Genomic DNA, 71452 nt, shown 5'->3' with positions numbered 1-71452 from the left:
GAATAACACACTGACGTTTGTTAACAATCATCAACAAACTGAATTCTGTTTACTTGTTTACTCACTGTTTAGAATCTACGTCTGAAACTACGAACGAAATTATTAGGCGCCACACCATCCGGAAATGTGTGTGATTACGTCATCATTTCTTGCTGCGGGCAGCATTAGGCTAGCCTACAACTCGTTCTGTCATCCAAAAATAAAAAAATATTTTTAAACAAAGCGCTATTACGTCATCAGTATCTGCGTGGTTAGTCTATTAGTATGATTTGTTTAATTAATAATTTAGTATAGACGATCCAGCCCTATTTTTTATAAGGTAACCACTAAATCAATTGGCCCGACATTGTTTTTTTTAAAGTTGGCCCAACAGATAAATAGTCTCGTAATTATACAAAAGGTCCATTATAGGCCTAGGCCTACATTTTTTTTTTGACCATGTACGATGTAAATAAATACAAAAATCTGTTTGATTTTTGTTCGATTTTACTAAATATTGTGCTTTTTTTTGTATATTCAATATCTTAAATAAGTTTTCTAAAAAAGGCAAAAACAAATCTGTTTACATTTTATGTACATTTTAGGTAAACAAAAAAGGCAAGAACCAGGTCTTGAAGTTTAAATTAATTAACTTAAACATTTTATCGCACTGGACACCCCCCCCCCCCCCCCACCCCTTAACTCTCATTTCATACCAGAACTGCTAATTCTCGATAAGGTCGTCAAATTGTCTGCGAGTCGACATTGGTTTGCTCTTGTTGTGGGAAGGTCGGGTTTATAGACAAAATTAAACTCATTAAAGACCATTTCAGTTAGATTAATAATAATGTTGAATAAGAAATAAACTTCCATTTTTATTACATTATCCCCAAATTTAACCTATCCTATTGCAATATTAATACAAAACAATAAAGCACGATATTAAATGCTAAAATTTATTAGTCACGAACGTAGGAATAATCAAGATGAATGTTCTTTCAAAGGTAACAATTATATTAATACATTGATTCGAGGGAAATGTGTTGTGAGATACGGCTCTTGATAACTGTCGTTAACAGTTTAATGTGTTCCAATAAGGGGTCGTCCATAAATGACGTCACATTCGTAGGGGGGAGGGGTCCGTATTTTTGTGACGGTGTGATGAGGGGGAGGAGGTTCAGTGTGTGCGACGTCACACTTTTGTATTATAAAAAAGCAATGTTAGAAAACGAGTTTTAGCCGTTATTTCACGTTCAAGAAAACGGTTTTAGTAAATTGTAATAGGAACTGATCAAAATACTCTATGTTGACAGAGTTCTGACAAGATGTTGGAAAAATATCGACAATATCGATGTTTTAAGAAAAATTCAACAGCAATTTTGAGGGGGGGGGGGGGGGTTGTATGCTGAGGTGTTACGTCATTTTATGGGGAAGGAGGTCTGGCTTTTTGTGACGACGTGTGACGGAGGGGAGGGGGGAATAAAAATCGTCCAAAAAAGCGTGACAACATTTATGGATGACCCCTAACACTGTGTAAAAAAGTAATCATAATTATGCTGGCAAAACAGGTCGACTCCATCGGGTTTTTAGCTGCGAAGTCTCAAATGGGAAGTTCAAGTATAATTAAACACTTTAACCCACGGGTTCCCAACCTGGGGGTCGCGACCCCCTTGGGGGTCGCGAAGGGCTTTCTAGGGGGTCGCCAACTGGTATACTAAACCTAAGCAATGAGAAACAAAACTTAAATATGTAGAAGAATATCTGAAATTTGGCTTTACTAACATCACTAGAAATGGAATAGAGAAGAAACAATGCATACTGTGCAAAGTTGTTCTTAGGAAATCTTCAAAACTAAAACCTCATTTTGCGACGAGTCATTCGGAACACACCAAAAAACGATATGAAGTACTTAAGTCGGCGTGAAGCTAGTCGCAAACGTTAGAGACTTTATCGAATTGAAAGATAAAATCAAGTTGTTCTTGTAAGTGCAAACGATATAAGACCTTTTGATATTCTTTGACGACAAAGAATGGTTGGAGGGAGCAGAGTTTCTGCCATGCTTCACTCCAACCCCCCCTCCCAGAAGAATGTCTATCGCCCCCCCCCCCCCCCCCCCCCCCCGAACAAAATGGAATTTATGTAGGAAATATATATATATATATATATATACTTTTAACAGTGTCCCCCTCCCAAGAAAAAATTTGTCCGCCCCCTCACCAAAAATTTCAGGTGCCCCCCCCCCCCCCCCCCCGGGAGAAAAAAATCTAGAAGAAACACTGGGAGAGAGTATCATACATAACCTTAACCTGAAGTTTCTGGGAAAATGAACGAATAGAAAATATTATTTTAGTGCTTATTAATTTCCTTACTAATTTCGACTTTTTAATTCTATGGGGGTCGCGGGTCACTTTCTTTTTATAAAAGGGGGTCGCCACTCGAAAAAGGTTGGGAACCACTGGTCTAGATGTTGCAGGGGATGCCTCTAAGATAACAAGGGAGATAACCAAAAATATATTAGCTTATGGGAAAACGCTTTAGATGTCAAGTCCCTTGATAACTGTTGAAAATCAATCTTTAAAATTAATTCGTAGTGTAGATCCGCATAATTTTAATTTCTTTCTTTGGTTGTCGTTCGTGCATTTTTAGACTATGCAGTTTTTGCCACAATACACTTTTAAACATTTACCTGGTGTGGTTGTATTCACAAAGTAACAAACCGCAATTAAATTTAGGCCTATTTAATAGGATTGGTAAAAAAAATAAAAATAGTACAATATTTGCTCAGACACCATGTCAACCTGTTATGGTCTGTTTGGCTAATTGGGGACAGCCCCTGAGCCAGCAACATCTGTGTCTCTCTTGTCATATTGTAATAACTTCAGCAATCACCTCTACTGTACTCCTTGAAAAGCTGACAAAAGAGACAAACTCTACTTCATCTGACAAATCTTCAAAGAACCATACAGGTAGAAATTAATATTTATCGTTAATTTCAATTCTTAAAAAAAATCTAAAAAAAAATTTAAATATAAAGTCTATATTTTTTTTTATTCAATTACAAAAATGTACACAACACAATTTATGTAATATTCTGTATGCACAACATAGGCCAACTACAACCACTCAGACAGGCAAGATTTTATCCAAACTTCTCTAAACAACTGACAATCTTTTCTAGCATAAAAAAATTCATCCATGGAGACTGCGTTAGACTGTGTGTGATGGATCCTGCGAGCTAGGCTTGGAAATGGTTAATTATTCTTGGGAGGTGATGCAAAGACATACAGAGAATAGACGGTCCAGGCTGTTGCTACACCAACAAGGGCGGCTGCAGTTCCAAACAAGGGCTTGTCTTTTGGTAATTTTTGCCAGACCAGATGGCCGTCATCTTGCTGAGAAAATAATTTAAAAAAAGGGTCATAGAGGTTGTTTTTTTTTTAGAAACATTTTACTATCTTTTACACTGCTAATACTAACCCCTCTGAACAATATCAAATGTTAACTCCTATAAAACTGAATTATTAATAGTATATATAATCAATCATTACAATAAAAAAAAAGCATTGAAAACATATTGCTATAAACACAGAATACGCACTAGAAACAAAGCTTGTCTCTCCATAAATTTCTTGTATGCTGAAGTGTTGGGAATGGCATAGTTCCCAGGGCCTACTTTCTTCAGTGGCTCGGCAAGAGATGAAAAGCGTCTGGCAACAATTCTACCCAACATTTTCTAGAAAAAAATAAAAATCATTCAATTAGGTGGGGACATTCTCTACTATTATGTAATATTGAAAAAACATCACTAATATTGGTTATAAGCATCGTCTAATTTTTCTTACATGAAAATAAGATAATTTTATTAAAAACTAAAAATATAGACTACCATAACACAGAAATGGTCATATTAGGCTATATACTTAATTAAAATACATTATGTTTAACCCAAATGAGTTTTAAAGTAAAAAGCTGAAATAAGTAATTAAATATGTTACTATATGACCAATAAACAAAATATGGGAGGTTCTGCACACCATTGTCTTCTTTTAAAAAAGGGATGTTAGGTTACTAATAGTTAACTAAAATACACACATATCTAGCCAAATTTAATTGCTAACCCGCTCTCTAACCCCAAAACTAGTTGAGATTACAATACAACTATTAACCCAACACACATATTTTTGGAAGAGTCTATTATCAGACATCATCTTCCATTATCCCAGAACATTACTCAATATTAACATAGCTGAATAGCTAGGGCATTTTTAGACATGGTTTTTAAATTTTAGGCCGATTCTAGCCGGAATAAGATACGCATGTGATACGCATGCGCAATGGAGAGAAACTACGACTTGCCTTAGCGGCGATGTTTTCGATGGTACTGCGCATGCGTGTGTTTACAACCGCAGAACCCTAACCCTAATCCTATCCCTAACCCTACCCCTCATTCTAGCGATAACCCTAGCCATAGGTCACTGCGCATGCGCAGAGCTATCTTTTGCCGACTAAGTGGAGACGTTGGCGAGAAAAATCTTCTTCCGAGTAGACACTTCGTAAATTTTAACCCTCCCCCTGAACTTTTAAAATAAGCACCAAAGACCTACACCCTCACTTCAAGTGCAACAGTACTGTTGTCATGTGTAAAGCGTACAATATTTAAATGTCCCCTCATACTTTTTATATATATAGATACCCCTAACCCCCCCCCCCCCCTTTCCTACGCCACTGCACGGGTCCCAATAGCGGCCGTGGCTATTGGGACCCGGGTCCGAATAGATGCATCCTTTGTCACTTTGTGTTATAGTTATAACTGTTATTACTATTATTATTACTGAATTATATTAACAAAAAAAACTCCCTAGTTATTTCATATTTTTATTTCATTATTTGTCATTCATTGAATTTCAGAAAATTTAATTGATTAGCCTTAGCGTAGGGACTTGGATGACGTAGATTTTGAGGCACTAAAAACGAGAGTTTTCTGCCCATACCGAGTTTCGTCGATTTAGCCGTGCGGTCGCGGGTGATGATCGAAAAAATTTTTTTTAATTATAAATCGCCGGTGCTACTAATAATTTGATGACTGATTCTGAAAAACAAATGGATTTAATATGTTACGGTATTTTTGTTTTGAGATTTTGTTGAACGTGAAAACGGATTTTTGGAGCCAAACTTTGGCTACGTAAAACTCTTTGTACCATAAAAACTTACTAACAAGGAAGGCCAATAAAAAGCCCTCCGACCATAATCACCATTTTTCTTTATGTGTGTAAATTTTCATAATGTTAATCGATAGCAAAGTATTTTTTTATAAATAGTTTAGAAAGTATAGGCTTAAGCCATTTTACGACTACCGGGAAAGACAGAGGTTAAAACCGGAAGTGTACTTGTGTTGTTAATGACGCCATTGCTCTCAATTGAATTGATTTGTAAATCCAGCAACATCCACACGAATCTGACTTTAAAATCATTTTAAATTATAGAATTATATTTTATATTGATAAAACTATGATTTTTTGTTGACTTTGTGCGCATATTTTCTATTTAGATTCATTTTTTTTGTAATTTTGAGTTAGATCTAAAAATAGATTTCTGCGAAATTTTTCAAGTTGAATTATTGTTTCATTTTAATTGTATGGCCTAGATATAGATCTATGTTGTTCTTAAATGAGTTCTGTATTTTATATTAGCTATCATTATAGTAACTTGTGTACTTTCCACATTTTTCTTAAATTTTAAAGCTTGATATAGATCTAGAATCTAATATAAAATTCCATTTGCCTATCATTTGGTCTATAAAATATAAACTAAACCAATAGGGTAATTCTATATTAAACATTTAGCCTTTTGATTGCTTTTCAAGCGAATTTTTATTACCAATATTACTAATATTCAAACATGTTAGTAGTCCTATATTTTCTTTATAGCTCTAGGACTTTGTTCGTTTTAGATTTATTACTAAATTACTACAATCCTTGTACAATGTTCTGTCTTCATCTGTAGGCCTATTTGAAGTACATATGATACTACTGTATTGTTGCTGTAGTATACATCTCAGTTGCTTTTTTACTAGTCTTGGCCCTAGATAAAATGTACCAGTTCAGCAAGGGGATAGAGAATCAAAAGATGTGGATCTACTCATAAGCAACTTCAATGAAGGAGAAATAGGTCCACTTAAGAATGGATGTTGCTGGTTTTTATTACAGTTCTAAAAGCTATCAGCCAGAGGAGACACAGCTTCAGTAGATGTTTAATCAGATTTCATTTTTAAATCATTGATGGTGTTATTTTTTAAAGTAAAAATGTGATACAAGCTAACAGACTTAAACATGTTATCCACACAGCATGAGATGTCACTTAAATATATGACACATGTTTCTAAATTATAAAACTTACCTTTAACATTAAATGGTGATCATTACTCCACCAATAAAAAAATCATTTCAATTATTAAATTATTTGTTCAACAATAATTGTAAATTAAATTATATCAATTCTATGATAACATACACATAACATGGATGAAATATCATGCATATTGACAACATTTAGATACAATTTTAGTTATCTAAAATCAGTTTAGCATAGTACTTCTTTCTTGCAAAAAAGTAGTTGCGCAGAACAAAAATGACTTTTTAAATTTGACCAACATTGTAACAAAACCACATAAGCTAAGTGAAATATTTTTTCTTTGTGTGGATGTATACAATGTTGGCACCAATTAGGCCAATTTTCATTAAGATATTCCATATAATAAAAATTTGGCAACAGATTATGTGTTGCCTATAGCAGAATTTATTGTTTAATAATTAAGGGGGGTATATGAGTTTAAACCCCTTTTTCATTAAATAAAATACTTTTAAAATCAAATTTGAACAAAGGAAATATCAAAGTATATAATAACCTTCATGTTTACAATATTTCTTGCATATAAGCAAAGTAATCTAAAATCAGCTCAACATTGTACTTCTTTCTTGCAAAAAAAGTAGTTGCGCAGAATAAAAATGACTTTTTTATTTTGTCCAACATTGTAATAAAACCACATAAGCTAAGTAAAATATTTTGACTTTCTGTTAATGTATACAGTGTTGGCACTATTCAGGCCAATTTTCAGTAAGATATTCCATATAATAAAAATTTGGCAACAGATTGTGTGTAGCCTATCAAAGACGCTTATTCAAAAATTTTAGGGGGGTGACCCTCTTTGTTAACATTATTTTTTATGATCATTCTCATCCAATTCAATTATTTTTATCTTACTCTTTTACTGATATCATAAGCTTGATCTTAGTGAATTTTCATTAAAAAATACCTGCTATTTAAAAAGTTACAGAGATTTTAGTTCGCATCCAAAAAAGTAGGGAAGCAAAAAATTGAGAAAACCCCATAGTAAAAAAACCCGAAAATTAAATACATTAAAAATTAATAACTTCGTAACCGTTTGAGCTAAAATTAAAATAAAAGTATCTTTGTTCTTGTCTAAATGAGCTCTATAAACTGGTAGATCTACTAGATCTACTACATATTTTATTTTTTTAAAAATGAAATTTCATCCAAGTCCCTACCTTAGCGGCTGATTAGCCGCAAGTAAGTAGACTACTTATTTGCTTTTTAATGAACGAACGGAATTATTTGAACAAATTTAAAGAACGGTTCTTCTAGTATGGTCATCGCTTTCATGTTCACAGCATTTTAAAAAATTAATTGTATTGAGACCTAGCCTAAAATAAATTAATTTTAAAAAAATCTGTATTACTATTACCTTGCCTTGTTGTCCTTGATGTACAATTTGATTGCCAGTTGCTTTATGCATCTAATTTCTATTATTATATCACGTATAGGTAATTTCAGACATCATGATTTATTTTCTTGTGTCTACATTAAATTAATGACCAATTAAACGAAAAATGTTGCTTTTTTATACTTATAAATTATTTTTAAGCTGGTAAAATTAATACAATTGTTAAAATAGGTTAACTTAAGTAAATTTTTTCTGGATGGACTTTAGATGTCTGGTACAAACTGGCATTTTATGAACCTATAATAAAAAACAAGAACTCCGGAAACTTAAATCAGCATCGCTCTTTGACTAAATCGAAATATTTAGTCTTAGGCCTAATTCGCACTCAAGATTTTTTAGCGCAATTTCCATTCTGGAGAATTGCGTTTATTAACCCGTCATTTCTGGATGGATGGATGGATGGATGGATGAATGTGTGTCCGCAGCTTTAAGTCGTATCTCCTCCTCAACGAAGCAATATCGAGGACTAGTTCCAAAAGCAAATATGTTAAGCAAGTTACGAGGATGAGCATAGGCCATAAAAATTCCGGGTTTCTTTCATGGATTTCCCGGAAAAGCCAAAAAACCTCGGAAAAAAGCAGTTTTTGGCCCATATCTCGGCAACCAGACCACTTAGCGACTTGAAACATGTACCAATCGATTCCTGACATAATTTAGAACAATATTGCCTAAGAAAGTTTTCAAAAATATCCTTTCGTTCGGTCACAAAAAAATTTTTTGAATTAATTAAAATTTTGACCGAATTAGTAGGCATTTTTTCCAACCACACCACACGCGTCATCACGTTCAATAGCTGCGCCGTCACGTTCCATGGCTGCGCCATCATGATCAGTAGGCGCGCAATGGTGTTTAGTCATGTAACTCTATTGTAAATAAAACATGTAAAATACTGAAAAAAAATTAATAAAAAACGTTTTAATAACTAACCAATGGTTTTACTAACCCTGCTCTTGATTTACGCTACGACAGAGCTATTTTTAGATAACATAAGGAAATTGCGCTAAAATTGTCACTAGACTTTTTAATTACCTTGTTTTAAATTAAATTTAAAGGGTCATTCATAAAATGCGTCACGGGTAGGGGCACCTAAAAAGTGAGGTTGGAGGGGGGTGGCTTTCGATTTTTGGATTATTCCTTCCTTGGAACTTTGGCAGAATTTAAATAGTATTAAAAATAAAAACAACCCAATGCAGTCTCAAGAACAGAATACATATGTATATTATTATTTAAAACATTTTTTTAAAATAACAAGCTCTAAAATGAGCTAATAATACGAAAATAGACACTTTTCTGTGTTAGGCTATACCTACTTATTTAATGAACCACCTACGCTTTTACTATATCTAGGGAAATTCTTTTAATCTCTGTTTTTTAGCGTGCATTTAAAACGTAATCATAAAGGTTTCTCTTAAACTGTCCAACCCCTTATCTACAGCCTCAGAGAGTAGCAGATTCGATTATTGTCAAAGGAGCCATGCCGATATTTGATACAGCCTCTTCTAAAGAAAACCTATGCGTCTGGAAGCAAATTCCACCTTCATTTCTGACCTATTCAATAGCTTTATAATAGAAGGAGAAGTAAGGGGTCATCCATAAAATGAATGATATATCCCCCTTCCCTCCGTCACACATCATCACAAAAAGCCAGATCCCCCTAAAATGACGTCATACATTAGTTTACAACCCCCTCCACCTCCATCCCCTCAAAATTGCAGTTACATTTTTCTTAAAACGTTGATATGATTCCAAAATCTTGTCTGAACTCTGTCAACATAGAGTATTTTAATCAATTTCTAATGCAATTTATTAGAGCAGTTTTCTAAAACACGAAATAAAAAATAAAATTCGTTTTCTAACATTGCTTTTTTTATAATGCAAAAGTGTGACTTATTATCTGAACCCCCCCCCCCCCCCATCCTCGTCATACATCGTCACAAAATTACGGGCACACCCTTTCCCTTACGAATGTTTACGTCATTTATGGACGCCCCTTAACTCAGTAATGTCAACACCACTCTTGAATAACGAATCAACACAACGTAAAAAAAAAGCAAATTTATGTACCCAGGTACATATTCAAGTTGTATCGAATGTCACCCACCACCCTCCCATCAACACACATGCATGTTTATGCTTGGTCAGAACCTCAGCGTCGATTGGTTAACTAGCTATCATAGTCATGTATCGAGTTATTTGTGATATGCTATTTTGTGTTATGCCACTGGAGTTTCTATCTGGCATCCCCCCCCCCCCCCCCACACCTTTTTTAGTTTTTAGATGTTGGCGCCATTATTTAAAAAAATATATCGATAAATAAATTTAAAAGTCCATATTTAAAACTTATGAGGGATTCATAGAGTTTTCCGCTATGCATTTAAAATATTGGGGACGGAGTGGTCTAGCGGTAGAGAGCTGGACTGCTAACCCTAGTTCGAATCCGGATTCAAGTCAGCAGACCGTTCCTGAGTCCACCCACCTCTGATGGGCCCCCAACTGATAAGGAAAGTAAAGGCGGCTGGGCATGGTGCTGACCACACCATCTCTTCATATGCTGAGGTCACAGAAACAAGTGAACTCTACTTCACTTGCCATATATACCGTCAGGTTTGAAAGGGAACTTTACTTTTTACTTTATTTAAAATATTCTTATCCACGAAATTTTCACATTTATATGTAAGATTATAGGCATCATGATGCCAAAGAAAAAAAAATTAACAACTAATTCCTTAGAACATACACTGGTCTACACACATATACACACGCACACACACTCATATATAGCTATGTAAACTTATAAAGAACACTTAACTGTTAAAGCTACTTTTGGAATTATATTGCTTCATTAAATTTAAAATTTAAAATATAGACATTCCCGACTAGTTAGATCTATCTTTAAAAAAATATATGATCTAATGGTGCCTTTAGTAGACTAGCATTTAATTATTTTGATACAACGTAATGGGGTTCAATACTCAACGCCTACCTGCCATTGCGTGTTAAGAACTGTTCATTGTAATCATTAATTTAAGAGCGCTATACATAATTAATTATTTAATGGTGTTTAGAAACTACAACGCCGATCCAGGTTTTTAAACTCTCAAACATTTTAATTGGCTGTTTCCCTGGACACGTTGATTGGCGACAAAATGGGGGACATGGAACATCGTCTTCTCTCTTGAGCCATCAACATTCATCTTGTTGCATTAATAAAAATTAAAATTGGAGAAAAAAATCATCTAAAAGACCTGTATCATCACGTTTTGGATATATAATGTTAAGTTAAACAAAGTGATAAATGTAAACAAACGGCCTTAGATTAAAAAATTAAAAATTAATTTTTCAGCCAGAACTTCACTACTTTACTAAACTTTACTTATTACTTACTACTAGTGCTAACTTACTACTAGAATCACTACTGCTAAACAAACTGTTACCAGTTACTTAAAGCTGCTAAACTAAACTTAAGAAAAACCTATGAAGAACTTAGAAATTGTGGTCGGAGTTTCAACTTACATAATTACTTTACTATATAATTAAACAACTGCGAAAAAAGTGGAACATTTGTTTAATTGTTTTTGTTATAAATTATATAAACATATATTATATAATAAAAAGCCTAGATAGATCTACCTTGTTTTTCATATACAAATTTGTGGTTATTCAGATTATTGTCTGATATATATTATTTTATTATAAATTTAAAATGCTAGGCCTAACATTGTTTGGTAAATTTGATTGTGCATACTCAAAAATCAGCTCATTCAAATCAAGCATTTATAATGCAAATAAAAAGCAATTAAAATGCACCTGTGAAATGTAGACTGTCATAATCATCATTGAGTTGGTGAAAAGGATTTTTCAAACTTATTAAACATACATTCCAATTTTTAAGAGAAGTAAGTTATATTAAAAATCTACAAAAATGCCTATCGCTCAAGCCCGCTTGCAAGTTTTGCAAGTTTGCAAATTGCTTCAATTAGTGCGGGAAAGAAACAAAGAACAAATAGATAAATTGATAATAAAAGGAACACCTCATCTAATAAACTACAACGCTTCAGAAGATGGGGTGACCGCCCTCATAGTTGCCTCCAAGGCAAATGATGAGGAGATGGTTGAGTTTTTGTTGAGCCTTGGGGCACATCCTGATGTTATGGACTTGAAAGGGAAGACAGCGTCCATGTGGGCAGCTGAATTCGGCAATGTTGAATGTCTGGAGAAATTGTTGGCCGCTGGAGCGGATATGACCCTGAAAGATGTTGAAGGCAAAGGTAAATAAAATCAACCACTAGTTTTTTAAATATTTGATTTAACAATCAAAGGCTTAAGTAAAAGCAGTATAAGATTGTGTAACAGTAGCACTTAAAACATGAATTTGTATTTTTGACATAGTCACAGCATAAGCCTATTAGGGGGTTTAGTGGCCAGCAATGTTTAACAGTCAGAAAATATGGTCAGAAATAAATAAGCTTAAGGATTCTTATGGATCAAAGTTGATTTTCTTTCATGAACCAAATTGGTTATCTTAGCCAGGCACTACTTTAAGTGTTTCTTCCAGGCATCTCTAAGGGGGAGGGGGGGGGGGGCAAAGTCTACCACCCCACCTCCACCCCCAAATGAAATGGAATTTATATAGAAAATATATACTTTTAAAAGTGTCCTGTCCCGTCCCCTTGAAATTTTATTCCGCCCCCTGAACATTATTTCAAGTGCCCATCTGAGAAAAAGTCTGGAAGAAACACTGACTAGTTTCACCTCAGATGTCACAAGCATACATCGTGACACAGCTAAAACTATGCTGATTATATTTTTCTTTATCACAACTTTGACCCTCTAATATCTATTTTGCCATTGGAATCTATATCTAAAAACCTAGTAAAGAAGTTTACCTATTCATGTACACAATTGTTTTTGTGTTTCAGGTATTATATTTTACCTGTTGACACCAACTGAGCGCCATGCAAAATGCTTGGACTTGGCACTCAACGCTGGGGCAGATGTAAATGCCAAAGATCTAGATGGCAACCCTGTGTTTGTTGAAGCCTGCAATCTGGCAGTAGATAATGAGAGATTGTGCTTACAACTTCTCGCTCATGGTGCAGATCCCAATGTAGTAGCACTGGTAATCTTTTTTTTTAAATTTTGCATAATTAATACCATGTTAATTTAAATACTTGCTCTCTGTTTTTGGGGCACCAGACTTGGTTATTTTATATTAGTGATGGTTATTTATAGAGTTATATACCTTGAGATAAACTTAAAGATCTTTTGTTTATTTACCCGACAAAATGACACCATGAATGGATGATCAGCTGATCTTCTTAATTTCCAGTGCCTGAATTTTTTTTTTTTCAATTTATATATGTTTGGAAGCAACAACCATTTGCCTTTAGGACTACATTATCTAAAATTGAGTTTTTCGATAATCAATACAAATTGTAGATTATTTTTATCGTATAAAAAACTGAAAATATACGATGTATTTGTAACATACCAATCAGATTAAAAACAGTTTTCTTTTTCACTTGCCAAAACTTAATTATGGTTTTATTTTATGATAAGCCCCAAAATGTCAGAATTCTTTGAGTGTGTTTTCTTTGCATGGTGTAAATCAGATCCTAAAATTGTCAGGTTATGTTACCAAAATTGTAACAATCAACCCAGTTTTATATTATCTTTTAGAAACAGTGATATAAAAAAAATAAAACTGGCAGTAGTGAAAGAATCCAATCCATGTTTGTGTTTCAGAAACCCGGTCGCACACCACTCATGGCAGCAGCATCCAGTGGAGGAATCAAGGTTGTTGCTGCTCTTCTAGCAGCAGGGGCCAACCCAAACACAATAGACGCCAAGAAGAACTGTGCGGCCCACTTTGCCGCAATGAACGGCCACATCAAAGCACTGCAATTAATGGCAGGTTATGGAGCTGACTTTAATCTAATAGCAAATGATGGGGGGAACCCTATCCACTTGGCAGCCAAGACAGGGGAGGCAATGTGCATTAAGTTCTTATCACAAAGAGGTTTGTTTTGTTTGGCTTCTTTTGAAACTTGTATCTTGTTTAGCTTGAGAAGTGGTTTGATTTTATTTACTTTTTGTTTTGTTTGGCTTCTTTTGAAACTTGTATCTTGTTTAGCTTTAGAACTGGTTTGATTTTATTTACTTTTTGTTTTGTTTGGCTTCTTTTGAAACTTGTATCTTGTTTAGCTTTAGAACTGGTTTGATTTTATTTACTTTTTGTTTTGTTTGGCTTCTTTTGAAACTTGCATCTTGTTTAGCTTTAGAACTGGTTTGATTTTATTTACTTTTTGCACTCAAGCTACATTTTTCTATTACCTTTCAAACAATATTAAGTTGCATTCTATATTTTTTAGAAATAAAAACTTATTATCTTTCTGATGGTTTTTTAAAAACATCATACAAAAACTAAATTTGATGATACAAACGTTTATTTTGTCCCTTAGTTGACCCAATAACAACAAATAGCCTGAACATGATTTCAACTTCTGGTCATATTGTAGTGATAATTTTCTGTATTTAAATATAACTTTACTTTTTACTAACAGCAATATATATGCTTCATTATCAGTCCTCAATTAAAACAAGTTTAGTAATTATGCCATTCATTTCAATTTTAGCAAGTCTATTATTATTTAAGTCATTCTTATTTAAAGATGGATTTACTTTAATTTTAAAAACAAAGTGTTGAAAATTATTTCAAATGTTAAAAAGAAGTATTGCATTTTATCATGTTATATTATTTTATATTAGTTAATTATTATTTTTGAATATCCGTAGGCTGTAATCCGAAGATTAAGAACAACCACGGTCATTTACCCAAAGTTATTGCTAAGGAAGCTGGCAACAAAGCAGCAGGTTCGGAAGTCCGGAAAGCTGAAAGAAGCTTTGGTAAAGTGGGTAAGAACAATGACCTGTGGATACTTCAGCTCTACGACTGGGTCCACGCTAGGAAGAGCGCCATCCTTAGCGCCTGCAATGCTGTAGATGTGGATGAAGTGGGCAAGGTACCTGTGGGTGACTTCACTGATATTCTCACCTCTAAAGGTGTGCCAGTGGAGGACGAACAGCTGAAGACGATCCTGACGCTGCAAGACAAGAACAAAGAAGGAAGGATAGACTACAACGATTTCTTCTTGGCGAAGAAGTGGGTGAATAAAAACTTTGTGTATGAGGCGTTTGAAGGAAAGAAGAAGAAGAAGAAGAAGGGCAAGAAGAAAGGTGGAAAGAAGGGAAAGTTCAAGCTTGTCATGCCTATCTGTATACAAGACGAAGGGCCTAGGCAATTTGGTGGGGCCCCACCACTGGTGTACATACCTCAACACATTCATTTTACAGATACGGGCAGGTTTGACAGGGATAAACCACCTAAACACCCACTTCAAGACGACTCAGGTTAGTTATTTTAGCAGAAGAAAACTTGTAGCAATTTTTTTTATAGAAGGGAGATAATTTAGCCAGATAATTAAAGTTAAGGTAATTAAAAATTATTTTTTTAAGGTAATATTTGACTGGTATTTTTAAAATAAAAGAACAAATTTTAGTCATAATTTTCAAAGGAATAAAACTTGATCAATTTTAATTTTAGGGAAGCTAATTAGAAAAGTGGGTATTTAATACATACAAAACAACACTATCTAGATGCAATAATGTTATTTATTAATTTACACTTTTTTTTTCAACTTTTTTGTAGCCTACAATAGAATTATGTTCAAAATGAACTTAGAATTCTAACTATTAATATAAATAAAAACCCATAAAATTAACATTAACATAAATATTAAAATAATCACCAAAACAATTACTCACACAATTATTCTTTTTTAAAAGCTTATTTTTAATTTTTTTTTAAACTGTTTTTGTTTCTAGCATGGTACATTGAAGCTCCCTTGAAGACCTACATAAACATTAATGAGGCTGCTAAGAATGGTGATATTATATCAATCAAGGATGCAATTCTGCGCGGTGTTTCAGTGGATACCCGGGATAAATTCTACAAGACCCCACTCATGATAGCTTGCGCAGTGGCCAATATTAACACTGTCCGCTTTTTGCTGGAGAATGGGTATGAGTTTGGTTTGTGTTTTTTTTATTTTTGTGCTAAGATAATGGGTAAGAGTTTGGTTGGTTGTTTTTTTTTTTTAATGCTGGTATCAGCTTTGTTTCTGATTAAGGTCAGGATGTGGACAATGATTTTGATAATAGCATAAAAAAAACTTTTTTTTTTGTACTATTTAGTTACTATTTTTTAAGTATGCTGTGGCAAATATTAACACTGTCCGCTTTTTGGAGAATGGGTAAAAACTTGGTTGTTGATTCTTTTTTTTTTTTTGTTAATGCTATCAGGTTTAGAGTTGTTATCAAGATGAGGATAAGGATAATGATAATTGCAAAAAAAAAATTATATTCTGTAGAAGCTTCATGCCAAAATTAACAATGTCCACTTTTTGCCTGAGAACTGGGAAGTTTTAGGTTTTTGTGAAAGTGTTGATTAGGCAACATATATAAGTATTAAGAATTATTATTCTCATTTTTGCTGAAATAGCCAATAAGTTTAGAGTTGATACTAGGATTAGGGTGATGATGTGGATTAGGATTATGATAATAGCAAGAGAAAAATACAAGATTCAATACTTTCTAGTGGTTATGTTACAAATAGGCTTACTGTAGTTGGATACAAAGAAAACAAAACAAGTGAAAAGAAATGCTGCACTCTTGGTGCGTAAATGGTCGTATGCCATGTTTTTAAGCTGGGTTTCTTTCAGGCCAAAAAACTACTCTTTAACAAAGAAAATGATATTTTAAAAATAACATTTTATTTTTGAAAATTATTATTTTATATAATATAATTAATGATATAATTTTTATAAGGGATGTTTGAACATAATGAGTTCTTTATAATTGTTTGTTTTAAATACTTCTGAATTTACATAGAAATTATCATTAACTTTCTTAAAACCAGTAAAATATTGAGGATGGGTGCACTTTAACATTGATGATAATACAATACGGCAACACAAAATATGAAAAAGATGGAGTTATTTTTAAAATATCATGAAACAAAAAAAAATTCTATTATCCTACACTATCATACTCCTCAACAGTGTTATTATTTTTGTAAAATAAAGTGTCATATCATTAAGCCAAGAGAAACGCAAATACTCAAGCAAACCAATATTTTCTGGTAGAACTTTAACTCATTTTTAAAGATGCAATTTTTTAATATTCAATCAAGTAATTTTTTATTTCAAATATTTTTCTAGCGCCAACGTGAATACCCGTGATAATTTCAAATGGACGCCTCTACACCACGCATGTCATGCCGGTCAGCTGGATATTGTGCAACTGCTGCTTGACAATGGTGCAGAGATTGACGCATCATCTATTAATGGTGGCACCCCACTCACCAGAGCCATAGAAAGTTCTAAGGATACAGTAGTGGAATACCTGCTGGAGAAAGGCTGTAAAGTGCAGACTGAGAACAAGAGAGGTATGCTATGCATTTTTATTTATTTATTTATTTTTTTAAACTTGATTTGTCTAAAAAAAATTTGTTTGTTTTATGTAACATATTCTTAATCAGAGAGGTAAACAACTGATTTTTATTCAAAATTTGAAAAATTCAACCTATTAAAACAACATTGGGGTAGAAACTTAAAACTTGGCTGAGATTAATTGGGGAACAATAGTTAATCTCAAATTCTTAAGTTCCCTGATTTAAGGATGATGCACCTACATGAGCCTACCCAGCTCTGTTGGGTGCCTTCTTGTATCTAGTTGAGGAAAGTAAAGTAGGCATTGTGCTGACTACACAATCCTTTAGAAGTGTTGAATGACAAAATAAAATCAATCACTGTACATAATTAATAGACACATGAGGGTAGGCCAGTTATTATTTCTTTCCTCATGTTTGAAATGTTTGTTAATCAGTCCATGAAGCTAATCACTGTTGTGTTTTCATTAATTTTTTTAAAATTTCATTTTTAAAATTTCAATTCGACATAGGTTTGTCACCAATGGTCTTTGAGCTTGTTAAAGCCAAATGGGAAACCCCTAAATCACTGTTTAATTTTTTAAAATTTCAATTTGACAGGTTTGTCACCAATGGATCTGGCATACTCCTGGGCTGATCCTAGAGTCTTTGAGCTCATCATGGCCAAATGGGAAATGCTCAAACCAAAAGATGACAAGAAAGGAAAGAAACCAGCCAAGCCCAAGAAACAAAAAGGTGGCAAGGAGAAAGATGCTTCAGCAACGCCAGAACAAAAACAAGTATGTGTTTTTTTTTTTCTGCATTTTGCCGAAAAATATATGGCTGCAACATATTTGTATTAGGTATATTTTTTTTTAAATCTGGGAAAATATCTTAGTGCCAGAGATTCAGAGTGTGAATGGCAAAGAAAATAACCTCTGCTGAAAAGTCCGAATTTGAATTGCAAATGTATTAATTTTCTGAGTTGACATAGCCGTATTAAGTACCTAACAGTATTTGGCTAGTAATTGGTTACATCATCTGCATATATAACATGCAATAGAATCTAACCATCATCTTTCAAAGCATGCTTGAATTAATGACAATTACCTAAGATAGGTAATTAACCATCTAATAGTATAAAATTGTATTCAACATTTTGTAATTGTTGAACAGCAGGACAGACAAGAATAGTTTATGCTAAACAAATATTACGTGCTTGTCTATAAGTATTAATTAAATATGTAAAATCACCCAAGGGACATTACTAAAAGAGAAATATTTTAATTTGTCTACCTTTAAATTTAGCATTGTACTAAAACCTAATAATAGACACTGTCAAAAAAGTTGCTTTTTCTTCAAGGAAGTGGGTGGAGGTGGAATGGCATTATGAAACTAAAGCAAAATCTAGTTTAATTTTTTTTTTTTAAATCCATTTAATCACCCTGTTAAACTTTGGTTTAATAATATTTGTGTTTAATTATATTGTCAAAGTAAAAAAAATAAAATTACCAACATCCATACAAACTTGTTTAAACCAGTAGTGTAGCGAGGGGGGGGGGGGGGGGGGGGGGGGCGGGGGACATATGTCCCCGGGCACCGACCTTAGGGGGCGCCAAAATGGGTTGGAAAAATAAATTGAAAGGTTGAGGGGGGTGCAATTCGAAATCTTGAGGGGGGGTGCAAATCGAAAAGTTTGTCCCCGGGCGCCGGGAAGGGTCGCTACGCCTCTGGTTTACTCAGCCAGATCTAATGTTTTGTTCAATGATTACCAGATTAAAATTGAAGATGAGGAGTCACTGCCCTAGCACAGAAAAATCCATTTAATCACCCTGTTAAACTTTGGTTTGATAATATTTTTGTTTAATTATATTGCCAAATTAAAAACAATAAAAATTCTAACATCCATACAAATGTGTATAATCAGCCAAATCTAATGATTTGTTCAATGATTTTCAGATTAAAATTGAAGATGAGGAGTCACTGCCTCAGCACAGAAAAATCCATTTAATCACCCTGTTAAACTTTGGTTTAATAATATTTTTGTTTAATTATATTGCCAAATTAAAAACAATAAAAATTCTAACATCCATACAAACGTGTATAATCAGCCAAATCTAATAATTTGTTCAATGATTTTCAGATTAAAATCGAAGATGAGGAGTCACTGCCCCAGCACAGGCGTGGCTCCATACTCCGCGCAGCCTCCGCCCTGGCTGGCGGCATGGATGAGCACGAGGACATCCGCTACAAGCCGAAAAAAGTATGGACCCCCCAGAAAACAACCGCTGAACTTATCCGCGAGAGGGAGATCATGAGAGAAAGGTTTGGCTGGGAGGTCGACTTTGCCGATTACGAAACACCATTCCAGAAAAATATTACGACCAAAATTAAAGAAGCCGAGGAAGAGGATGAATAAAAAGCAGATATGTTATTCATCAGTTGTTTTAAAAGCTTGAAAATTCATTTTCTACCAAATATGTTGTCCCCCATTACAAATTTATATGATATTTTTTAAAATTTTATCTTGTCTGCACCATGAAAAAAATTATTGTGTGTATGATTGCTGAGCGCTCTCTATTTTTACATTTTAATTTCATGTAAACTTGTAATATTCTAAATAATTTTATGTTACTCTGCTGACAACTTTTTACAATGTGTTAAATATGTTTTTATATGTGGTATAACCTGCTGAAAAAAAATTATGCTTTACACCTTAATATTGCCCAGATATATTTTCTATCCCTTTTTTTTTTAAAGAAGAAGTAACTCTTACTTTCTTATTTAAATACATGACAGTTGTATATTTGAGAGATAATTTTATATTTGCTGTGCAATGCAGTGTTTTAATGCTTTGGTGGGTTGAATTTTTTTCAATAAGATTTCTATTACACATTACTTATACAAGGGTAGATAACTCTCAGAGCAAAACTTTTAGCTACACCTAAAATGTAAGTGTTGTTTGTATTTTTTTCATTTTCAAGCACCATTAGGCTAATCATTACAAATTGTACACATTTTAGTAGTTTATATCAAATATGTCATATCAACATCAAGTGGATTATGTTCAACAAATATATATTTAAAAAAAACAGCCAACATAATAAATGATGCCAAAAAAATTGTATAAAAATAAAAATGTATAGGTCTACATTTAAAAAAAAATTCCTTCAAAACTTAATATGATTTAAAATAAAGTATTCTTCTGCAAGATATATATAGACCAAAAAATGTTATTAAAAAAACCTAGCAATCAATTCCAGTGTCCAAAATATGTACATTATAATGCTAAATATTCCAATTATCAAAATATAAAGACTATACTTTTTAAATCATTTCTGCCACCACTATGCCAACAGTTTATATGTTATTTATTGAAACAATACAAATGTGATATCATCTTTTTATAACAAGAACTTTGTTGGTGTTTTCAATGTAAATTCCTTGTCATGTTCATACGTGGATGTAAAGCTCATGTAAACTTTAATGTTGACTTGTTCACGTCTGTGTAAAACTCATGTAAACACTAATGTTGAATTGTTCATGTGTCTCTATGTAAAACTTGTGTAAACTCTAATGTTGATTTGTTCATGTGTCTATTTAAAACTTTATAACTCTAATGTTGACTTGTTTGTGTGTCTATGTAAAACTTATGTAACTCTAATGTTGTCTTGTGCATGTGTCACTATGAATGCCAGAAGTATTATCCAAGACACACAGAAAGGCTCTTGTCAGTGGTCTATGCTCTAATGAGATGACAGGCTATTACTATCTGGCATCAATATAAAGAACTAAAATTAACTTAAACTCCTAAATCTATGTTCTAACCCCCTCCCATAGTTCAAGATATAGCAACTCTGTTCTTTATCATGGTGGGACATATATTAACCTTAGCCACTGGAGAGCTGCAGGTAAACTTGGCAGAAGACAGGTTAATGAATGAGTGATTATTGAAAATTAGCAGTGAGGTCTATAGAACTGCCAACTCATGAAACAAATACATAAAAACAAACACTATGTTATTTATATTTCCATTTTATTTACATGAAAAACTTATGAACAGACAGATGAAAAGGTAACATTTATAAACATTTTGAAACAATTTATTTAAAAAATTATGAATATAACAAAACAAAATAAGGAGCTCATTAAGAAAAGAAGAGTTCAATTTTTTCTTTAAATGGTACTGAGAAAGATGGTTTAATCCTGACAGAAGGGAGATAACTACAAATTTTCTGTCCATTCATTGAATAAAAAATTACTTTATGAAAAAAAGTTAAAACAAATACTTACAATTTATCACAATTCTTTAACAATACAATACATTTTTTTTGTTCATTTCTATTACAGCTTATAAGCATGTAACTAAATTGCATTTAAAACAAAATATAAGGTTATGTTTATAATAATTTTTAAATTATTGAGGAGAAAAGCAAATTTAATATCACAAGATTACAAGTTACTGATGAAAGTTACAGAAAATTACAAGTAAATAAAACATTTACTTGGCAAGTGAAACCAAATTTTTATGGTGATAGGAGTGATACATTTAAAAATAAATTGAATGGGAGTGGCTTATCTCTGACCAGTAGTGACTGTCCCAGAATAAAACTATTTTGTAATTCTAACTCCAACATAGAAGAGTTAGTATGTTTCACTCCACAACTCCAATGTAGGAGAGTTATTAATTTACATAACTGTCCCAGCATGCTCATCCTTGTATTATAAGTAACATACTAATTAAGAATGTTTTAACATATTTTTTGTCCAAATACTAAACTTCAAAGGAATAAATTAAAATAACTTAATAATATAACCAAAAAGAATGCAATGACTGGAAATACTATATTACATAAAGGCTATTATCTTTTTTATAATTATTTAATCGTTTAAATCCATAATACTTAAGTAAAATATATATTGCATCTTAAACTATTAATTTGATGGAAACAATTTTTTTCTTCAATGTATCTTCTTGATGAACATTTAAAATTGCTTTTCAAATACATTAAAATCAATTTCAAAACAATGTCATTGTTAGGCTCAAAGTCTCCCTAATAAACTGAACTGGATTTTAAAAAAAAATGTCTTGTATGCTTTGATGTTGGATGACCTCGGAATGCTCTTCCTACCATAAACAAAAATATCACTCCGTCTTTTTTAGAGGGGAAAAAAATGTCTTACGTCGATCAACGAAAGGTGAGTGACATCAATGTGGGTAGAGCTTCAACTGTGATGTGAATCAATCACCTCAAAGTGAACATCAATGATGTGAACAACGACGGCTTTTTTTTTCTCACACTGTCAATTTATGATGTGTATGATCTATATGACAATTGATGTGTCCTTACGCTGAAATGCCATAAGATAATAACACATGATGGATGGAAACTGCGGGAGAACCTCATTAGTAACGTTGCTGGTCCAGCGAAGGTAAGTTGTATTGGTTGTACAGAGTCTTAGATGTCTTTAATGGTGACTGTTGAAAGATAAAGGCAATAGCTGAATGATGGACTTTTTTCAAGGATTAAGTTTAAAAGTAAGTAAAGGGAAATAATTATTAAAAAAGATCATGACTCAACAATCAGACTATAAAATTTAAATTAATGCCAAGCTGCTTGTAATATTTTTTTACGACTATTATAGACCTACACACACAAAAACATCCTGGAAACAAATTAAAAAATGTGTAATTGTAGTATTTTAAAAAAGAATTATATTTGTTATATACTCTGTTTTCTATTCAAATTGAAACTACACTGTGAGCACATACAACATCACCTACCCTGTCACCACCTTCAACATCACCTACCCTGTCAACACCTACAACATCACCTACCCTGTCACCACCTACAACATCACCAACCCTGTGAACACCAACAACATCACCAACCCTGTGAACACCTACAACATCACCTACCCTTTGAACACCTACAACATCACCTACCCTGTCACCACCTACAACATCACCAACCCTGTCACCACCTACAACATCACCTACCCTGTGAGCACCTACAACATCACCTACCCTGTCACCACCTACAACATCACCAACCCTGTCACCACCTACAACATCACCTACCCTGTGAGCACCTACAACATCACCTACCCTGTCACCACCTACAACATCACCTACCCTGTGAGCACCTACAACATCACCTACCCTGTCACCACCTACAACATCACCTACCATGTCAACACCTACAATATCACCAACCCTGTGAACACCTACAACATCACCTACCCTGTCACCACATACAACATCACCAACCCTGTCAACACCTACAACATCACCAACCCTTTGAACACCTACAACATCACCAACCCTGTGAACACCTACAACATCACCAACCCTGTCACCACCTACAACATCACCTACCCTGTCACCACCTACAACATCACCAACCCTTTGAACACCTACAACATCACCAACCCTGTGAACACCTACAACATCACCTACCCTGTCACCACCTACAACATCACCTACCATGTCAACACCTACAACATCACCAACCCTGTGAACACCTACAACATCACCAACCCTGTCAACACCTACAACATCACCAACCCTTTGAACACCTACAACATCACCAACCCTTTGAACACCTACAACATCACCAACCCTTTGAACACCTACAACATCACCAACCCTTTGAACACCTACAACATCACCTACACTGTGAGCACCTACAACATCACCAACCCTGTCACCACCTACAACATCACCAACCCTGTCACCACCTACAACATCACCAACCCTGTCACCACCTACAACATCACCTACCCTGTCACCACCTACAACATCACCTACCCTGTGAGCACCTACAACATCACCTACCCTGTCACCACCTACAACATCACCTACCCTGTCACCACCTACAACATCACCTACCCTGTCACCACCTACAACATCACGTACCCTGTTACCACATACAACATCACCAACCCTTTGAACACCTACAACATCACCAACCCTGTTAACACCCACAACATCACCTACCCTGTGAACACCTACAACATCACCTACCCTGTCGCCACCTACAACATCACCTACCCTGTGAACACATACATCACCTACAATGTGAACACCTTCATCACCAACCCTTTGAACACCTACAACATCACCAACCCTGTCACCACCTACAACATCACCAACCCTTTGAACACCTACAACATCACCAACCCTGTCACCACCTACAACATCACCTACCCTGTTACCACATACAACATCACCAACCTTTTGAACACCTACACAACCAACCCTGTGAACACCTACAACATCACCTACCCTGTCGCCACCTACAACATCACCTACCCTGTGAACACATACATCACCTACAATGTGAACACCTTCATCACCAACCCTGTGAGCACCTACAACATCACCTACCCTGTCACCACCTACAACATCACCTACCCTGTCACCACCTACAACATCACGTACCCTGTTACCACATACAACATCACCAACCCTTTGAACACCTACAACATCACCTACCCTGTGAACACCTACAACATCACCTACCCTGTCGCCACCTACAACATCACCTACCCTGTGAACACATACATCACCTACAATGTGAACACCTTCATCACCAACCCTGTGAGCACCTACAACATCACCTACCCGTTTCACCACCTACAACATCACCAACCCTGTGAACACCTACAACATCACCAACCCACAACATCACCTACACTGTGAGCACCTACAACATCACCAACCCTTTGAACACCTACAACATCACCTACCCTATAAGCACCAACCCTGTCACCGCCCACAACATCACCAACCCTGTCACCACCTACAACATCACCTACCCGTTTCACCACCTACAACATCACCAACCCTGTGAACACCTACAACATCACCTACCCGTTTCACCACCTACAACATCACCAACCCTGTGAACACCTACAACACCACCAACCCTGTGAGCACTAACAGCACCAACCCTGTGAACACCTACAACACCACCAACCCTGTGAGCACTAACAGCACCAACCCTGTGAACACCTACACAACCAACCCTGTGAACACCTACAACATCACCAACCCTGTGAACACCTACACAACCAACCCTGTGAACAGCTACAACATCACCTACCCTGTGAACACCTACACAACCAACCCTGTGAACAGCTACAACATCACCAACCCTGTGAACACCTACACAACCAACCCTGTGAACACCTACACAACCAACCCTGTGAACACCTACAACATCACCTACCCTGTGAACACCTACACAACCAACCCTGTGAACACCTACAACATCACCTACCCTGTGAACACCTACACAACCAACCCTGTGAACACCTACAACATCACCAACCCTGTGAGCACTAACAGCACCAACCCTGTGAACACCTACAACATCACCAACCCTTTGAACACCTACAACATCACCTACCCTTTGAACACCTACAACATCACCAACCCTTTGAACACCTACAACATCACCTACCCTGTCACCACCTACAACATCACCAACCCTGTGAACACCTACAACATCACCAACCTTGTCACCACCTACAACATCACCAACCCTGTGAACACCTACAACATCACCAACCCTTTGAACACCTACAACATCACCAACCCTTTGAACACCTACAACATCACCAACACTTTGAACACCTACAACATCACCTACCCTGTGAGGCTTGTAGCTGTTGTTGATGGTTGGCAGCAATGACTGGGTTGTCACCCCCGCGGGGATCTTGTTGTACGAGGTGAGGAAGCTGGAGGTGTGGAATGTGGGGTTAAAGGTCGCTGGGTGCATTGGAACTCTGGGCAGTAATCCGGTGTGGTTGGAGTAGTTCTGTGACTCAATGGTCCGTTTGTTTTTGTGCTGTTGATGAGATACAGACCTCTATTGAAAAACAGAAAGCGTTGGTGAGTCACATTAAAAAACGTTAAATTACCCATAGGTTTCGTATCAATTTCAATTAATTTTTTTTATTGTTAGTGGCCACTGTAAAATGATAACATGACCTTCTAGTAAAAGAAGTAAATATGATCTTGGCTAAAATAGCATACAGTAATGATATTAAGAAGATCATAAGAAAAAGATCATGATAAAAATATTTAAAAAATTAAAAGGATCATACTGAAGAGATCACAAGGTAAAAGTGTTAATGAAAATATGATCAGGTAAACCATCTAAACCCACCCTGACCAGCTAAACCTTCCTGAATCAACTAAACCTACCCAACTAATGACCAGCTAAACCTACCCTTATTAACTAAACCTACCCACCTAATGACCAGCTAAACCTACCCACCTAATACCAGCTAAACCTACCCACCTAATGAACAGCTAAACCTACCCACCTAATGACCAGCTAAACCTACACATCTAATACAAGCTAATCCTAGCCCACCCAGCTAAACCTACCCACCTAATGACCAGCTAAACCTACCCACCTATTGAACAGCTAAACCTACCCACCTAATGACTAGCTAAACCTACACATCTAATACAAGCTAAACCTAGCCCACCCAGCTAAACCTACCCACCTAATGACCAGCTAAACCTACCCACCTAATGACCAACTAAACCTATTCTGCACATCTAAACCTGCCCTGCCCAGCTAAACCTACTCTGCCCAGCTAAACCTACCCGTCTCCTGTCCTTGAACGGATGTGTGGGATGTGACTGGGCCTTGGGCAGGGTGGGATACATTGTGATCTCCGTCATCCTGGTCTTGAGGGGGGAGGATGGGTCCTGCTGGAACTGGATGATTTTCTCGGAGATCTCGTTATCGTCTCGCACGGATGGCTGCGGCTCCGCCTCCTCTGGCGGCACCATCTGCTTGGCTTGAAGAATGGCCCTTTTTTCTGCATCTCTGATGTTTGGCCAAAGGTAAAAAAAATTTAGTTAGTTTAAAAAGTTATTAAAAAAGGAGATTTCAAAATTGAGTGGGAAAAACATAAATCAGAAAGAAGTTACTTCCCATGTAATGTAATACAAATACAAGAATTGAGATTTAAAAACACAAGTTGTGTCCCTTAGATTACATTATGCATGATTCAGTTGCCCTCTGAATTTATAAAAAGAATGATTGTGGGCTTGTGTCTACATAGTGGGCCCACCTTAAATCTCCAAAATCTACCTAGGTGTGTGAGGGCTTGTGTGTATTTAGTAAACCCATATTAAATCTCTACAGCCTACCTGGTAAACCCACCTTAACTCACATCAACCAAGTACACCCACTTTACATCTCTTGTCTACCTAGTAAATCTGCCTTAAATCTCATCTACCTAGTTAACCCACCCTAAACCCACATTATGTCTCTAAAGTCTGCCTAGTAAAAACCCACCTGTCTCTAAATTCTACCTAGTAAAAACCCACCTTAAATCTCTAAATTCTACCTAGTAAAACCCACCTTAAATCTCTAAATTCTACCTAGTAAAACCCACCTTAAATCTCTAAATTCTACCTAGTAAAACCCACCTTAAATCTCTAAATTCTACCTAGTAAAAACCCACCTTATATCCCTAAAGTCAACCTAGTAAAAACCCACCTTATATCCCTAAAGTCCACCTAGTAAAAACCCCCCTTGTACCTCTAAAGCCTACCTAGTAAACCCACCTTAAATCTCTTGGCTACCTAGTAAACCCACATTATATCTCTAAATTCTACCTAGTAAACCCACCTTATGTCTCTAAAGTACAGGTGTTTGAGTGCCTGTCGTGCTGTAATCCTCTCCTCAGGGTCGTATGTACACATCAGGTAGATCAGCTCGATGGCTTCAGGTGCCGCATGGGTCAACAACCTTTCAATCCCAGTGCCTTTCTTGGGTGGGAAGTTAAAGTTCATGCCCTTTGACCTAGTTGCAAGTGTGGAATTAAGTAGTAAAATAACTGAGTTGATCCCCAAATAAGGTTGTTGATGTTCAGGAGGGATGGGGTGGTTGAGTGGTAGCATTTATGCATGTTTACCCTTAAGTTGAGTTTGGTTCTCAGGTCACCCTGAGCCAACTCAGCTCTAACGAGTACCTGAGTTGTTGAGACTAAAGATATTGACCATGGTGCTGACCACACAATCCAGTCACACATAGATGGCACATAAATAGGTAAACTCTACCTTAACTTCCCAATGGACTATCTAATCTTATATAATTACTTTTTCAAAACCTCCGACCAAAATAAATTTCAGACAAATTACGGTACTTTTAAAAATGCTATTCAGACAAATAAAATACTTTTATTATTTCTAAACACATTAAAATTTCATAAAGTAAAATTAGATTATAAACTATTCTTATTTAATAAAAGGACATGCTACACGACTCTGTCAGACAAAGCTATAGGGTTGCATGAAACATGATGATGGAAGCATTTTCCATGCAGCACTGCACTATACCATAGCACTGCCTGACACCTTAGTATAGTGAGATGCAGGTAACACAGGTAACACAGGTAACACAGGTAACACAAGTAACACAGGTAACACTTACCTTTTGAGTTTATTGAGCACAGCTGGGTCAGGGGTTCCCATGACATCATGAATCTTGGCAATCTGGTCCACCTCGTTAGAGCCAGGAAACAAGGGGTGTAAACTACAACACAATGTATAGGATTGTAGATCAGTTTAAAATAGAATAACAATGTCATGAGTATAGAGGGAATATTAATTTTTGTAATATTATTTTGTGGTATTAACATTTTTAGATAAAACAATTGTAATATTTTTACAAATTATTTTTAAAACAAAATGTTTTGGTCCTATTCTTTATGGTACATATCTTAACTGTGCCACCATTTCTGGTACAATATTTTTGGTACAATACTATATATACATTTCTTTATTTTACAATAATTGCTAATAAAATAATTTTGGTACAATACTTTATGGTACATTACTTTATTGTACTATAATTGATTGTACATTTTTTTCTTAATTTAAAAAAAAAAATAACTATTTGGATGGCTTACACCAGGGGTCTCCAAACTACGGCCCGCGGGCCGGATGCGGCCCGCGAGGCACTCTCATCCGGCCCGCGGAGATCTTTTTGTCCACAGAAAAAACGCTTGTTGGTGATGTCTGAGGAACTTTGCCCACATAAATGAAAGACATGCCGGAAGAAACTGGCCCCCAAACTGAAATTTGATAGTTAATGCGGCCCTCGGACTGAAAAGTTTGGAGACCCCTGGCTTACACTATGAGAGACAAATATGTTTATTTACTAGAAGAGTTTAAGTAACATTTACATCAAGATAATTACTGCTGATGGAAATTATGTGTGCAGCTACTTGCAATAAAGACAAATGGCATTTCTTATATCTTAAATTTGTGTATAGTGTTGCGACCCTCACACTAGCCATACCAGGGTCACGTGCAAGGGAAGAAAACTTTGATACAATGACAAAATACACTGTTGGAGAATAAACAAAGAAGCCAGAGTAGTGGAGGCTGGAACTGACCTGAGAATCTCAAAGAAAACACATCCAACACTCCAAATATCCATTTTGTATCCATAGTATCCATCTGTTAAGAGACACTCAGGGGCTCGATACCTAAATAGATATTTATCAGATTTTTAAATTGAATTTTTTAAGCAGATCTCTACTTCAACATTTAAAGTAAATCTAGACCCATTTTTTAATTTTAAGTAGCTCTCTACTATTACATTTAAAGTATATCTAGATCAACTTTTATAATTTAAAGTAGATCAAGATCTATTTTTTATATTTAAAGTAGATCAAGATCTATTTTTTTTATATTTAAAGTTGATCTTTTAAGAAAGTTGAAAGCTAGACCAGAAAATTTTTATCAATTGGGTTTAGGAGAGAAGAGCTACTTGTTTAATGAAAGAAAGTATTAACTTTTGTTTTTTTTCGGATGAGAGAGAGGGCTGAATGTTAGGGGGGTAATTTCTTATTTTGAATATAAGATGGGGTAGTTTCTTATTTGAATAAGAGAGAGAAATACTGTTTCTTGCTTCTAATGAAAGAGATGACTTTGTTTCTTGTTTTGGAATGAGAGAAACTGACGGGTTCATTTTATGATAAGCACAGCTAGACATACCATCTGGTGGAGATGTATTCCGTGTAGGGTTTCTTTGAGTAAATACTTCTACACGACCCAAAGTCTGCAAGCTTCAGCAAATCATCCTATTGTTCAGCCAAGACAGTACAAAAGAAAAAGAAAAAAAAAACAGGTGTAAAAATAATAAAATATAAAGTATCCATTGTTTTTACACAATGCTGTTAGCCTTAAGGCAAGTTTGCACAACACAAGTGACTTATGTGTTTGTTGTATATATACTACTTCACAAAAATAGTTAGTGGGTGTGCTTTGGTTTACTACAATTAACTCTGTTCAAAGTCTTTCTACAGAATGCAACCAGTGTTTCTTCCAGACTTTTTTCTCCGGGGGGCACTTGAAATTTTCGGGGGGGTGGGGGGGGGGGGGGGGGGCGGTAGACTTTCTTCGGGGGGGGGGGGGGGCGGGGGGGGGGGACACTGTATATATATTCTATATAAATTATATAAATTTCATTTCGTTTGGGGGGGGGGGGGGGGGGGGGCGGTAAAAATTTTTCGAGGGGGGGCGAAGAAGAAACTCTGAATGCAACACTATTGTAGACAGATTTTACTGGTGTTTTTTTTGTTCAACTTCTTATAATAAACTGCCCATAAACCTTGATTAGTGCTGGCCATACATTTAGTTCAGTGAACATGTTTGGCCTAGCTGGCATACCTGAATTTGGAATTAAAAAAAACATACACCAGGTCTAAACATAGCATTGACATAAGGAACTTATTCATTCAAAAAAATGTGTCTGTGCATTTATACCAAAAGGTCTAAAAAATAGACAGAAGCTATTTTGGACATCTTGGTATGGAAATGGACTTACCTCAGACCATTTAAGTAAAAAAATTAAAAATTAATAACCAGTGTGAATCAAGAAATGGACTAGTCAAGCTTATCATTATCAAGTTACCCTTTTGGACCTGCCAGTCAATAATGCAGTGAAGTAGAGTTCACTTGTTACCAAGACCTCTGCATATGAACGGTTAGGTGTTCTGCACTAAGCTCAGCAGGGTTTACTTTCCCTAATGTGTCAGGTACCCATTATAGCTGAGTAGACTCAGGGACTTCATGACTAAAGCCCTGGATCCAAACCTGAGACTTTTGGGTTAGACTTAGCAGTTGTGTGCTCTAGTGCCTGGCCACACTGTTCTAATGCTAGTCAAGAACAGCAGCTAAGACAACTCTGTTGTGTTACAACAACAAGAACAACAATTAATGTTTTTGTATTACAACAACAACAAAAACAATTGTTGTATTACAACAATTTATGTTGTTTTATTACAAAAATAACAACTGTTTGTTATATTACAATAACAACATTTAATGAACTATTGTTGTATTACAACAACAAAAACATCAACAGATGTTGTTGTGCTGGTCTAACAGACGACCACACCGCCAACCTTGATGAGGATGTTCTCTGGCTTGACATCTCTGTGGAAGATTCCATTCCTGCAGGAGAGGGGGGTTAAAATTAGGGCATCACACAAGTAGGTTGTTGCATGTTATTGGGGAAGTATGTCATTGATGAAGTAGGTCAAGTCACGAGCACGTGTTTGCAGAAGTAGGTCATGGCTTAAGTAGGACAAGTAACAAGTGTGTTATTTGGGAAGCAGGCCATGAGTCATTAGTTCAAGTCACAAGTATATTATTGTGTAAGTAGGTCATGGCTAAAGTAGGTCATGACATGCGTGTGTTATTGCGGAAGGTCATGTACATTGAAGTAGTAGTACAAATAAGTCAAAGTGCAAGTAGATAATGTCATTAGCATGGCATGAAGCCAAAACTAGGTCATGAAGCATAGTAGGTCAAGTTTTGATAGGTCTTAACTGAAGAATTCCATGGTGCAAGTAAGCTATGGCACACATGTGTGGTGCTCGTAGGTTATGTCGCTTGTAGGTCACATCACAAGTAGGTCATGACACACATGGGTGATGGTTTAAGTAGGTCGTTGTAAAAAAAGGTATTGATCACAATCTACACACAAACTAAACTACACAATATATCTAAGTTTAAATATGTGCAAAGTGTGAGCATGTTTCAAAATATTTTTTAAAAAATTATCGATTAAAAAGCAAATTGTTAAAGCCAGCTAGCCAGCTTAAAATGAAAATAAAAAGGTTGAACTGAAGTAACATGAATATATGCCAGATTGAAAGCATATTTAAGTTAGTTGCTGTTACATAAAGCAAAAGTGAAGTTAGATGATAGGATTGCATACAAAAAGCATATTACAGAGAGCATATAAAACAATAACGACATACGCACTTCGCCTGAGCTAAATATAGGCATGATGTAATAATAGGCCTACAGTCTACGATTAGCCAAGATATGATATTGTCTGTCCCACGGTTCCTATTTACGTCACAGTCTAGACGGCGACCCGTTGTTACGTCATAGTCTAGACAGTCATTCGTTGCTAAATCATCATCTAGACTACAGTGATTTGAAGATACGTCATAGTCTGGAATGTGACTCGATAGGTCCTTATACAACTACGCACATCGTCTACATGCATAGGCCGCAAAGTTACATAAAAAACAAACAAAAAAAACTAGCATGTGAATGACACTATTGCGTCATAGTCTAGCCAGCTAATCACACTAATTAAGAAACGAGCCTGATTAGCTTATAATTCCATGTAACGAGCGTCTACATTAGATACGATAATAATATAAGCAGACGACACATAATTAAGCCATTGTGATCTGCCCAGGATAAGCCCGAAATCCAGACAGTGAATTATCCACAACAGCTATCGCTGTCTAAAACCTCCTATTGTTTACATAACATCTAGGGCTCTGTGATGACGCAAACGTAGCTATATTTAAAATAGGTCAAGCTTTTGAGAGTAGGTAGAATTATATTTTCAACTGGATGAGAATATACAATATTAGAAGAGTAAACGATTTCCCCTACAATACAAAAGTTGTAAATATTAAAAACTTTCCCAGCAAACTCTCCCTATCATAGTGCTATGAAGCAGGGTCCTTGTTTTCTTTGGTGAACGGAAAAAAAGTCACAGAAAAAAAGTAGGTATACAACCTACGCACATATATCTAAAATGTTTACATTACATGTAAGTTAGTTTGCACTCTCTGAGTATGTAATACATAAAAGTATTAACAAATTCCATGCAAATATATATTTGTGTTTTTTTTTTCTGAGACTTTTTTCTGTGATTTTTTTCCTGTTTTTTTTTCCTGTGACTTTTTTTTCCTTTACTTTTCCTACAATCGTTTTTTTTAAAGGATAGTGTACATATTAAATTATTATAAAATATCGAAATATGACATTATTTACGTAATCCCATTCTAAAATAAATAGCTTTTTTCGTAGACCATCACCCCTCGTATCATTTTATATTTAGCAAAAAAAAAAATAATAATAATCCCTTCGCTAAAAGCACATTTCTATAACTTTTTCCAGCACTTGTCTTTGTTTATGTAAGGCTGTAAAGGTTATGGTTAGAATTGTAGAGTAACCAAGGTTCGATTAGACCCTGGCGATGAAAAAAACAAAAACGAAAACAACGAAACACATTGATGTGAAGTGATCTAAGATCAATGTGAGATCACCCTGGTTTGGGCGAGTTGTGTCAAGTGACCGCGAGCACTGCAGGTGATAGAACACGTGCGCGGGTGAGCGTGAAGAGCCAACAGTGAGCGAACACCTTACCGGTGCAGGTGGTCAAGGGATTTGGTCAGCTGGTACATAAAGTTTCGGACAGTCGCGTCGGTCAGCATCTCCTTCCGGCCTGTGAAGAGAGGGGACGTTTTAGTGCTGGGGTGGGGACGGGCGGGGCAGTGAACCCAATGGAGGTCAGTGAACTCATAGAAGGTCAGTGAACTCATAGAAGGTCAGTGAACTCATAGAAGGTCAGTGAACTCATAGAAGGTCAGTGAACTCATAGAAGGTCAGTGAACTCATAGAAGGTCAACGAATCCCCATGGGAGGTCAATGAACCCATGAACTCAGTGAACTTTTAGAAGGTCAGTGAACTCACTGAGAGATCAGTAAACCACAAGAGGTCATAAAGCCAAATGAAAGGTCACTGAACCCAAGGCAGGTCTCCGAACATCATAAACCCGTCGTCACGTCAGTAAATCAGCGGTAAATCAAACGATGTATGTCAGTGAACCCAAGACAAGTCAGTGAACCCAAGACAAGTCAGTGAACCCTAGACAAGTCAGTGAACCCAAGACAAGTCAGTGAACCCAAGACAAGTCAGTGAACCCTAGACAAGTCAGTGAACCCAAGACAAGTCAGTGAACCCAAGACAAGTCAGTGAACCCTAGACAAGTCAGTGAACCCAAGACAAGTCAGTGAACCCAAGACAAGTCAGTGAACCCAAGACAAGTCAGTGAACCCAAGACAAGTAGTGAACCCAAGACAAGTCAGTGAACCCAAGACAAGTCAGTGAACCCAAGACAAGTCAGTGAACCCATGTCAAGTCAGTGAACCAACCAGAGGTTAACGACCCCATGAAATTAAAACAATTGCGTGAGGTCTTTACATATCAAGACAAAGTTCAGTCCGACGATAGACGGTCAGTCAACATATAGCCGGTCAGTCAACATATGGCCGCCAAGTGATCCTTTAGCCAGCCCAATCAATCAATGAACCCAAAATATGCTCAAGGCCCAGCAGTAGTTCCAATCACACCATCTTATCGGAAGTGGGTTGAGGGGGTTGTACAAAAGACAGACTGTACAAGAACGCTGAGGGGGATCACAAAGTGGGTTAAGGGGGAGGGGCACTTAAAATTTCGGAATGGGGGGGGGGGGGGATAAATTTTCCGGGGGGGGGGGTGGGAGGACACTGGTAAACGTGAATTTTTTCCAAATAAATTATATTTCGTTCGGGAAGGGAGGGGGGCGGGGCGGTAGACATTGTTCGGGGAGGGGATGCTAGAAAGAAACTGTATGAGTTGCCTTAAATGTAGCTGACTCAAAAAACACACAATCAGATTTTAGTGTTTTTTTTAAGTTTGTAAAAAAAAAAATCACTATTCTATCCAGGAAGAGGAAGCATCATAATTAGTAAACAACTAATTAGAGATAACTAATATTGATTTTCGAACTCAATTAACTTTTGGGCGGTGGTTAAAGATTTATACAATGGTATTGGGTAGGACCATGTTTGAGATCTTTGTTGACTTTATTTTCTTAAGTAGACTAACGCTCAGTGTGTAAATATTTGAATGTGTTATGATAGAGGGCTAGAGGCTAGTTACCCTTATCAGAAACAAAATGGACTCGTCCATCTCAATTCAGCCGACTGAAACAACGGAAACAGCAAACTGGCAAATAAAAAAATCTAACAAGGATTACGTTAAGAGAACAAAATACAAAAAGTTAGAAGCGGGTATTGGCAGAAGCATTAAATGGCGCTCAGCGGGTTTATGTTGTTAAATCGTGTATTTGAAATCAATCAATGTTTTTTTTCTTCTTCCTTTTATACGGGTTATTTTTGTATCTCATTGTCCGATTTTGGACTCTTCCGAAATGGGGGTGTCAGGTTGTTGTCATTAGAATTACTAACATTAATTAACCTAGTACTAGTCGCTCCAATTACTAAAAGCCTTAATAAAGGTTCATTACAAGCTAAACACCCCCCCCCTCCCGAATCTGTTTAAAGAAAATCCAATATCAGATTGTAATAGGTACAATTATCTTATTATCATTTCAAATTATCGCTAAATCAAATTCAGCTAATGGTCAGTGGCGTAGCCAGGATCGTCTCAAGGGGGGGGGGTTCCAATTTTTACCCGGGGACAAACTTTCGATTTGCACCCCCCCCCTCAGACTTTTTATTTGCACCGCCCCCCCCTCCCTCAAACTTTCGATTTGCAAACTTTATATATATACCGAGGGGTCCATGGGGGGTTTATGACCCCCTAACCCCCCCCTGCCTACGCCACTGCTAATGGTACCCATACTTTAGCCCCCCCCCCCTCCCCATATTTATAGAATTCAAATACTAATAGTCACACTGATCTGATTCAAAACTGAGCGCCATTTTGACGTTAGTTTGTTGAGCAGGGAGGAAGCAGGCGAGTGCAAAAGGTGAAGGTCAGCGTGGTAGGGAAGGCAAGCCCGCCTTACCGGTGCATGTGATCGATAGACTTGAGCAGTTGAAACATGTAGTTTTTGATGGTTTTCTCCGGCAGGTAATGTCTCTTGCCTACAACAGAGGAGGGGGGGGGGTAAAGTAATTTGTTGATTGGGGGGGGGGGTATTGTCTCTTGCCTACAACAGAGGAGGGGATATGTAATTTGTTGACTGGGGGTGGGGGGTATTGTCTCTTGCCTACAACAGAGGAGGGGGTATGTAATTTGTTGACTGGGGCGTGGGTGTTATTGTCTCTTGCCTACAACAGAGGAGGGGGGGGGGGGGTAAGTAATATGTTGATTGTGGGGAGAGGTAATGTCTCTAGCCTACAATAAAGAGGGGGGGGGGGCTAAGTAATTTGTTGACTGGGGGGGATTGTCTCTTGCCTACAACAGAGGAGGGGGGTATGTGATTTGTTGACTGTGGGGGGGGGGATGGGGGAGGGGGGGGGGGAAAGAATGTCTCTTTCATACAACAAAGGAGGGGGGTTATGTCGTTTGTTCATTGATGTGTATGTGGGTGGGGGGGGGGTAAATGTCTTTTGACTACAACAGAGGAGGGTCTTTTTTAAAGTGTTAATTGGTGTTTTGGTGTGGAAGGGGTAATGTTCTTTGCCTGCAACAGAGGAGGGGGGTTATTTAATTTGTCAATTTGTGGGTGTGTAGTGGGATGGGGGGAGGGGTTTTGAGAACCTGTTGATGCCATAGACTGATGTATGGTCTCTGGCGATACACTACTGGCGTAGATGTACGCCTCTGTAGGTACATGGATATTAACCCTTTGGTCTCACTGTGGAAATAGCCTACAACCCGAAATCTAAATAGCATACTCAACACACACAAAAAATAACCTCTAACATAAATTCTAAACATAAAATAAATAAAACCTAATTAATTTAAAAAAAAAAACATAAACCAGTTGGCGCAGTTCTCACAGCCTTGGAACATTTTAAAAATATCAACACACCAAATGTGAACAATTTAATGAGTAACCAAATCACATCTATGTGATATTTTTTAACACGCCACAAAAAAAATATTGTAAATGCTGCTTCTATCATAACAAAATAATGAATTGGGTCTCTGATAATTTAAACTAGAATTCAAATACGGCAGGAAATGTACGTTTTGTTATCATATAACTGAAGGAAAAAATATATGTTAAAACATGCATTAGTCTTTGTGCGAGTTTGGTATGGGTATTTAGTGAGATATATATTTGTTCTCCAATGTTGCGATATCCCACTTTGTGAGGTGTTTTTTTTTTAATTAAAAGCTTCTGTATTATTTTTTTAAACTTCCAAAAATGAGGGCAGGCTTATTGATTGTATCAAATATTGTGTGACACAAAATAATAACTTTTTTTAAAAATCCAATTAAATTAATTTGCATCATAATTGTAGGCCTATAATTATTCAAATCAACGAATCGACCTGTTGAACAATACATAAATATAGAACCAAATACGTGACAAAACTATTAAATATAGATCTATTTTAAACAAAAAATCAATATACAGACATACATCGACCAACACATACTATATACAAGACAACCAAATGAACATATTTAAAAACGGGTAGCCGGGCATATAAAACCTACATACGCCCGTTATATTCACATTCAGTATGTAGATCAATACACACGTCTAGTATCAATTTCAACGTTAAATAAAATAAACGCGCTTTCCACCCAATTATTTATACCACACCGTTTAATTGGGACAAAAAGCTTTTCATTTCAATCATCTTAAAAAAAAATTAAACGATCTTTTCCCAACCCTTACACCGTATGTTAAAACAGGTAATTAATAGGCTGGGTAACCAAAGGCAGAACAATCGTGAATGGCGATATAAAACATGTATGTTCAGTCCGGGTCGTTTGCAGACACCCAAGGGACATAATCAACGCGATATTGATCGATAGCCAATGAGACTTGATTTATTTATTTAGTAGGCCAAACGGTGTTAGGGTTCGAGCGAGAATTAAAAAAAAAAAAAAAGCTGGCATATCGCCCAGCATGGGTCGTGGCTGTGGAAGGGATTAAACGATTCATTTTTCCGGGTCTGAATGTCCATTAAAACAATAGAAATCTAAATTTTAAAAAACGTTATAGAAAAATAGCATTGGGTTATGCGATGAATGTATTGTTTTTGTTTGTGTTGAATATTCAGCAGCGACTACTACAGCAGGAATATAGGAGTGAGTTCCCCTTGTGACCAGTACATAAATAGAAACGACCCGACCGTAAAAAGGTTAGGTGACGTCCAAACCACTCCAGGGGACGCAACTCCGCTAAACTGTGCGGACACGCGTGACCGAACACGGACAACTCAGTCAAGCGTAAAATTGATTTTTCGCTCTATTATTTGATGTAAATACTGATCACGTGGGTTCGGTCCTACTTAAGTTAAACCTACGACAAGAAAGAGGTTTTTTTTTTCTCTTTTTATTGCGCGGTTCTGTAGTTCTGCAGTGAATATTTAAATCAATTCTTCGAGATCGTGAAAGTGACTTGGTATGCCAGTGAAAACGAAAGACAAAAAAAAAACGTGGTTTGTTTATAATATGGCGTTTTCACTGTCGAAGAACCAAAAATATTTTTAACGCTATTTACGTGTGTTAGTAGAAGTAGGACAACCCAGTTTATGTTATGACATGGAAGACAACCCAAGGCCAACCCATTCCATTTTGCCAGGCTGCAGGTGGGGTCAACCCTACTCACTTCCTCTGCGATGTATGGGTCATGCCAACCCCTATTGGCTAAGATGTATGGGTCATGCCAACCCCTATTTGCTAAGATGTATGGGTCATGCCAACCCGTTTCTGCTAATTTGTGTGGCCCAACTCAACCCCTTCAGCTTAGGTGTATGGGTCATGCCAACCCGTTTTTGCTAAGACGTATGGGTCAACCAAACCCCCTTCTGCTAAGATGTATGGGTCATGCCAACCCGTTTCTGCTAAGATGTATGGGTCATGCCAACCCGTTTTTGCTAATTTGTATGGGTCAACCCAACCCCCTTCTGCTAAGATGTATGGATCATGCCAACCCGTTTCTGCTAAGATGTATGGGTCAACCCAACCCCCTTCTGCTAAGATGTATGGGTCATGCCAACCCGTTTCTTCTAAGATGTATGGGTCAACCCAACCCGCTTCTGCTACGATGTATGGGTCAACCCAACTCCCTTCCACTGCGATGTATGTGTCAACCCAATTTGGTCAATCCGACCCCCTTCTGCTAAGATGTATGGGTCAATCCAACCCATTTCTTCTAGTATATGTGGGTAGACCCAACCCACTTCTGCTAAAAATCCAAAATGCCTCTCATACAAAACCACTCTGTCAACATACAACTAGCCACATCCAACACATCTGCACATACACGTAAAAACATCAACAGCAGAGACACAGACTTTTAATTATTGCCTCTTCAAATACTAATACATACATTATTTAAACACCATCCATTCATAAACACCCTGGGGGCACCCCAACCCACACCCCATAGATCCGCCATGGCATCAAGACAAGGGTACCTAATCCTTTCAACCAGCAAGACAATATTTTCGCCCGGCAGATGACGTCACAGTACACATACAAACAAGGAGAAGAGAGTGCTCACCCCTTATCAGCTCATAAATATTCATGTCCATCAGCTCACAGACCAGGACCAACGTGCCAGATTTTTTGTCACTGCAAACCAAAAACAATTTATTAGGAAACAGTTGTAAAAATTGAATTACTGAATGGTTTATTAGGTTTTAATATTATCAAAAAACAGATCCCTGTGTAGAACTATTAGCCTGTCAAATTTATTAACAACTTCAATAATCTTTGGTAATTTAATGTACAGAAAAACGATACATTACTTAATTTTTAAATTCTGTGGCTGTTTTTAAACTGCTAGTATTTAATTTTAAACTGCTAAGCAGGGTCAGATGATGGCCAGATTTTAAAGGTCAAATACAGACTGGGGTTTTATTTTCTCGTAGTTTAATGATTTTTATTTGAAAAATGATTTAAGAATGTAGGCCTACTTCAAAATTTATTTAAAAAAAAAAAAAAAAAAAAACCAACGGAAACCTACAAAACGACTTCCATCAGTTCCAGAATGTTCGGGTGAGGTGCCAGACGTTTCATGGCTTGGATCTCCCTCAAGTTGTTCACCTGCTCCAGGCTGGAATAAAATTAAAATGTCTAATTAATCAATTAATTAATTAAATGGGAATAAAAAAGTGTCAATGCCTGTTGATCTGCTTCAACTGTTTAGTCAATGCTGTTTATTAACAAACGTTGAAATGAAAACTGTATTTTCGTCTTTAAAGTTTGGGTTGTCATTCCTGAACGAGTGCTGTTTCTTGAGTTAGGTCAGGGCAGGAAATAAACGGGTGGAAAATATGTAAATCTTTGTAGCTAGGTGCTTTCATGGTAAATTGGAGGCGAGGGGAGGGGGGGAGGGGGTGAGGAGGGCGTGGTCCCATAAAAAGTCTCGAGTTCGAACCCCCTGGCAGATGAGGCTCGATAGCTGGGAACAGCAACCCATCTAGGAGAAACTCCAAAAATCAAACAACTGCTGCCTTCTGGATATTGAAAGGACAAAGGCTAAGGAAGCATGGAAGCACTCTCTCTACACCTTGTCCTTAGAAAAGCAGGCTGAAATTGGAGTCAACGGCCTACATGGCACATAACCAGTTGACACGTGATACTTGTGTTGGAGGAGATCGTCAAACTAGAACTAACAGGTTCTAGCATCAATTTTTCACAAATATTTTGTACAGAATCTTGTTAATCTAAAGTGACAAGCTACATTACTTTGTACTACTATAGTGAGACTCTGCTATGATTGATAATTGTTTGTATATAAAAAAAAACCAAGCGCCACTATCTAGAAAATAACACTAGCCTCACGCCTACCCTTTGCCCGACATTCTCTCCATGCCTAACCTAACCCCACGCTTTAATCCCAACTCCTTGCTTTAACCAAAAACGCCTTGCTTTATTTAATACTAACCCCATACTTCAACACTAATCCCATGCTTTAACCCTAATACCACGCTTTAATCCTAACCCCTTTCTTTAAACCTAACCGCATGCTTTAAACATAACCCATTATTTAATCCTAACCCCATGCTTTAACCCTAAACCCATGCCTAGCTCTAGCTTCAAAGATGGACGTATCTAGCAAGAACGACCTTCAGCATCTCCATCACCTAGATATAACCACACGTTGTCACTACTCGTCACCCTAATCAAATACGACCTTCTAGTTCTAACGATCTTTTTATTTTAACCCTTCCCCCACTCCCAATGCTTCCGTTTCTTAAAGTGTTAATAATTCATGCACCAGTAAACTCTTGGTATCGACGTCTATAAAAACGGTGGTGAACACATTGGTAGAAATGTTTGATCAGCATTCCCTCCCTCCCCCCACCCCCCTCCCCCATGGTACATGAATGATCTGAGATAAAACAATGATACCTGGTTGCGGATATCCGTTGTTTAAAAAAGTTTTGTTATTCCTTTTTTTTTTAACTACGCATGCCACCCCCCCCCCCCCCCCAACATCCACGTCACAAATAAATTACAAAAGGTCTGAATATTTTTCCCCTTTGTGTGTGACGTCACTTATACACGCCCCCTCCCCCCCCCCCCCCCCCTTCCTTTCGCTCAAAGGTTGGCAGCCTTTATTCGATAAGGAACTTTATTATTGTACAATCAACTTGGTTTTTGTTTTGTTTTTATGACAGAAAAATGTCCCAAGTACACGATCAATATGTTTTTAACCACGAAACAAAACATTTTTTTTACATCACAATTATTGTCGTGAACAAGTTCATTCATAAATAAGTTATAAGGGTTGAGTTGGGGTTGGGGGAGATAGTGTCTTCTGTGTTATACATCTTTTGTTCATATTTAAAAGAAAATTATGAAATACAAGTTTATTTTCTTGTAAATTATTCTTAAGAAAAAGGAGGAGGGGGTGAAGTTGAGACTCTTACTAGTTTATTAGAGGATAATCTGGATTTTCACAAGCTTTTATTTAGTTTGCAACATCTGTTTGTTTTGTTGGTTTGTTGATTTGTGGGTTGGTGGCAAATCTTGTAACTCCATTTTGACCACTTCTAATGTACCGATTTCGCTCAAACTTTCCAGATGTGTTCCAATTTGATGACAATACAAGTCTATCTATTTTTCAATTTAATTAGATGTGTAATTAGTCATTAAAATTAATTAACCGTCTTCGAAACTAAGGGGGGATAACAAAATCAAATCACTAGATAGAATACTGTATTCAATAACAGAAGGGGAGATAACTAGCTAGCCGCGATCACCAGAGTTTCTTCCAGGCATCTCTTCGGGGGGGGGGGGGGGCTTTGCCCCCCCCCCCCCCCGAAAATTTTTTACCGCCCCCCCGAACGAATTGAAATTTATATAATTTATATAGAAAATATATACTTTTAACAGTGTCCGCCCCCCCCCCCCCCGAAGAAAGTCTACAGCCCCCCCGAAAATTTCAAGTGCCCCCCGGAGAAAAAGTCTGGAAGAAACACTGGCGATCACCCTAACAGTCTGTCTGGTGAGCTGTGGTTCACGAGAATGTTTACAATCGTAGAGCCGGTCGATCTAGTGAAGGCTAATAGGGGCAGATAATAAAGTTTTTAAAATGATTTAAAACTAAGGGGAGACAACAAGATGAAGAACTTGCTGGCGTCTGTAAAATATGGTCACGGACGGCTGCTTTCAAGGGGCAGATAATCGTCTTTCAGATATAGCGACACAAGCTTTTATTATGAAAGAATGCAGATTAGTTTTCTTTTCTTATTTTCTGTGAATTTAAAAGCCTGTTGCTATAAACTACAAAGGCTTTTTATATTTTTTGGCGATTTTCCGTGATACTATGGTAAAGGGGGATGGGCAGGAGTGGCAAAGTAACGTCCTCTCCTCCCCCATCCCCAACCAATGGTTAAAACGATAACACACAAACAAGTGCCATGGACGAGGGACAAATCCCAGAAACTTAACAAAAACAAATCATGAACTGTTGTCAGTGACTTGTTCCTTATGTGATTCACGTTGTCTCTAATCTCATTGTTAAACCACCCCACAGTAAATACAAACGAACCAATCAGCACTTTCGTCTTTTATCAACTGGTATTGATTTTTTTTTGTCTTCCCCCAGTGATAGTCCGACACTGTCAAGGTTCGTATTCATTATGCAGTAGTTTAGCACTATGAGTTTAGGGGGCGGGGTGACTGTAGGTGCCATTTTAACACGTCGCAGAAGGTGGAAACTTGAATTATTTGAGATCCTAAGAATAGACCTAGTAGTCTGCTCGTTGTTCGAGAAGAAGGTGGTCGGGTGGTAGGGGGCACGAACACTAGTTCACCCAGCTATGATAGGTACTTGACTCAAGTTAGGGAAAGTAACTGACCACATAGAACTGACCAGTAAATCTCTTCGTATGCCGTAATCACAGAAACAGGGGGAGCTCGATTCCACCTGAACTATTGACCATAGAGATCATCAATAAAGGACTTGACGCTTTTTTTTTTTTTACTATTTTTACATTTCCTCCACCCCCCCCCCCCCTCCCCTCCGCCACACACCATAATAAAAAAGCCAGACCTCCTTCCCCTAAAATGACCTCACACCTCCAGCCTACAACCCCCCCCCCCCTCTACATACTGCAGTTTCATTTTTTAAAACATCGATTTCTTTCTAAAGTGTTAACATGGAGTATCTACTTCTATCTTCTATATATATAATTCTCTTCTGGGAGCCGTTAGAAAACAAGCTGCAAGCGCCTCCTTGCAGTCCCCTCTCTTTCTCTCTGTCACTATTACTACCACCCCCACCCCACCCCCACATTGTCTGGTGAGTTGTGGTCACGCTAAATGTTTACAAAGCTAAATGTTTACAAATCGTAAGGCCTTCGAGTCGGGTTTCTATTAGGGGCAGATAATTTAGTTCGATTTTAACCTTACAGGAGGTAACTAAGAAATAACTAAGAGGAGGCTGCTTTCACGGGGGGGGGGGGGGGGTGTAGGGTCGGGGTTAGGGGAAAGGGGGGGGTAAGTGTTTTAAAGCAAATATTTTCAGTGGCAGCATTGGTACTGTCGAATTCACAAATTATGAATTACTGAAAAGTAGAAAATAAAACAACTAAATAGCGGCGTATGATACGCTGTGGGTCGGCTCGTATATATAATTCTCTTCTGGGAGACGCTAGAAAACAAGCTGTAAAACGCGCTCCCTACCACCCCACCCTTACATGGTCTTAGTGAGCTGTGTTCACTCTAAATGTTTACAAACAGAACCGGGTTTAGTGACGACTATTAGGGGCAGATAATTTAGTTTGAAACGATTTTAAACGTGGGGGGGGGGGGGGGGGGGAAGAAAAGGGGGGGGGGGTTATGGTCCTTAACGAGCTACTTATAGTGTTTTAAAGAAATATTTTCAGTGGAAGCGTTGGTACTGTCGAATTCACAAATTATGAATTACTGAAAAGTAGAAAAAACAACAACTAAATAGCGGCGGCGTATGTTATGCCGCGGGCCGGCTCGTATGAAATATTAATCCATTTCTATCTTATCCTTACAGAAAACACATCTTACCCTAACACACAACACATCTTACCCTAACACACAACAAACCTTACCCTAACACACAACACATCTTACCCTAACACACAACACACCTTACCCTAACACACAACACATCTTACCCTAACACATCTTACCCTAACACATCTTACCCTAACATACAACACATCTTACCCTAACATACAACACATCTTACCCTAACACACAACACACCTTACCCTAACACACATCAAATCTTACCCTAACACACAACACATCTTACCCTAACACACAACACATCTTACCCTACCACACAACACACCTTACCCTAACACACAACACATCTTACCCTAACACACAACACATCTTACCCTAACATACAACACATCTTACCCTAACACACAACAAACCTCACCCTAACACACAACACATCTTACCCTAACACACAACACATCTTACCCTAACACACAACACATCTTACCCTAACATACAACACATCTTACCCTAACACACAACAAACCTTACCCTAACACACAACACATCTTACCCTAACCCTAACACACAACACATCCTACATTAACACACAACACATCTTACTCTAACACACACATCTTACCCTAACACACAACACATCTTACCCTAACACACAACACACCTTACCCTAACACACAACACATCTTACCCTAACACATCTAACACACAACACATTACCCTAACACATCTAACACAACACATCTTACCCTAACACACAACACATCTAACACACAACACATCTTACCCTCAAACATCCCACATCTTAATCTACACAATCTAGCAAGCAAATAAAGTTAACATACAAGATGTATGAAAAATAATTATATCACTGAATTGTTCTATTAGGCAAACAACACTCCATTAAATTATTTGTAGATTCATGGAAATATTATGAGTGAAGTTATATAATTTTAGACAAAGGCATGATAAACTTAATTCTTACGGGTTGTTCATAAATGTTGTCACACAATCTTAGCTAATTCCATCCCCTCCACCAATGCACCTTACCACCATAATTATCTAAATTCCATTTTAAAATATCAGAAATTAATGACACCTCTCCAATAAATAAAAATCACCTAACAAAAGTTAAAATACTCATAATTTTTTTTTGAACAAATACAATACATACTACATCCCATTTCTTACCACCACCCCCTCCTTGCCCACCCCCCCCCCACATGCATAGCAAAAAAAGTCTGAATCCCCCCTTTTCCCCATAAGTGTGTAACCATCATGTATCTACTCTCCTAAAGATTCCTACCTTTCATAGGTTTGTTTCATCTTTTTGCAAGCCCTGTAGGAGCCATCTTTGATGACTTGAACTTTGAGGACCTCAGAGAAGGTCCCCTCACCCTTCTTTCCAAGGATCCGATATTCTGTACAGAGTTGATAAAAGTTTTGTTATATTTCTGGTTATAGTTTTTAAGATTTTATGAATGGTGTGGCCTAGTGGTAACCTGAAAATCTTTAGTTCGAATCTGGGTTCAAGTCAGTAGAATGTACCAGAGTCTACCCAGCTCTGATGGGTATCTAACTCACATTAGGGAAAGTATATGTGGCTGGGAATAGTGCTGATCACACTATCCCTTAACTACATGCTGAGGTCACAGAAACAGGTGAATTCTACTTTCAATATCTCCATGGACCAACAAGTTTAAAAAGGGAACTTTACTTTTAGGTTCTAAGATTTTGCTGCAGTGTATGATTACATAGGTGATCTTGCTTTAAAGTATTCAATTATGTAAGCAATTTCCCATCATTTTACCTCAAATAAACAGAAAGTAACCTTCCTAAAATAACACAAACAAATTTTACATTATTTTCTAGCATTTTAATATTTGAAACTTACTTTGTGAAAGTAGGTTCATCCAGGAAAGAGTATGTAGAGCATCGACAAGGTTCCTTTATTAATATCCCATAGTGCTGTAAGAAGAAGGTCACTGACACCATACACGACTACATTTATTTTTATCCAGTTAGAAAGTACTTCACATTTTTTTCAGACCTGCAGTGGATATTAGAAATATCTTTAAATCATAAATAAATAAATTAATTAATCAATAATACATAATTATATTTATCACTTTAATCATACTTTTATGTGTGTGTGTCATTATGTACATTGAAATCAATCACCAGGAACAGTTAATCACATCATCATGCTGACTGTGTTATTAGGATATCGGGTTGCAGTCTATACTGTAGCCTAATAAAAAAATATTTATACAGGTCTTGGAACCCTAGTTTTATAGGCTAAGCCCCACTGGACTTTTAATACGAACTAGCTTATACCAGTGCTTTGCTAAGGTAATAATATTGGCACAACATCTGGATGTCCAGCCAAATTTCCATCCTCCCCCAACACTTGGTGTAATGTGGACTGCCACCAAACAACACATTTCCCTGGGTGTCTGCCACAAGGAATAACTCATCACCCTTTACATGCTTGAAATGCACACGCCCTACACATACCACTGTGCTAGTGAGAACAAAGTGGCCATACCCATGACTGATTGACACACTACCTGGCCACCTATGTTCCCTCTAAGCTGTGCGGTTGCGCAGCCGCACAGTAGTTTTAACTGCTGTGCAGTCATTTTGTAAAATACATGTATCTTTATTTAAGACTTTTAGAACACAGCGCACACAAAATATACATTGCACACGATCTTTTTCCCCTTAGAGGGAACATTGCAGGCCATTTATATCATTTATATTGGTGGTGAATGGATTGAATATTTTTAAAGCTTTGTAGGTTCTCCTAAAAATGCTACAATAGTATTGCACAAATTATGTGTGTTTGAATGATAGTGTCATCATTAGGATTACTAATGTTCTGTAGCATCACAATATGGTGGCAAGAAGGAGGTGGGGCAATGTCAAAAACAAGTTTTACCCAGTTAAGACTATAAAATAGTAGAGAAGAGGGGTGATACCAAAACAAAAATGCTAAATTGTTAGGAGAGGAGTGGGGTGACACCCTTAATTACAACATTGGAAAACATCCAACCAGCTACTGCTAATGTTACTGTCCTCAGCATCCTGTGTTTGTTTTTAAATACAAATTTTTAAAATTTAGCTTGACGAATGATGTTTCAAAGCCTAAACTTTTAAAATTATTTAGGCCTATGACTTAAACTTAACTGGGCTGAACAGTGTAACAGTAAAAACACTTATACTAATAGATAAATATGAATCCCTAATTAATACTTAACTAGACTAATAATACACTAGTTTTAGTTGTTTAGAATAATCTCTTCTTTCCTCTATAGCAGGGGTCTCCAAACTACGGCCCCTGGAGATCTTTTTGTCCAAGGACATGCCTGGAAGAAACTGGCCCCCAAACTGAAATTTGATAGTTAAAGCGGCCCTTGGACTGAAAAGTTTGGAAACCCCTGCTCTATAGCATGGTCTTTAATCTTTTTAATATATAAGGCATAAGGGTCTAGTACTTTACTTTTAACTTTGTTATTTAATATTTCGAATAATTCTAGAATCTAGTCATTCTAGAATCTAGATCTAACTATTAAACTAAAACGACTTAGTAAAGATAAAAGACTAAGTCCTAAGTCAAGTCTGACTAAGTTATTTAATTTATTTACTAGTTCTATTAATAACTATTATATAATTAGTAATTATTACTAATTAGACCTAGACTTAGATCTACAACTAGATCTAGATCTAGAATCTAGATCATCTGATCAGATTAGTTATAGATCTAGATCTAGATCTAGTTTTAGTAAGCTGTTTACAGTACAGTGTTTCTCAGTGTTTAGTGAGTGATAGATCTAGTGTTTAGCCGCGACTTCTTAGAATTCTAGAATCTAGATCTTCTCTGTCTGAATATGAATAATCGTGTCACAATACAATGTCAATACATTTACCTGTTGAATTAGGAAAACAGAAATTTAAGTTTTTAAGCCACATGATTACTCCATTTGACAGTAGTCTGGAACTCTAAACAAGATGTACGATTTACTCTACGCGACAGAAACAAATGAAATATGCATACAATTTTGCCGGAAGAACCCGACGTATGGCATTATTCGGGTCGTCATAACGACACAACTATAAGAGCTCTTTAGTTAGAGAAAATCGTATTCAGCAATCGTTTTCGTTTTCAGTCGAATTATTACTTAATTTATTTTTCGAGAATCTGTGGCCTATAAAATTCTAAACATATAGATCTAGAGTCTAGGAGTACTTTAAGAATAAGAAACTTTTAGAAGAAAATTTAAAACTTAAAAAGACCCTACTTTTATTTTTAAATTTAACAAAGTTACTGAAACAAAACTGATAATTTTAGATTTGTCAGGGGCACTTATCCATAGTTTCTTCCAGGCATCTCTTCGGGGGGGGGGGGGGGGTCCTACTACCCCCCTCCCGAAGAAAGTCTACCGCCCCCCGAACGAGATGGAATTTATATAGTAAACATACACTTTTACTAGTGTCCGCCCCCCCCCCCCCCCCCTCGAAAATATCGAGTGCCCCCCCCCCCCCAGGAGAAAAAAGTCTGGAAGAAACACTGCACTTATTGTGACGTCCACAAAAATCTGAATTTTATTTAGACCCCCACCTCCTCCTCCGGCGGACGTCATAAGAATTTAATAGACGCAACAGAACTCAGAATATTGATCAATACAATAACATGTGTATGGGTACAATACGATGCTAATAACACTAACAGGCCTATAAAGTAATATATCGATAGTTTTCAACCCCCCCCCCCCTCATTTTGAATATAGACATCCACAGATATAGTCCTGATATCTGGTGTATTAGAATATATATATATACATAATAAATGTATATTTTCTGTATCTATTTTCAATAAAAAACGTTATAAAAAATTTAAGTCAGATTTAATTTCAACAATGTAAATCATTGTGAAAGCCGTCATCAGGTGATGGATGTGGGGAATGTTCTAGCCACACCTGTATATAATTACCATGTTCAAAGGGGGGGGGTAATTTTTTTGTAGCAACACACATTATGTTAGAATATTTTGTTAAAATGGTTGAGAACTATACACCCCCCCCCCCCCCCATTAAAGTGAAGACAGTTACAAGGCTTTTTAAAATGATCTTTTACTTAAATGAAGGATAATCCAGTGAGAACAGAACAAATACAGTAAAAAAAAAACACAAGATAAGAGCTCTTCCAGGTTTATTGACTAAACATTGCATGATGGTATTAATCAACATAGGAAGGGGAATATATCTGTATGTACATTGAACATTTCAATTAAACATAAAAACATGAATATTACACACCATAGTAGTCTTACATACACATCTTTAAACATTCTTCCCAATCATACCCTGCATATTTTCATGCAGCTAACATAGGATTTTTTAATAAAATAAGTTGTTTATAATTAAAAGAAAACAATCTCTCATGTAAAAGATTTCTATTTGACAAGTCCCAGCTTTTTGGCTTCAGTTTCATAGACCAACAATCTCCACATCTTAACAACAAATACTTCTGCTTCTTCATCAAGAATCTAAAAAGAAACAACAAATTGTTTGAAAAATGTATATAATGTATAGTGCAGATTTTTTATCTTGTAAAATGGACAAGTGGTTTATGACTGTAGATAATTTTATTGGAATCACTACCTTAACAGTAAGTCTTACTGGCACCAAAGTACAAAAATAAAATAAAAAACACAACTACATATTTAGTTACAACTAAATGCTTAGTTTAGTAGAAAAGACAGACTTACCATAGCAACATCATTTTGTATACTCTGAGGTGTGCTCCTGGCAACAACTTTATGGCATATAAACTCTGTCAATGTTGGTTCCTCCTCTCCAATGTATTCAATAATTTTTTTGTTCACCCAAGGTTTGATTCTTTTATCCATTAAATTCTGATAAAGAAAAACCACACAATTTACAACTTGAATGGACAGTAGAAGTACATTACTTCATAATACATGACTGATAGTGATACCTTTAGAACATTGCAGAGATGTACAAGTAGTAAAGAACAGTGCCCTTTTAGACCTGGTGGTTTATAGTGTGGATGAAATTAAGTGTGTCTTTGAACTTAGGCACTAAAAAAAGCTGTATGGTCAGCAGTTAAATCAGGTACTCATCACACAACTTTGTGAAATATGATACGTTTTATGGACTTGAGCTCAAGAAACTGAGGCATTCAACTATTATCAAGCTGATCCACACAACGGGACAACAGAGTATGTGCTTAGACCTGTCACCAAAATAATAAGAATTACCTGATCAACAATATCCCAATCAACAGTGTAGGCATACAATTCTTCCTTTGCAGTAGGAATGCTTTCGATCAACTCTTTGATTTTCTGTCGCTTTTCCTCCGCTGTAGCCTTCTTATCTCCGCCAGCAGATTTGTCGTCGTCATAATCCAAAGGTATTAACTTTCTCTTTTTGGGTTCCATATTGTCATCATCATCTTGATTAAATACGTCCCCAATGGTAAACTTTTTGCGCTTGCCATCTAACTGTATAGAGGTGCCAGGTAAGCTGGAGGAATCTGGACTTACACTTGGTCCTGTCAACCACATTTTATATTATTTTAATTATTTTTTAACAATGAATTTTTCAAATGAAAGCCAAAGTTTTAAAAATATATTACCCCATCCCCACAAATATGAAAAATTGAAGTACCTAATTTGATCCTAGCTGCTACATTGCCAATTTTTTAACAATGAATTTTTCAAATGAAAGCCAAAGTTTTAAAAATATATTACCCCATCCCCACAAATACAAAAAATTGATGTACCTAATTTGATCCTAGCTGCTACATTGCCAATTTTTTAACAATGAATTTTTCAAATGAAAGCCAAAGTTTTAAAAATATATTACCCCATCCCCACAAATACAAAAAATTGATGTACCTAATTTGATCCTAGCTGCTACATTGCCAATTTTTTAACAATGAATTTTTCAAATGAAAGCCAAAGTTTTAAAAATATATTACCCCATCCCCACAAATACGAAAAATTAATGTACCTAATTTGATCCTAGCAGCTACATTGCCAATTTCATCACGTGAGCGAGCAGTAGAAACCAATGCACCGGGTAAAGATGACTGCGAAGATTCATCCATAAACAAACCTGGTGCACTAATTCTGGAATCTGTGGATATTGGTGATGTTGATAAGGACGGAGAGCGCTTTGGTTCAGCAACAACATGTTGTGGGGGATTGGAGATTGCTTGATGATGGTTTCGCTGCTTAGGAGAATCAGCTATAGGTTTAGGAGGTTCCGGTATAGGTTCTGGCTCAGAGTCTGATTCAGCAACAACAGGAGGTGGGGGTGGTGGCTGCTGCTGCTGTTGTTTGATTTCCTGTAAGTGTAGTCGGGGCAGCAGATGTTCTTCTCTTTCTCTCTCCATCTGGTTAATAAAAACAAATATTTTTCATTTCTGAGAAAAGTTCATGTGGGATAAAATCTTTTTTTTACCTTTAGGTATTTTAGTTGAGAAGTTTAACCATTAACAGAATGAATAAGCCAATTAAATAAATTTAAAAAGTAAAAAGGCATATAATAATTTTTACCCTGGCAACTTCAGTTTCAGCATCAGGGTGGCCTTCATCAAAAAGCTTCCTTTTGATTTCCTCAAACTCCTCCTTTTCTCGCTGTCTATCTCTATTATCCAATTCTTTTTCTTTCTCACGCTCTTTTAATCGTCTCATCAGCCCACTGCCCCTATGATAAGCAAAATACCAGCATTTGGTTATCTTTTTATATGACTGTATTGTTCTTAGATATATTAAAGATGGGTTCTTCTATACCTAATACGCAGGAAGACTGCTACTAAGAGTGAAAAATTATCTTTAGAAAATGTCTAACACAATGCTCCAACCTTAAACTAAAATCTTAGCCAAATTGTCTCAATCAGCTCTCCTCAAATATATAACAGAAAAGTTAAGTTTAGAGAAAACACTTGAGAGTGAATGTATTTTTCTAGTGAAATCTTACTTGTAGAACTTTGGATCATCACGAAGATCATCATAGTCCTCTAAAAACTCCTTTAACCTCCTTGCTTCTCTAGCCTAAAATATATGTTTTATTATTAACACTAAGTTATGAACACTATAAATTAAAATGTATTATTTACAAAACACTACTAAGAGAACAATATTATGGTAGTAATGTATCAGCAAAACATATTCAAACTATTTTTTTCTTTCAGCCTACTAATGTCAGTCTTATGTATACATATTTTAAACATTCACTTGAAATGAGAAAATATCCATGTATACAGGAAAGAAAATTCAATGATCCTCTTCTTTAGGTTAATCAAATAAAAAATTAGATGCTATACCTCTTCTGATTTTCTTTCCTCCTCACGTTCATTTTCTTTTTCATATTCTCTGGATTTTTTTCGTTCTCTGCTTTCCCAATTTTTCAGTCTCTACCAAAAGGAATACATGAAAATTTTATAATTAGTATTTTCATTCATTAACTGTATTGATAATTACAGCAACAATGTAATTTGAGTATTATTACCTCTTGATAGGCTGCTTCTTTTTCACGCAATTTTTTCTCCAATTTCCTTCTTTCGTATGCCTCTTCTTCCTCTTCTATTTCTTTTTCTTTACGTCTGTAACAATCATATTTCTAATTTTTAAATACAACCTACACAACATTATTTCTAAATATATTAAAAAGGAAAAGTTGTGTAGCAAGTAAAAGATTCAAATTAATGCTTTCATATCAACTGTATTAATCAAACAAAATGCTTTATTTTTCTTGTACATCACTAGTAAATCCTATAAATTAACATAAATCCCTAATATTTTTGAATTACATAAGTAAGGTAATGCAAATATTGCCAGAATCAAACACAAGGATTGTTTATGCTGGACTTTGAAAATATCTAATTGCAAATTATCTTTTATTTTTGTTAAAATAGAACAGAAAGGTGTATTTAACATATAACAAAGCCCTTGCATAGCTTAAAAAGTCTACAGATGTGTAGAACCAATAACATTTTTGAAACCCTAATAGTCTACATACTTTGTAAGGAATGAAAAAAAATCAACAAACCATCATAAAAATTAACGTGAGATTATTTTACAGATAAAAAGTTTTTCAAAATGGTAAATTCCATTTCTGATTTTTGTTAATGGTAAAAGCTAGGTAGTGGTGAAATGTAAGAATAGGAAATCCAAGCCTGCAAACTTCATAGCTTCTCCAAAACTGAGCACATCTGCATTTTTCTGTATGATTTTGCATTTTAAAACATATTTCTCTGATGTTCTGCTAAAATATACACTGTTAGAAAAGAAAGTACTTAGTAATTTAAGTGTTTTAAGAAATATTTTTTTTTATTACTGCTCATCCTTGCCAATGATTGGAATCTCTATAAAAACAGCCTAAGCCAAACCTTATACTGGTTGTATGGTATAGCTAAGTCAATATTCTAACTTTCCTAGTAAGAATTCTGAAAGAATATTAAAGATGTAAGTACCTTTCCCTTGATCTATCCCTGCTGGTCATTTCTCTGGACCTTGATCGCTTTCTGGATCTTGGTGCTGGGGATACAGATCGTGACCTGGAGCGTGAAATTCTTGTGCTGGCTCTGTCTCTATCCCTGTCTCTGGTTATGTCCCTGTCTCTTTGTTCTCTGAGCCTTTCCATCCGTTCCCTCTGTCTCTTCTCTTCCATGCGCCTTTGCTCTCTTTCTCTAAGTAAATTACGTTCTCTGTCTTTGCTTTCTTTCTCTTTATCTTCATCATCATCCTTAAAAATGTACAAATATCTAGCCATTAGTCACCAGATTATTATATTAAAAATGATATCTTTTTGTTTCATCAATCATTCCACAATGGAAGATTAATATTTGTGACAAAACAAAGGGGTGAACCCTAAATTGACAAAGTACACTAAGAAGTTGAAACTACTTGAAGACAAAACAATAAGATTTTGCTAAGCTCACAAATTCAAAGAATGAAATCTTCTTACACAAGAGCATAGGAACCATGATAGCATAGATGATAATACATGCATGAGTCAAGACAATTCTCGTACAGAATCACTAAGTGAACCGACAAGTGAATGAGAAAAGAAACTTAAAGTCAACACCACAATGAAGCTAACACAGAGAATGTAACAAAAAGTTCTAGGACTTGAATTGTTTAAATGATAAATTGTATAAACAAGCATTACATGGACTGTGCATGTACTAAACAAAGGGGTGTATACTGATCTTACATATCCCTCAACTCACAGCGACCTCCCGCTGCTTTATAAAATGTCGAATCCTCACAGCAAATGCACATGGAGAAGCTATGTCAGGGCCCAAAAACTCATACGCAAGTGTGTATGCCTGCTGCTTGACATAAAAGGGGCCATTATGCTTCTTAATGGCCTTTTTATTCAGGCCAAATTATTTACAAAAAGATTATGCAATAAAACATATAATAGTTGTTTTTAAATTATTAGTGAACTTTTAACATTAATATTTGTAAAAATATACCAAAACAATGAGCTGTTCAGGGTGTTAAAAAAAAACAATCATGTATATAAGTTAACATTTTGTTATGAAAACATACAAAGTTATCTTGAAAAAAATTATACAGGTGGTTTTATAAAATCATGTTTAGGACAACCATGCACTACCTCAACTCAGATTAGAAGCAAGCACATGGCTTGCTTTACTCCGCTGATCCAAAAAATCTGCACAATGACACTGTCATTTTCAAGGTAAGCCAAAGACACGATGTCTACTGTTGTTTTACTAACCGGTTTCTAACAGCGCCCAAGGAATTTAAACTGCTGTCACAAAATGTAAGGTAGAGGCACTCACCTTTTAAAAAATGTATCAACAATCAGTCTCCAAGCAAGTTTACATTAAAAAAAAAAATTTACTGCTCATCTTAAGTTATTTACTGCTTCTTTTAAGTACAATTATTGAAATATCTTTTGAAATTGAAAAAGAGTCTTAGAATCTTGAATTTTTACTCAAGCACCAGCCAGCACAGAAGAGAATGAGTGAGTTTATTTTTCTTTTAAACGTGTATGCCTAACTTCACTAGTTTATTATCTTCAGGTTGCTTTTTTTTAAAAAAAAAAGGGAACATCAGAATCAAATGTACACCACTAAGGTTTTACCTCAGTTCACCAGACCTCCCTCAGACTAGCTGTATTGAGTTAGGTAACTAGATAAACATGTTATCCAAACACTTACCACCTCCAGCACTTTGAATATATTTATGCATGTGTCTCGGCGGCTTGCCATTTAGCAGAATCTAGTGGTTTTTTGGTAACAAAAAATGCCTATTAAAATTTCTCATATAGAGAAAGATAATTGTTACAACAATAAAGTTTACAATAAAGAAATTTTATTCTATTGGGCTCCACTGTGAACAAAGGAGGGAATGTTTTTTAAATCCTATCTTTCTGAACAAAATCTTTATTTTATGACGGCTCATATTGAAACTAGAAAAAAAAAATTTCCTCTGAACACTGCAATTGAATAAACAATTTGAGATTGTTGACTTCTTTGATCTGTAGTGTAGATAAACTGTGGACCAAAACTTTTGGAGTTATGGGAGAAAAGAAAATATGCCAAAGAAGAGAGATCCGTGACCAGAATGATGACGAAGAAATTCACCCACCTTGTGACGATCTCGAAATTTATTAATTTCTCTGTTGATGATCTCTCTTTTTTCATCTTCCATCTCCATATCATCAAAACCCTAAAAATATATAATGAATGATTTTTAAAACATTTATCAAAACATTGGCATTTTTTCTTTTTAAAATAACATATTTTACACAATAAATACAAGAAGGCTTCTTACAGTGTCTTTAGCATGCAGAAGAAGATCTTTATCTTTTTTAGGCAACACCTTCTCTTTTTCTTGTGCTGTGAATAAAAAGGTTTTCAGATAAGCCCTATAATATGATTAATTTGCAACATAGCAAAGAAGAAACTAAAAGCAAAACACATCAAAGAATTTTTTTTTTTTTAATTTACATAAAACATTTTTAGACTAAAATAGTTTGCATACCATTAGTTACAAACATGTGATCTTAATCCCCACAGTAGGGAAAAGTAAAGTTATATAAGGCGAAGCAGAAAATAATAAACAGCACTATGGATTTATCAACAAAGGTGAAATACCTTTTATTGTGTTTTTTTTGATAATCCACATCAGGAAAAGAAAGACATTTTTTTTTATATATTACACCTTAAACATACCTGGTTCAGAAAGTTTAATGGGTTCCTTCGCTAACTCAAATGCATACTCCCTCATAATAGCTTCAAGACCAGCAGATGCCACTCTATCTTCACGTTTACTATCTTCATCTAGTTCCTCAGAGGATTCTTCCTTAGTTTCCTCTTCTTTTTCCTTTTTCACTTCTGCTTCTTCCTTCTCTTCTTTGGAGTCTCCATTTTCTGTAGACTCTTTTTTATTGGCACTTTCAGCTCCTTTTTTCTTTTTACGATATTCATCTAGAAGAGTTTTTGTTTTAGTGTCAACTTTGACCTGGTAATAGTATAAAGAACATTTATTTGTGATCTTAGTGTATTCAATTCATACTGGAATTAAATAACTTGCAATATTGAATCTTACCATTAGCTTCTTATCTGCTATTTGCCATTCATTGAGTAACCGAATACACCGTAAAGTTGCTTCAGGTTCTTCGTATTCACAAAAGCCAAAAGCTGATCAAAAAGAAAACAAAAGATTAAACCTGGCAGAATATAAAACATACTTAAGATACACAATTTGTAAATAATTTTAAAGTACCTTGCAATTTGCCAGAAGCACCTTGTACTCTCTTCCAGCTAAGAACATTGCCGCACCTTTGAAGCATCTGTTTAATCATCATATCTGGTGCTCTTTCACTAATATTTCCCACAAAAACTGTGGTCACAGGAGGCTTTTCTTCTTTTGATTCAGACTTTAAACAGTTAACAAAAAAGATTACACTACTTATCCAATAATAAAGTTTTTACTAATGAAAAGATCTCTAAAGATTATCACAAGATATAAAAAAAAAGGAAACAAAAAACTATAAAGCTGATTTAGCTATGATATTGAAGTTTGTATATAATTCAATCATGAAAAAATTCCTCAACCTGTTTTAAGTAAAAAAAGCCTTCATAGCAACGTCACAAAAATAGGCCCCTTGCATATACCAAACAAGATAATAAAAAAAAGTAGTTAACTTGAGTCAAACAATGTGAGAACACACACACATACATAAATACCTTTGGAATTTCTTGGGGCACAAGCTTGTTTTGCTTAATTTGTGGCTGCATTTGCATTTGTGGAATCTGAGTAGTCATCATATTCATTGGTCGCATCATCTAAGATCAAGGTTTTAGGTTTTAAAATATCCTCTCAGAATACAGGCATTTAGATATAAGTATACAATTTTAGTATCCCACTACCCAATAACACTGTGTATACTTACTGGAGTCATCATGCCCATTTGCATAGGCATCATTCCAGGCATGGCTGTAAAAGATGAAATTTAAAAATTGTGAAAATACTGTTTTTTTTTCAAAGAAAATCACATTAAAACTAAAACCCTTAAAACATTGTTACATATTGTTTTCAAAATTAAAACTAACTTATTTTAAGCCTTTCATAATATATATATTTAAAAATTAATAAAAAATGATTACTCATGGGGGTAAAAGCAAAGCTTTGTGGCATCATACGAGGCCCCATTCCTGGCATTCCCATCGGTGTTCTACCTGGAAATGACATGATCTGAAAAGACATTAAAAGTTGTATAGGCTGTAAGTTGAAATTGTTAAAACCCTGCTATAATAGTTAATTACTAATAGACTGTGAAAACGTGAAAAATGAGATATTATTATAATTCACTTTAAGTTCATACTTGCTAAGCTACATAAATCAAGTAGGCTTAAAATAATTTGGTCTAGGGCCTATGCACTCTTTTAAATTAACAGGGATAAATATCAGGAGAAATACCATTTGTATTTTAATCAGTTATTACTCATGTTTCTATAATTAAGAACAAAGAAGAAAAAGACATGTTTCCATCACATTTTTTTTCTGTTTTTAACATCACAGGCAAAATCTAGGAGGAGGTAACATGACTTTTTTCTTTCTGCAAATTTGTCAAAAAACTTGCAATCAAACAAATCAAGCTTCTGTAAGTCATATTAGATCTAGAAATCTAATTGTTATCTAGTCTAGAATCTACTAATCTAGATTCTAAGATTAGCGAGCAGCTTGCCAGTTTCTCTCAGGGAAACATTTTTTCTCATTTTATTTGCAGCCATGAAATCATGGGCTGTTGCTTGCTAGTCCGGTTTATTTTCTGGTTTTATTGTTTTCATTTGATTTTCTAGACTAAAATCTAGTCTAGAACTAAACAAAGCTGTAGAGCATAGTGTATCATTTATACTGTCTACCTAGACTCTATTTTATTTTTATTTTACGGTTGAACGTAAAGTCTAAGTGTAACTGTAGTCTAGTTCTGTATCCACTCGTGTACTGCGGCGTAGGGCAGGTTGTTTTTCTCGGCGAAGGTCTAGCCCGCAAGCTTGCAACTCAGTTTATGTAATAAAACGAATAGATCTAGATCTACGTCTTACATACAATGAGTAAACTACGTCCGAATATTTAACTAATTTAAACAATAAAAATAAACGTTTTTAGGTCAATATTACCTGTAAATGTTTTAAAATGTTCAGCCGCTCAACTCAATAACTTGCCAACAGAATATTCAAGATGGCCGCTACCAAGCAATATTTGATGGCCGGATTTTGTTGTACAGGATGGTAAATGACGTCATTTTAAATTTGTATTATTAAGAATCTAGTCTTAAGTCTAGATCTAGATATCTAGATCTAGACTAAGGTTTTAAAATCATAGAAACGAAATTAATTTTGATGCATCATTTGTATAACACGGTTGATTTTAAAAAATTATAAATTAGATTTAGATAGGCCTAGTCTAGATTTAACTAAAAGAAAAAAAAGATTAATAGGCCTGTCTCCTTTGGGCTTTGGTCCTTTAGATTTTCCTTTACTAAAAAAAAAGACGTAAGCCTACACCGTACACAGTCAGTCTCAGAGTCAGTGCACCCTGTCAAGTGCAACATCTCTTTTATCCTAAATACTAAATACTGTTAGTAGAATAGATCTAGATCTAGATCTACAATAAAAATAAATATCAGAATAGATTTAGACTAGCTAGGCCGCCTAGGCCTATTTCAACTAGATCTAGAAATCTAGTAACTAGACTAGATCTAGACTCTAGTATTTAAAATAAAGATTAAAGATCAATGCACTTGTGTAAAAACTTGTATTTAGACCTAATCTAGATCTAGAATCTAGATCTAGATTCTAGATCTATGTCTTCTTACACACATGACTGACCTGGTTTTTTTTTATTTCGGCCTAAAATCTAGATCTAGATCCATATCTTAACAATTTTTTAACACACTGACACACTGCCATATTATATTGAATCAATTAAATAATATTTAAAAAAAGAACTTAGGTTTTGTGTTAATCAGAAGGTATTTTTATTTCCAGGAAAATGAACTTTTGACAAACTTAACAATATATTATATATACCAGCTAGGAATGCTGTGTTAAGAAAGGTTGATGTAAGATGGAAAACATTACAGATGTCCACATCACATCTTTAAAACAGTCCAAATATTTAACAGCTCATTCTTTACATTATGTACAGGTAATTTTAATATGAGCTTTTTTATGCATTAGTATTGGCATGCTAAATATCATAAAACAATTTGTTTACATGTCAAGGGAGATGGGAATCATACTATTGTTTAGGTTGTGTGTGGTAGTGGTTCTTGTTTTGTTTCTTAAATAATTAAAATAAATTTTATACACAAGATTCTGAGCTAGAAATTTACACATTTTTGTCTCCCTTTATCAAGCAAAATATTTGATAAAATTGAATGTTTATTAACATTAAAGAAAGATAAATGAATATTGCTTTTTTATTGAATAAATTAATAAGGTTTAAAATCAATAGTTTATTTTTCTTGATGTTTTCATAATACATCAGTTTTCATTTTATTTTGTAAGATATTTATGTTGATAAAAACAAAATGTCATGAAATTTCTATCATATTTAATAGTACATTATATATTTGTTTAGAATTTAAAAAATGGACATAAAAAACATTAATTTCTAAAACTTACACCTTACAACATCAGTAGTTTAATTAAGCAAAGTATAACTCATTTATTCCATAATTAATTATCATTGCTATTGTAATGTATGTGTAGTCAGATAATTGTTATAAGTAAATACTATTGTTTTTTTTTTTTGCAGTCTGAAAAGAAAAAGGTGTGTGATTGTGTAACTGAACATTCCGAGTGAGTTCATTAATTACTTGTTAGTTTTATTTAAATAATCTACTTACGTCACACCTTGTTTCTTGTTTTGCAACAATGAGTCACAGGATAAAGGGTTTTATTTTTGTGTTGTAGTATCAAAGATAAATGCATCAGAATTTGATCTGCACTGTTGATGTATGTTAAGATATGTTATTTCTTTCTCATTTTTAGTGTCTCCATACTGCTGTTTAATTCCTCAAGAAATGTCTTTATATTTGTGAAACAGTTCAGACCAGGTAAGCAGTATAGAATTATAAACTGCTTAACTGTAGATTGACCATGTTTCTGACAAATTATAGGCCTAAGCTTGTTAAATTATATATATGAAAGATGGGAGAGGAGTTATTTTATGCTGGGTATCTGCAGAGGCGTAGCGAAGGGGGGTGCGGACAACACCGGGCGACACCATTTAGGGGGGTGACACCAAGGCAAAAAATAGCAAAATATATAGAGAAAAACGTGAGGGGGGTGCAAATTGAAAGTTTGAGGGGGGGTGCAAATCGAAAATTTGAAAGTTTGTCCCCGGGAAGGGTCACTACGCCTCGGGGGGGTGACACCATTAAGTGTCGCATCGGGTGACACCCGACCTCGCTACGCCACTGGGTCTCTGTATTATATATTGTATTTCATTTTATTTTTTAACTTGACGTTTGTTCAATATATGAAGTCTGGGAGGGCAGTAGCATAACTCAGCAATTAGAGAATAATTATTATCTATTTATAACTATAATTCGCGGCCCCATGTGATTTGGGCACAAAAGGTAAAAGATTATGATAATTATAATTCAACTTTCAGAGGGCCTAATTATGTTTCAGCTTTCTGTATGATCTATGGCCTGTGTGTAATCTTGTGTATGTAATTTATTCTAATAATGAATGACCCAGATGTCTATGAAAAATAATAATTTATTCAGTGTGTTTTAAATTATTTTTTTTTTAAATTTGTATATCATTGTTTAAATTAGAGTTAAAAAAAACTATTTGTATTATATTTTAAACAATAGCTGTATAATATCATATAATTAGTCATATAATTAGTATCTCATTTAATGAAACTATTTTTATCTACATCAGGCCTGCATCTTTACATATACAAATTAGAGCAATTCATCACCAATGCTTTTAACGACCTCTTTAGCCATGTATATTTATATCTTACAACTAGTTCTAAATCACCAATATTTATAAATGACCTCTTCAGCCACACATCTTTACATATCATAATTAGAGCAAATTAATCACCACCATTTTAAATGACCTCTTCAGCTGTATATCTTTACAACAGCAGTACTGAAGTTTTGGGCGAGAATGAAGTGGTAAACACGCTGCGACACCCGGGGTCATTAGGTGTAACAATTGAGCTATGTGCTGGCCTGGTGGACAGGGACGAGCCACTGGCCGACATAGCCAGGGCAGAGGTCCTTGAGGAGTGCGGCTATCTGGTCCCAGAGGGGAGCTTGCGGAAAATTACCTCTTGTCGGTTGGTAACTTTAATGGTATTTGTGTGTTGGTAACTTGACTGGTATTTGTGTTGGTAACTTTACTGGTATTGTGTGTTGGTGACTTTACCTGTATTATGTGTTGGTAACTTTATGTGTGTTGGTAACTTTACTGGTTCTGTGTGTTAGTAGCTTTACTCTGTGTTGTGTGTTGGTAACTTTACTTGTATTTGTGTGTTGGTAACTTTACTGGTATTGTGTGTTGGTAACTTTACTGGTATTTGTGTGGTGGTAACTTTACTGGTATTTGTGTGTTGGTAACTTTACTTGTATTTGTGTGTTGGTAACTTTACTGGTATTGTGTGTTAGTAACTTTACTTGTATTTGTGTGTTGGTAACTTTACTGGTATTTGTGTGTTGGTAACTTTACTGGTATTTTTGTGTTAGTAACTATACTTGTATTTGTGTGTTGGTAACTTTACTGGTATTGTGTGTTGGTAACTTTACTGGTATTCTGTGTTGGTAACTTTACCTGTATTGTGTGTTGGTAACTTTTACTTGTATTGTGTGATGGTAACTTTACTGGTATTTGTGTGTTGGTAACTTTACTGGTATTTGTGTGTTGGTAACTTTACTGGTATTTGTGTGTTGGTAACTTTACTGGTATTTGTGAGTTGGTAACTTTACTGGTATTGTGTGTTGTTAACAACTAACTTTACTGGTATTGTGTGTTGGTAAATTTACATGTATTTATGTGTTGGTAACTTTACTTGTTCTGTGTGTTGGTAACTTAACTTGTATTATGTGTTGGTTTGTAACTTTGCTGGTATTGTGTATTGGTAACTTAACTTGTATTGTGTGGCAAAGTTTTGGTAACTTTACTTGTATTGTACTTTGGTAACTTTATTGTGTGTCGGTTATTACTGTGCATTGGTAAATTTAATAATATTTTGGTGCTGATAGCTTAACTGGCATTTTAAAGTGTTATTATGGAAAAGTGGTCTGGACTTGGTAATGTGTTATGTCAATTACTTGAACTTTACAATTAAAGAGGTGTTTTAAGTTTTGAAATGAAAACACTATTTTGCAAAGAATCTTTTGTAAAAAGTTTAAATAAATGAATTCCTTAAGACATCAGATTAGTTTTTAGCCATGGATGAAAATTCAAGGCTTGTTTACTTAAGAAAACCACAAAAGTTTAAATAAACTATAGATGGCGCCACATTACTGTAATAAATTATAACGAATTGTAAATAAATTGCCTTTCTATAAATAAATAATTTATTATGATTTGTATAATTATTTAAAAATGGGTAACTAATTTGATGAAGAAAAAAATGTAGTTAAACATAATAACACAAGACAAGCTTGAAATATTTCTCATTATATTGTTTATTATTAATTTTTTATTCATTTCTAGGAATTCCTATGGTTGTTGTGTTTGTATCTTATGAAAAAAATATGTGCATGTTTTTCATTAGCAGATTTCTAACAAAGAAAAGTTTTGCCAATTGGAGTGTTGCCAGATTGTAATAGTAATTTTATATTTGGCAGAAATGGCTCCAGCATTACGGGAGCACTGGTGACTTTGTTCTACGCACAAGTGACAGATGAGATGAAAGTGAGCCAGGGAGGTGGGCTAGAGGAGGAAGGGGAGTTGATTGAAGTTGTTGAACTGCCAGTAGGACAAGCTTTGGATTTGATCTATGATGAGAGTGTCAACAGGGAAGCAACTCTGTTGCTTGCTTTACAATGGTTTTTTAGTGAAATCTGGCCAGTTTTGAAGAAAACCAACATTTCTGGAAACCTCCTTTAGAAATATTTTTTAAAAATCCATTAAATCTAGATCTATACCAAAGACATAAAGAGCTAACTTAATAGTGTGTTTGTTTACTAAAAGTGTGTCTACACAGCAAAAGATAGTGTATAGGAGCAAAATTTTTATGTCTAGTTGCTGATTTGTCCATTTTTTTCTATGGTTTGAGGATGTTAGAAGTGAATGGTATTGTTTTCATGTGATGAGCTTGGATATAAATAATGATAGTAATTTATTCTGTCAGTTTCATTTGTAACAAATTAAATAAAGAACACAAATATCTAAAACAGTTTTGACTTTGAAATATTTTATTGTCTTCTGTACTGTGTGTAGAATAACAATTAAAATATTGCTATTCTTTGATTTATATATATGTAATTGATATATATATATATATATATATATATATATATATATCGCTTTCCTAGAACCAGCCTGTTCTAACTCCATTGTTTAGTTTATTGCCAGATGTATACATCCTTGTGTTCTAAATATACTAGCACATGGCATAAAATTTCGTGGTCATCTCTCACCTTGTTACACAACTCGTAATTTTCACCAAGTTCTTAATATATGAATGGTAAGGAAAACAACACTTTAAAGCCTTGTTGTGAACATTTTTGAGAAGTGGAGTTAGAACTGTATGTATATATATATATATATATATAACCAAAATGTATGTAATTTAAAATAAATTTATTTTTAATACTTCCTGGCATAGGCAATAGACCTGCAAGATTATATATATATATATATATATATATATATAAATATATATATAAATGTATATAGTTTAACCATGTTGTTTGATAACTACATATAGCTCATTCAGTCCTAAATCTCTAACCCTTATTGGGTTTACAGACATTAAGCATTTTATCTGATTTATTAGTAATAATGGACATCACTTTATTTGATGCGGTCTTTGGTACAATGCATGATCATTTTTATCCACCGTTTAATTAAGTTTCCCTCAATTAAATTTATTGCATCTCATTTGCATAAATCAGCGTGGCTCTGTTTCAAGGAAAAAATAAAATCTTATATAAATGCAATTTAACAAGAATCAGTATCTAAGAGCTAACTAGCAGCGACGTCAGATAGAGGCTGAATATCCTAAAGAAGTTGTCAATGAGTCCTCGGTTTAAATAATGGACGTTGTCGTAAACTGTGTGCCATACACCGGGAAAGGGCGTGGATATGAGATGAAGAACGGGAACTCCTGTTGGAACAAAGTAAAAATAAATTTCATGAGTTATCGGACTTTGATTACATTTTTTTTCACCCATCGTTTAGTTTTTGGAATAAACTTTCGATTTGGACAAACTAATCAAATAATTATTTACTAATGGCTGGTTTAAAAAATGCTTTGATTATTCTCTCAAACTATTAAATCATGCTACTGAAATCTGTAAACATAAAAATAATTGATGTTTGCTCTCTATTGGTAGCTGAATTTGGAGGGGGCTGGTTTTCAGTGTCTCTTCCAGATATTTTTCTCCGGAGTGGGGGGGGAGGGGGGGGGGGCGGACTAAAAAAGTATATATTTTCTAAATAAATTCCATTTCTTTCGGATGGGGGGGGGGGGGGGGGGGGGGCGGTAGACTTTCTTCGCCCCCTCACCCCGAAGAGATGACGGGAAGAAACTCTGGTATCGTACGCTGTATTGTATATCGCTGTTGGATGGTAATGAAAATTGAGGTATTGGTGAGTCTGACTTTCAGTGACGATGGGAGAGTGGATGACGTCAAAGCATGTTGTTAGGTAATAGGTAGCCTAAACTAAAGTAAGTGGGGATACTGTGTCCAGGTTTGCTCATTCAAGAAAAGAACTCTCATTACGGTCAATTTACCATCAAGTGACCTTTTGATAAGTTTCGGTTACCATGTCAAAGGTCAACTGGTAACGTTTACCGGAAAAATAGACCTACCTTGCTTAACTCCCTATTGATGCTCCTTACTAATTGTTTTTACTATTGTAATAAAAAAAAAAGCGTGAATACTCCCTGTCCCCCCCTCCTATTGACTTAGATGACCCCCACCCCTTTCCATGATGTACGCTATACCGTTCACATTTTCCAGTTAACATATCAATACCATTAAAGGGAAGCTACTCGTGTCTATTTATAAATCACATGATTATCTACCCTGTAGTTTTGGTTGGACTCGCTCACACGGGGCCTATTTCAGGAGAATGTAAAAAACCGACCGAATCAGAATCGACGCGGAAGAATTTAACCACGGCTATTGATTGTTTGACTTCGTAAAGGTTTCAAATGGCCAGATAAATACAATGGCTTGGGTAGGCTTGCCTTTGTGAATGAATGGCGTGTGATCGTCCTCTACCATCTCGGCCATACCGGATGCGTCAAAGATGGTGCGCGTGTGTCTTCTACTCAGCTGACGAGAGGTTCTTAGACATTGTTCTGTGAATTTAAAAACATGGGATATTTTAGGATATCATTAAACATGGGATATGTGACAGGGGTCTCCAAACTTTTCAGTCCGATGGCCGCATCAACTATCCAGGACCAGTTTCTTCCAGGCATGTCTTTGATTTTTCTGGGCAAAGTTCCTCAGCCATCACTAACAAACGTTTTTTCCGTGGACAAAAAGATCTCCGCGGGCCGGATGAGAGGACATCGCGGGCCGCATCCGGCCCGCGGGCCGTAGTTTGGAGACCCCTGTGTTAGTCTATCATCAAACATTGAATATTTTTGGCTATCACAAAAAACAATGGAATATTTTAGGCTGCTCCAAAAAAATAAAACATTTTTAAAAAATGGGATATTTTAGTCTATCATAAAACTTGGGATATTTTAGGCTATTACAAAACATGGGATATTTTAGGCTATTACCTAAAAAAACATTTTTTCTTCTTCGTTCTTAATAGGTTGATAGTGTTGATAGGTATTTCCTTCAACACAATTAAGGTGGAAGAGTCATTGAATTTACGGGGGATGGACACTGGTTAAATGTTATATTTTCTTACATAAATTTTGTTTTTCAATCTGGGGGAGGGTGCGACTACGACGTGCACTGTGGCGAAGAGATGCCTGAAAGAAACCCCCGGCACAAACTTCCTATATACGTGAAATATTATTGTTTCAGGCCATGCTCAGTAAATTAAGTTAAGATGTATCATTTTATGAGAAGGACAATGGCTGGATGGGCTAAGGCATTACTATCAATACAATAACCATAACCGTCAATCGTGGCGCTAATCATACATGTATAGCGCTAGCCTTGATGCTAATCCTTGCATCAAATGGGATACCTTAGAAAAACAACACACAATTAGATTCGATTTTATGGCGTTGGGTATAACAGCTCAAGTCTTTTTTTTATCAACGATGAAACATATTCAGTGGGGAAACGTATACAGCTAATCTACTAGTATCTGTTGGTTACCCTTTCGAATAATACGGGGGGTGTGGGGGGGGGGGGTGGATGAAGGGAAGGTCCATATGGTAGGTAAAGTAGAGTTCATATGTTTCAGCAAATGAAGGAATAGTGTTGTCATCAAAATGCCCCGACGCCTATACATTCCCTAACGCAAGCTTGGTTGAATTAGGGAAGGGCAATAAAAAAAACCGGGATCCGAACTCGAGACTTAAGTTTTAACAATTAAATATATATATATATATATATATATATATATATATATATATATATATATATATATATATATATATATATATATATATATATATATATATATATATATATATATATATATATATATATATATATATATATATATATATATATATATATATATTTCTATGGAGATTCAACACTGGAGGCGCCTGTCAGAGCTGGTCCATTAAAACACACGTAGACAGGAAAGCCCAGTGGGAACAGAAACTATTAGCCAACGTTTCTTCTTGGACTTCCGCGGAAAAACCATAACGTATTTTAGTTCTGATTTATGACCCGCCTACTTCCGTCCCTTCACTTTAGCTCCGCGTCATTAGTGTGGGTAATTACAAGTGTAAGTCTATTTATAGCTTGGGTGTTTTCCCCGAGGGCACGCAAATGGTCGTGAGTTTCTGATATCTTTGTTTACGTGGTGTGGTTTTGGGTTGTACTTTAATGACCGGTGGGGGTGGGAAGGAGATAGGAGAGCGGGGGGAGGAGAGAGAGGGGAGAGAGAGGAAGAGAGGGGAGGAGAGAGGGGGGAGAAGGGTATATAAAGAGGGGAGGAGAGGGAGAGAGAGAGAAAGAGAGAGGAAGAGAGGGGGGAGGAGAGAGAAAGAGAGAGGGGAGAGGGAGAGAGATAGGGGAGAGGGGTAGAGAGAGGGGAGGTTAGAGAGGGAGGAGAGGTAAGGAGAGAGGGAGGGAGAGAGAGAAAGAGAGAGGAAGAGAGGGGGGAGGAGAGAGAAAGAGAGAGGGGAGAGGGAGAGAGATAGGGGAGAGGGGTAGTAGAGAGAGGGGAGGGTAGAGAGGGAGGAGAGGTAAGGAGAGAGGGAGGGAGAAAGAGAGAGGGAGGGAGAGAGAAAAAGAGAGAGAGGGAGAGAGAAGAGATGGAGAGGGTAGAGAGAAAGAGAGAGGGAGAGTGAGGGGAGGAGAAAGGTGTGAGAAAGGGGAGGAGAGAGGGAGAGAGAAAGAGAGGGGCGAGGAGAAACAATGAGAAAGAAAGAGAGAGGGGAGGGAGAAAGAGATGGGGAGAGGGAGGTGAGAGAGAAGCGAGGAGTGAGGAAGAGCCGAGAGCTATTAGAATAGATCACGCGATATTAAGAGGGAGTTGTCAACTGCTGTGAGGCAATGTGGTTGAGGAGGTAGCACAGAAAGTAGCAGAGTTCAAATCTCAATGTTAAACTCTTCTTCTTAAGCCTAATTATAGTACGCGAGACCACGTGATATGGAAAGTAGAGAGCATGGTCATAGTACACACACAATTCAAGAATCTCTTCATAGGCCTTGGTTTAACAAATAGCTGGACTCTACTTCATCTGGACAACTGACCCACCTATCTGTTCATCACAAGAAGACAACAACACACCACCAATAGACACCCCAGTCGCCAAGACACCCTCAGTGATATCACCCTCCCTATCAGACCCCAGACATTTTACCTTGCGTGCGAGACAGACATTACATGTAAGATACACCCCCTCTGTCGCTAGCTATAAATAGACACTCGCCCCCCCCCCCCCCTCCTGACACGTATGTGTCATGTGTATGGTGCGAGCTTTTTTTAAACAAAAATATGTTCATTCCAGAACACGGGAAGTAGAGTTGACCTGCCACACACGGTCAAGTCACGTGGTGAGGAGATAAGTCACGTGATGAGCACAACGCCAATTTTGCATGTCTCACGGCGACGCCCACAAAACCTTATCACCAGCATCGGCTGATCTTCTTGGTGTGTTATGGTGACATTTCACGGTTTGGTGAGGTTTTTACAATGTACAAAATATTCGAGTTTTGAATATCATCGAGTTTCTAGTTGCAAACGGTTCGGTCCGGTCTTTACACCATACGAACATAAAACAATAAACGTTTTTGTAAAGGTGGAAAACATAGGGTTAAACAATACATCAGCGCAGTGGCGTAGCAAGGTCGGGTGTGGCACTTAATGGTGTCACCCCACCAGAGGCGTAGCGACCCTTCCGGGGACAAACTTTCAATTTGCGATTTTCACCCCCCCCCCTCAAACTTTCGATTTGCATACCCCCCCCCCCCCTTCCTCAAACTTTCGATTTGCACACCACCCCCCCCCCCCTCAAACTTTCGATTTGCACCTCTTGAAAGATTATTTAACACTCGTATTAATTACTTAATTAAGTGGAATTATAATTTTTCTTTATATATTTTGCTATTTTTTGCCTTGGTGTCACCCCCCTAAATGGTGTCACCCGGTGCGGTCCGCACCCCCCGACCCCCCCCCCCCTCGCTACGCCTCTGCACTAGCGTCTGTCTACTCTATGAGGCGAGCGTTGGGGGACACTGTCTCTCACTAAATATTTTAACCATACGGAATCAGCAGACCTTCCTAGTGAGCAGAATTTCTTTCAGGCATCTCTTCGCCTCCACGAAGAAAGTCTACACCCCCTTTCCCTCGAACGAAATAGAATTTATAAAGAAAATATATGCTTTTACCAGTGTCCACCCACCCCCCTACGAAAATTTAAAGTGCCCCCCCCCCCTCCCTTCTGGTGGAAAAAGTCTGAATGAAACACTGCTAGTGAGTTTCTGGCGATAAACGGTTTGTCCGAGTGTTTACACTATACGACCAGAAAGAAGATCTTGATTTCGGTAATGTTATTAAGTGAGTTAAGTGAAAAGCATGTTTAGCTACGTATTACACCCAACGCCGTAGCGAATACTTTGGGCAGGTTCACAATTTTCTCTTAACTGAAAACAATTTGTCATGTCGAGATTTTGCAGACCATGCCAACAAAAATATAACCACAAAAAAAAAAAACAAAAAAAAAAAAACAACAACCAAAAATAAAAATAAACGCGGCGTTCCTGGGGCCGACACCCCCCCCCCCTTGTAACGCCACCGATTACAATTTGTTATGCTCGAGATTTAGCACACCCCACCAACAAAAAATGTGCATAAAAAAATCAATGCGTCGTTTCTGGTGTTGATTCCCCCACCTCCCACCTCCCCCAAGTGACCTAGTTACGCCCCTGATTATATTTTTCATACTCGAGATTAAGCAGATCATGCCAACAATAAAAAAAACAACAACAACAAACAAAACAAAACAAAACAACAATGCGTCGTTTCTGGGGTGGATCCCCCCCCCCCACCTCCCCCACAGTAACCTAGTTACGCCACTGATTA

The 71452-nt window shown here is 36.2% G+C and overlaps 7 protein-coding genes across 19 annotated transcripts in view; 2 read left to right on the top strand and 5 right to left on the bottom strand.

The window, feature by feature from the left end:
- Positions 1–175, bottom strand: part of LOC131947157 (uncharacterized) — a 4682-nt gene extending 4507 nt beyond the window's left edge. Inside the window, exon 1 of one of the 2 annotated variants that reach the window (XR_009387843.1) lies at positions 66–175. Coding sequence is in view for 1 of the 2 variants with exons in the window: in XM_059308269.1 (XP_059164252.1) it covers positions 1–31 (31 nt within the window). In the remaining variant the exon portion in view is untranslated. The other variant, XM_059308269.1, reaches the window with a different exon arrangement.
- Positions 176–3008: 2833 nt separating this feature from the next.
- On the bottom strand, positions 3009–7879 carry LOC131947164 (uncharacterized). The gene is made up of 3 exons (XM_059308287.1): positions 7742–7879; positions 3578–3712; positions 3009–3371 (listed from the first exon to the last, which is right to left on the bottom strand). Exons 1-3 carry the CDS (start codon positions 7790–7792, stop codon positions 3231–3233), a joined length of 327 nt encoding a protein of 108 aa, XP_059164270.1. The 5' UTR covers positions 7793–7879; the 3' UTR covers positions 3009–3230.
- A 2841-nt stretch (positions 7880–10720) lies between these two features.
- On the top strand, positions 10721–20021 carry LOC131947163 (ankyrin repeat and EF-hand domain-containing protein 1-like). Of its 4 annotated transcripts, none has more exons than XM_059308286.1 (9): positions 10721–11053; positions 11537–12048; positions 12700–12899; positions 13526–13799; positions 14576–15190; positions 15665–15860; positions 17059–17285; positions 17889–18067; positions 19411–20021. In XM_059308286.1, the coding sequence occupies exons 2-9, from the start codon at positions 11703–11705 to the stop codon at positions 19684–19686; spliced, it is 2313 nt and encodes a 770-aa protein (XP_059164269.1). In that variant the 5' UTR covers positions 10721–11053; positions 11537–11702; the 3' UTR covers positions 19687–20021. The 4 variants fall into 4 exon arrangements, with proteins under 4 accessions (XP_059164269.1, XP_059164267.1, XP_059164268.1 ...); XM_059308284.1 differs by having other exon boundaries at positions 11491–12048; XM_059308285.1 differs by having other exon boundaries at positions 10721–11077; positions 11552–12048.
- Positions 20022–22347: 2326 nt separating this feature from the next.
- Positions 22348–49085, bottom strand: LOC131947165 (MAPK/MAK/MRK overlapping kinase-like). 2 transcript variants are annotated; one of them, XM_059308288.1, is made up of 14 exons: positions 48928–49085; positions 46893–47048; positions 46305–46419; positions 40512–40601; positions 40047–40117; positions 36420–36498; positions 31716–31764; positions 30304–30389; positions 29700–29792; positions 28733–28834; positions 27929–28102; positions 26893–27118; positions 25925–26122; positions 22348–22746 (listed from the first exon to the last, which is right to left on the bottom strand). In XM_059308288.1, exons 2-14 carry the CDS (start codon positions 46909–46911, stop codon positions 22675–22677), a joined length of 1374 nt encoding a protein of 457 aa, XP_059164271.1. In that variant the 5' UTR covers positions 46912–47048; positions 48928–49085; the 3' UTR covers positions 22348–22674. The 2 variants fall into 2 exon arrangements, with proteins under 2 accessions (XP_059164271.1, XP_059164272.1); XM_059308289.1 differs by lacking the exon at positions 36420–36498 and adding an exon at positions 33991–34069.
- Positions 49086–50192: 1107 nt separating this feature from the next.
- Positions 50193–59833, bottom strand: LOC131947158 (RNA-binding protein 25). The gene is made up of 18 exons (XM_059308270.1): positions 59693–59833; positions 58676–58763; positions 58462–58505; positions 58256–58354; positions 57792–57945; positions 57615–57706; positions 57239–57527; positions 56838–56902; positions 56652–56732; positions 54503–54774; positions 53539–53632; positions 53354–53443; positions 53008–53081; positions 52584–52734; positions 52036–52420; positions 51282–51574; positions 50769–50915; positions 50193–50546 (listed from the first exon to the last, which is right to left on the bottom strand). The coding sequence occupies exons 2-18, from the start codon at positions 58758–58760 to the stop codon at positions 50454–50456; spliced, it is 2508 nt and encodes an 835-aa protein (XP_059164253.1). The 5' UTR covers positions 58761–58763; positions 59693–59833; the 3' UTR covers positions 50193–50453.
- LOC131947160 (uridine diphosphate glucose pyrophosphatase NUDT14) lies at positions 59834–64943 on the top strand. 8 transcript variants are annotated; one of them, XM_059308275.1, is made up of 6 exons: positions 59834–59935; positions 60563–60722; positions 61335–61378; positions 61571–61635; positions 62666–62879; positions 64393–64943. In XM_059308275.1, the coding sequence occupies exons 2-6, from the start codon at positions 60642–60644 to the stop codon at positions 64652–64654; spliced, it is 666 nt and encodes a 221-aa protein (XP_059164258.1). In that variant the 5' UTR covers positions 59834–59935; positions 60563–60641; the 3' UTR covers positions 64655–64943. The 8 variants fall into 8 exon arrangements, with proteins under 8 accessions (XP_059164258.1, XP_059164261.1, XP_059164263.1 ...); XM_059308278.1 differs by having other exon boundaries at positions 59837–59935; positions 60608–60722; XM_059308280.1 differs by having other exon boundaries at positions 59865–59925; positions 60608–60722.
- Positions 64930–67079, bottom strand: LOC131947159 (glutaminyl-peptide cyclotransferase; the record flags this gene model as incomplete). Its single annotated transcript, XM_059308271.1, is given in 2 exon segments — positions 64930–65876; positions 66966–67079. Coding segments are annotated over 2 exon segments (263 nt in total), but the record flags the coding sequence as incomplete, so codon positions are not given.
- Between the last annotated feature and the right edge of the window lie 4373 nt (positions 67080–71452).

Source organism: Physella acuta, unplaced genomic scaffold (genome assembly GCF_028476545.2).
Source record: "Physella acuta isolate Inbredline_101_S28 unplaced genomic scaffold, ASM2847654v3 ptg000586l, whole genome shotgun sequence".
Lineage (NCBI taxonomy): Eukaryota > Metazoa > Mollusca > Gastropoda > Physidae > Physella > Physella acuta.
This window is presented reverse-complemented; position numbering and strand designations above follow the sequence as displayed.

Excerpts from the sequence above, each read along its gene's own strand:
- LOC131947164 (XM_059308287.1), bottom strand. The coding sequence starts at position 7,792 with ATGCATAAAGCAACTGGCAATCAAATTGTACATCAAGGACAACAAGGC. Across the intron at positions 3,713-7,741 it reads ATCAAGGACAACAAGGCAAG|AAAATGTTGGGTAGAATTGT; the intron begins GTAATAGTAATA and ends ATTTTTTTCTAG. Across the intron at positions 3,372-3,577 it reads AGAGACAAGCTTTGTTTCTA|CAAGATGACGGCCATCTGGT; the intron begins GTGCGTATTCTG and ends TTATTTTCTCAG.
- LOC131947158 (XM_059308270.1), bottom strand. The coding sequence starts at position 58,760 with ATGTCATTTCCAGGTAGAACACCGATGGGAATGCCAGGAATGGGGCCT. Across the intron at positions 53,633-54,502 it reads AGGGATAGATCAAGGGAAAG|ACGTAAAGAAAAAGAAATAG; the intron begins GTACTTACATCT and ends TGATTGTTACAG. Across the intron at positions 52,421-52,583 it reads CTGAAACTGAAGTTGCCAGG|ATGGAGAGAGAAAGAGAAGA; the intron begins GTAAAAATTATT and ends TTTATTAACCAG.
- LOC131947165 (XM_059308288.1), bottom strand. Across the intron at positions 30,390-31,715 it reads CAGAGAACATCCTCATCAAG|GATGATTTGCTGAAGCTTGC; the intron begins GTTGGCGGTGTG and ends GCTGAACAATAG. Across the intron at positions 26,123-26,892 it reads CGTTCAAGGACAGGAGACGG|CACAAAAACAAACGGACCAT; the intron begins GTAGGTTTAGCT and ends TCTCATCAACAG.
- LOC131947163 (XM_059308286.1), top strand. The coding sequence starts at position 11,703 with ATGCCTATCGCTCAAGCCCGCTTGCAAGTTTTGCAAGTTTGCAAATTG. Across the intron at positions 12,049-12,699 it reads GAAAGATGTTGAAGGCAAAG|GTATTATATTTTACCTGTTG; the intron begins GTAAATAAAATC and ends TTTGTGTTTCAG. Across the intron at positions 12,900-13,525 it reads ATCCCAATGTAGTAGCACTG|AAACCCGGTCGCACACCACT; the intron begins GTAATCTTTTTT and ends TTTGTGTTTCAG.
- LOC131947160 (XM_059308275.1), top strand. The coding sequence starts at position 60,642 with ATGGAAAACATTACAGATGTCCACATCACATCTTTAAAACAGTCCAAA. Across the intron at positions 61,379-61,570 it reads TGTGTAACTGAACATTCCGA|TGTCTCCATACTGCTGTTTA; the intron begins GTGAGTTCATTA and ends TCTCATTTTTAG. Across the intron at positions 62,880-64,392 it reads CGGAAAATTACCTCTTGTCG|AAATGGCTCCAGCATTACGG; the intron begins GTTGGTAACTTT and ends TATATTTGGCAG.